The sequence below is a fragment of the Malus sylvestris genome, chromosome 15 (genome assembly GCF_916048215.2).
Source record: "Malus sylvestris chromosome 15, drMalSylv7.2, whole genome shotgun sequence".
NCBI lineage: Eukaryota > Viridiplantae > Streptophyta > Magnoliopsida > Rosales > Rosaceae > Malus > Malus sylvestris.
In genome coordinates, this window is record NC_062274.1 from 27,379,968 (window position 1) to 27,449,554 (window position 69,587).

The following is a 69,587-nucleotide window of genomic DNA, read 5'->3' on the forward strand; positions in this document are numbered from 1 at the left end:
GAAGCTTTTGTGTTGAAGCTTTTATAGGTAAAGCTTTTGTGGGTAAAGCTTTTGTGTTGAAGCTTTTGTAAGTGAAGCTTTGGAGTTGAAGCTTTGTAGGTGAAGCTTTGGAGTTGAAGCTTTTGTTGGGTACCATGAATTGATTTTGCTTCACACTATCTTGATCAAGATAGTGTGAAGCTTTTGAGAATTTGTAGTTGTCCTCCATTGATGAAGCTTTTGTTGGTAAAGCTTTTGTGGGTGAAGCTTTTGTGTTGAAGCTTTTGTGGGTGAAGCTTTTGTGTTGAAGCTTTTGTTGGGTACCATGAATTGATTTTGCTTCACACTATCTTGATCAAGATAGTGTGAAGATTTTGAGAATTTGTAGTTGTCCTCCATTGATGAAGCTTTTGTTGGCACCATAAATTAGTTTTGCTTCACACTATCTTGATCAAGAGTGTGTGAAGCTTTTGAGAGTTGTGGTTGCCCTCTATTGATGAAGCTCTTGTTGGCACCATAAATTGGTTTTGCTTCACATTGTTTTGATCAAGAATGTGTGAAGCTTTTGAGAATTGTGGTTGCCCTCCATTGATGAAGCTCTTGTTGGCACCATAAATTGGTTTTGCTTCACACTATCTTGATCAAGAGTGTGTGAAGCTTTTAAGAATTATGGTTGAACTCCTTTGATAAAGCTCTTGTTGGCACCATAAATTGGTTTTGATTCACACTGTCTTGATCAAGAGTGTGTGAAGCTTTTGAGAATTGTGGTTGCCCTCCATTAATGAAGCTCTTGTTGGCACCATAAATTGGTTTTGCTTCACATTGTCTTGATCAAGAGTGTGTGATGCTTTTGAGAATTATGGTTGAACTCCTTTGATGAAGCTCTTGTTGGCACCATAAATTGATGAAGCTAATGTGTTCACCTCCTCCCCCTCCCCCCCGCTTTTTTTTTTTTTTTTTTTTTTGAGGGGGAGAGGGGGTGCTGCAAGTTTGAAATTTGAAAGCTCCCTAGCTTGTGTGGAAGTTTGAAGACTTTCCATGTGGGGTTTTCTCATGGTTTGAATTTTGAATTTATTTGGCCATGTTGAACTCTATAAGAATGAGAAGTTTCCACTCTTTTCATTGTCTTCATTTGCTCATTTTGTAGTGATATTTGGAGATAGAGTGCTCTTATAGTCGAGAGGGATTCCGGCATTGCTTTGCACCATCTTCAGGTTGGTAGTCTTCTCCATTAGATCACATGCTTTCATTCTTGTTGAATTGTTTGAGTATTCATGTATCTGGTTGAGAACATAATGAACTGATTGAGCTTTTCTCCACGCCCTAGGAACTTCCTTATGTTTCGATCTGTCATGTGGTGATAGAGTTTGTTTCTGTTTGTTGTAGATGTCAGAGTTTGGAAGTCCTAGTGATGGGGGTTCCCCTAACTCTAACTCTAGGTTTGAGCTTGGAATGTTGGAGTCTTCAGAGCCTTTGTTGGAGTCTTGTACAAAAAATTCAAGATTGGGTGATCTTCGCAATTGCCAAGCCTTAGCCAATATTGGTTCTTCCTCCTTCATGTCAGTGGGTGAGGGGGTTGTTTGTGACGCCATACACATATTTCGCTCTGAGTTCACAACAAACCATTTAGTGCAAAATTTGTTAGATAGCGAAAAGTAGCTTGAGGCCCTAAGGCAGTTATGTAGTATCCCCCGTAGTGTAGGAATGCGTTTGGTGCATCATGAAGAATTGTCCTCTGAACCACCCAAGAGTCATGTTATGTTCTATACCTATATATTATTGACTTTAGGGGTGAAGCTGCCTTTGCACCCGTAGTTGCAACATATGTTGTCTTTCATTGGATATGCGTCTGGGCAACTCTACCCTAGTTTTTGGGATACCTTGATCGGGTTTTATATTATTTGGATGGAATATGGGTTAGGTGAGCCTTCCTTTCATCAATGGCGCTACTGCTATAAGATACACCCGGTGAAAGCATGCACTGGGTATGCCGAGTGTGCATGTCGAAGTGAGAGAGAGCGTATTGTCTTTGGTAAGAAAAAGGTGTACTACACTTGGAAAAACCGTTGATGCTTTCTTTATAATGATTGAGAGTATGCTAAAGGTGTTATGCCTGAGTGACATGTTCCTACTCACTTCCAGACTGTAGGTTGTAATGTATCCATTGTTTGCATTATTTGTTATTTGTTGTGATTTTCTCTTGCTTTTAACATTTTTTCTTCGTGCAGTGACGTAAGGGACCATCAAGCGGTCTGGACGGGAGCTAGCTAACGTAGAGAATGTGTTGAGGGTGCCCAAAGAGGATAGACATTTAGGCAAGCTATAACCCTTATTTCGAAAGTACAATTTCCAGCCCCTAGTGTCGGAGTGCGAGAGACGAGCAAGTAAGTTATGTCTTTCATTTCACCCCCTCTTTCTTTTACAAAGTTGCATTCCTTACTTTGATTTTTCTTGTTCAATGGAGAAAGTGGGCAAGAAAGGGGAGACTAACGCCAAGAAAGGGAAAACACCCATATTAGTTCCTGTAAACGACATTTTGTTTCACAAGGGAGCTCGTAAGCACCGGGTGAGGCTAACCCCTAAACCTAAGTCACAAGAAGAGGTCCTCAAGATTGCTGCCTCAAAGAAGGCTGAAGTTGAGGCCATCGGGTGTGCTGTTGCCATAGTTGTAGGGGAGGAAAGACGAATGTTGCTTCCTCTTCCTACCATCAATCCCGTATTTCCTCCAACCATGGAGTCTACTGACCAAGAAGGTGGCCTTAGCTGTCGCCATAAAAGAAAGTACAAGGAAGAGGTTGGCAGTATTCATTGGAATGACTTAAAGGTTGCCATGCAGCCAAGTAGTTTTAGGTATGTCAATAATTGCCTGGCAGGACGTCGATCCACTGTTGATGAGCTTGGCGAGCCGCTAGATGAGAACGAATCAGATTGTGATCGGATGATGAGGCTATCTTCTTATGTAAGTGTTACTTTGTCATTTCTTTGCTTTCTCCCCTCTCTTTCCTGGTAATGACGATTATCTTGTCATGTAGGTCATGACCGAGTACGATGACAGATTACGAGAAGACGAACGGTACAAGGAAAAATTTAAAGAGAATAAGCAGTTTGTGAATGACGCCAGAAAAATGAACAAAGCTTTGGCTAATGCCATCCGCCTTAAGGATGAAAACTTTGAGAGTTTGAAGAGGCGGAATGGTGAGAACGTGAGGCTCAAGAAACAATTGGAATCGACTAAGGAACAGTTGGAGACAACCATCCTTGAGGTTTCCAAGGTTAAAGGGGAGTTGAATAGTGTCTTGGTTGAGGTTTCTAGGCTGAAAAAGAGTATCCCAACTGAGAGGGATGCTGCTGTGTAGGAGTTCTTAGGTTCCTAGGCCTTTCACGATGCTTTTAGACCTCATTGCATCCAAGCGGCTAATTTTGAGAAAAGGAAATGGATGGCCGTTCTTGGGCGTTACGACAATGGAAGCATTATCCGAAAGTATCGTGATGAGATGGATGAGTACCGACAAAAGGGTGAAGCCTTCGTCCTTGCAGTTGATCCTAGCAGTGATGATGACTCTGATAATAAGGCTAGTATCAGTGAGCAGTCTCATGAGAGTGAGGATGATCTTGGAGATGCTGAGGAAGGTGGTGATGGCGATAGGGTTGAAACGCAGAGTGATATTGTCAGGGGTTCGGGATAGAGAGAGAAAAAGAAGTGAGTGAAGGAAATCATGGCAGTAAGCGGTGGTTGTTCCATGATAGGGGATCTCGCCAGAGTGGGCGAGTGGTTGTGATTCATTGGTCTCTACAAAACTGAGGAATGAATGAGAAAAGGAAGAAGATAAAGTTAGGTGAGAGAGATGAAAGTGTCTTCTGAAAATGGGGAAAAAGAAGGGAAGACACAGGATGATGAAGATGAATAGGGAGTCCCACCGGACAAGAAATTCAAAATAAAATGTTAAAATAATAGATAGCCAATTATCTAGAATAGTGAAATTACTAAAATGCCCTTTCAACTTCTTAAGTCCGTAAAATTTACGTTGTAGCTCCAACTTCAATTTCTCTTGTGCCCACGCATTCGCATGGTCGAGTACTTCAAGAATACAATGAAATAATAGCTTGTATACGTCACGAGAAGACGGTCAACAAAAGTCAACCAACTCGCCTCAAGAGGCATTTTCTCTCTCTCTTTTCCTCTCTCTTTCCATTTTAGAAATAAAAATTAAAAAATTTCACATACACTTTATGTGTGGCCATATGCCAGTTATATTTAAGGAATGTTTTAAAATTAAAATATGAAAAAAAAAAAATATATATATATATATATATATATATATATAAGATTTGAATAAAATTTAGATACTAAGGAATGGAATTCTAAATTTTTAATTTAAATGAGAAGATAATTACACTAAATTATCCAACTTTGGAAAAGTTAACCTTGTCTTGCACAAATACAAAAGGAAATTTTATTTAAACGCATATAACATCTCTCCACACCCAATTTACTCTCTACACTCATATTATTTTTAATTAAACGATCAATATCTTTTTAAACACAAAATATTACCTAAACCATCCTCACAACCCAATTCAATATGTACATTTATCTTTACACCCATGCTACTAACGTGTTGAATTTGGCTTCTTTCTATTCAATTTGTGGTAACTTTTTTCTCATGCAGAATAATTAAATGACATATTTGTTGATTTGCCCTCTAAACTTGTATAGAGCTGTCAATTCCCCCCCCCCCCCCCCCCCCCCGAACTTTAATTTTAGTCGATCACCCCCTAAACTTTTATAATTAGCCAATTTCTCTCTTCAATTTTAATCTTAGCCGATTACCCATTCGAACTTTTATAAATAGCCAATTTCCCCCTATCGCTAGATTTTAAATATTTTCATCCAATTTTTATCCATTTTGGTCATGCAGGACATAACAACTATATTGGGCCAATAAGAATGGAAAATTAGACGAAAAATTAAAAAGGGTAAATTACACTTTACCACCTCAAGTTTGAGGTCTATTGCAATCTCATACAACATCTTCAAAAAATTTCACTTACATACATCACGTACTATTTTATGTCAATATAATACCTCCGTTACATTTTACATCCATTGGTCCATTAAGAGTTGACGCGGCAGTAGTGGACCCCAACACGTGGCCCAGTTCTCTCGCCAAACTTGCACACATAGAATTTAATAGTCCATGTGGAGCCACATGGACTGACAACATGGCAAATTTAAAATTATAAAATTTATTGAATCTCTAACCCATTATTCCCATCCCAATAACCAACATAACCCCACTATCATCTAGCACACCATTCCCAAGCCCAAAATCAAGAAGCTTGAAGTTTTGGTAACCCTAGCCCCGTTGGTGGAACCCTACTTCCGTCACAAAACCCTGTCGTGAAACCTTATTTCCATCACTCTCTAGCCGTCGATTCCCTATCACCGTCGTACCCATTACCCATAACAACCCATGACTTGCAACCCACAATCCACAATCCACAACCAACCCCCGATTGCATAGAAAATCTAGTGCTTCGAAGTGAAGGATTTGAAGGTTAAAAATGACTTGGGAAATGGGGGATGATATGTTGGATCCATTCCCAACATACGGTTAGTGTTTTTTGTTTTCTTTATTTTGTGTTGTTCGATAATGCTTGGACTGTTTGAAAATGGTTTGAGCGTTCAAAAATGTTGGGGACCTAAAATTGTTTGTACTTTGTAATTTTAGATCAATATTTCCTATTTTTAAAGGGAATTGTTATTGGCACTCAAAAAATTTCATTCTACACTCCAAACTTTCTATATTTGGAAAGAAAAATACACTTGTGAGGAGTGTAAAATGAGAATTTTGGAGTGCCAATAACAATTCCCTTTTTAAATTGCTTTGTTCGAAAATGGTGGGGAGCTGAAAATTGTTTGGTGTTGCCAGTTAATGGAGGACTTTTATCTTTGTTTAATCATGTTAGAAAAAAGCTTGTGGGTTATTAAGTTTGGCAGTGCTTTGTTTATACCTTTATTTGTGCCTTTTGTGTATGATGCTTTATTTATGCCTTTATTTGTGCTTTTAGTTGTGCCTTTATCTGGGACACCACATTGTCATTTGTGGTGTGCCTTTATATGTGAATTGTTTTGTGGTCCTGGGTCCTGAATTTTGGGTTTCATCACTTTAAAATAGGATTTTTTTTTATGCAGAAATTTGGGTTTCATCAGTTTATAATAGGGTTTTTTATGCTGCAATTTCAAGGAACAATGAACTATTCACAATCAAAATGTATCACGGTGGAGAACTCAGTGAAAACTTCTATGTTGGAAGGAAGATGGATTTCTTTGATTTTTGTGACAAAGATTTCATGTCATTGCTCAAGGTTGACAATATGGTTAAGGAACTAGGATATGGAAATGTCTTTATGAGTTACCAATATAAGATTCCAGGGATGGAAATTTGAAATGGGTTAAAGCTTTTGATGATAGATTCCAATGTTATCAACATGTGCAAATTTGCGCCAAACCACACTGTGATTGATATGTATATTGAGAAGATAACACCTGAAGAATGTGTCTTTCAAGAGATGGAGTTTATCAAGTCATTTGAACCGATTGCTCAGAGTAGTGTGGTTATTGAAGAAATTAATGGTGATGAGGATGACCAGTGCAAGTTAGTAGAGGAAAGGCTAGTGCAAGTAAGAAGGCCAGTGCAAGTGAATAGAGGAAAAGCCAAGCTAGCCATAGAATATCCAGTCAGTGGCCTTGGTGGTGATTGTAGTGTGCCTTCCCAATATATGACTTAAACTGTTGAAGGAGCGGCTGAAGATCCACTAAGTAGGGTAGTTGATGAAGTAGTTGGTGATGATTTTGTGGCTGATAAAGGAGTGCTTGATGAAAGGGTGGCTGATGAAGGAGTGCCTGATGAATGGGTGGATGATGAATGAGTGGCTGATGTGGGTGATGAAGAAGCTGAAGAAGATGATGAGAATGACAATGACTTTATAGAAGAAAACTTTCCTGCAGATGAAGATCACTTAGGGTTTATAAAGTTGTAGATGATCATGTGGATGCACAGGAGGATGCAGTGTTGGCTGGCATTAGGGAACAAAATAACCCACAATCAAGGGAGGGATCTCAGCAACAAAGGGAAGGATTTGTAGAAGAGATTAATGTAAATGTTGTTGGTGAGCCAGATTAAAATTCAGATGGCCTTCATAGTATGTATGAATATGAAGATGGTGGTTGATGAGTAGATTTTATATTATATATTTTACCCTAAGCTTAGTATATTTTGGTTAATATATTGGAAGAATTTTGATACTTTGAATTGTATTTTCAAAATAGGACTTTCGACTTCCTCTGGAACAAAATAGGACCAAATGGACGAATTTTGGAGTGATTTCAGTTGGAGGACGTTCGTGAGTCACTTAGCTTGATCGTATCAAAATTTGGGATTTATCCATCAAGCGGTTATTTTCTGGCGATAAAAGAAAGAAGCAGTGCGCAGTGCTGGAAAATGACGTTTTTTTGCTTAAATTGCGTTTTTGGAGCCCAAGATGACCTCAAATGGGTTCGTAGCCTTCTGGAGAAGTGTTCAGAATATTCCAAACATTAAATCCAGCTATATTGGACCAGTTTTGGAGCAGCTTATGGGTCCAAAACGTGGCTGTTCAGATTTTAGACGAATTTTACCATTTAAATTAGGGTTATGTTTCCTATTTTATTGGAATTAATTTTAGTTTCCTAGGGTTTGTGTGGGGGCTTAGCAGATATATTGCTGGGCTGTCTACCATATTTGAGGACACTTTCTTTTATGCAATTTTGGAGACAGAAAGAATTGTTAGGGTTTTGGAGACTTTTTACTTGAAGGTGCTTTCAATCCTTTTCTTGAAGATATTTTCTATGATTTCAATTATGAGTATGCGGAACTAATTTCTTTTGTTAGGGCGAAGCCTTGAGCCTTAGCATGAATATGTGATTTTTATTTAATTGCTTATGATTGATTGCATGCGTACTTTGAATTGTTAATCACCGGGATAAAAACTATCTAATTGTCCTAATGCCTAATCACCATTAGGATCTTTAGAAAAGTAATTTGATGCAATTTTGGTCGGAAGGTTCCCTGAAATTGACACTGGCTTCTTGTGATTAATAATTGTAATTTCTCTCTCTTAGGATGAATATCACGTCTTAAGGATTGCATGGTTTTTCAAAGGATTTTCCTAAAGCATAATGAGTTTTTCATGTTTAGATTTGATCCGAACGTCCGGACGGATTGCATGTTAGATATACATTCTATGTTGGAGGTTCCAAGTAGAATATGAATTAGGAAAATCTAACCTTCAAAGTGGCATGTGTAGATTATAAGTAATTGGTAAAAATTCATAGGATTGCTAGGTGATGGTGAAACCCTAGTGCTTTCTTAATTTGATTCTCCCAAAACTGTTTTTTTTTTTCTCTCTAGCTCTAATATTGCAGATTGTTTATTTTAATTCTTTAATTTCGTTTTTATTTTAATTAGGTTATAAAATCAATCACCTGAACTTCTACTTTACAATAATTAAATGAAATCTGATTAGTTTCGAATTATTTAATAATCTCTGTGGAGACGACCTTGCGAGATCCGTTTATACTACAATAACCTTGTGATTCTTGCAAGTAAAATAGGAGATTTAAGGCCGTTCACATGAGTAGTAAAAATCTTATCAGTGGTTACAGCAACAGTGAGCAGTATCTTGAGTTTAATGAGAAAACTGATATGAAGAACCCGTAATTGTCATTAGGGTTGATATTTAAGGATGTTGCACAGTTTAGAAAGGCAATAGTTATGCACTCTATGATAAATGGGTATGGGGATGTCCATTTTCCATGAAATGAGAAGTTCAAGATTGATGCAACTTGCAAAGAAAGTTACTTGTGGTTTGTCAATGTGCAATTCAAACAACATGCAGATCAAGAAAATTTTGGATCATCACACATGTGGTAGATTATGGATGAATATGAATACGAAATAGTCTTGGCTTATTGAGCAGTACTTGGAAAGGATCCAACTTAATCCAACATGGCATGTTGATTCTTTTATGGACACCATTAAAGCTGAATAGAAACACGATTGCTTGAAGACGAAAGCCTATAGGGCAATGATTACTGCTATGAAGATTATTAAGGGTAAACATGCTGAGCAATACATAAAAATGTGGGATTTTGCGGAGGAAACAATAATACAAACCCGGGGAGCACTATGAAGATTAAGTTGGATGAAGGAAAGTTTCAAAGGATGTATGTGTGTTTGGGTGTATGCAATGAAGGTTTCAAGCGTGGCTACAGACCCTTGATTGATTTAGATGGTTGTCATTTGAAGTCTCAGTATGGGGGTCAATTGTTGATTGCTATGGGGTTAAATCCCAATGATGAAACTTAGGTGATAGCTTATGCAGTTGTTGAGATGGAGAACAAAGATTCTTGGATTTGGTTCTTTAGCCGAGGATATTGGGATTATAAAGCAGCATGGTTGGACATTCATTAGTGACAAGCAGAAGGGTTTAATTCATGCATTCTCGACGATTCTTCCCTATTGTCACCACAGGTTTTGTGTGCAGCATCTGTACACAAACTATAAAGAACAATTTAAGGGTAAGGCATTGAATGATGCTTTATGGGTTGTTGCCAAAACCATTACAATTCCACACTTTAGAAGAGCCATGAAGGAGTTTATATTTTTAAACGAAGATGCATATGATTAGCTCATGAAAAGGTCTGCCATTCATTAGAGTATGTCTCATTTTCAAACACATGCTAAGTGTGAAATGTTGCTGAACAACTTGTGTGAAAGTTTCAATGCCCTGATAGTGAAGGCAAGGTCCAAGCCAATTGTAACCATGCTTTAGATCCTTCATACCATGTTGATGAAAATGATTCAAATGAGAAGAGACATTATGGTGAGACAATATGGAGATTTGTGCCCTAAGATTAAGAAGTTGGAGGATGCAAAAATGAACAGTGGTCGATGCATTGCTAAATAGTCTAGGGGGACTAAATTTCAAGTGGATGCTAGAGAAGGTGACCAATATGTTGTTGACTTGACTGAATGTACATGTTCATGTCGGAGATATGACCTCACCGGTATTCCATGCAACCATGCCATTGTTGCCATTAATTACAAGAAGGAAAAGCTAGAAGACTATGTAGATGTTTGTTATTCTAAGGTCATATATTTGAAAATATTTGGACATTTGATCCAGCCAATGAATAGGATGTTGATGTGGGAGGTCGTTAAAAATCCACCTATCCAGCCTCATCTATACATTAGACAACTCAAGAAGAAGAGAAACAAAGAGCTTGCCCAAGGAAAGATCAAGGGACCCCTTAAATATGGAATTTGTAAAAAAGAGGGCCACAATACCAGGACTCGTCACATGCATCTTTCTACAAGACAAGAGGTGAAATATAACCCTTTATAAAGTTATATGATTTCTAAGTTGATTTAAGACTTTGTTAATCTTGAAATCTTTTAATTTATTTTAGGCATCAAGTTCTGCACATGGAGCATCTAGTAATCCAGGAGGTGTACCAAGGAAGAAAGGAAGGAAACCTAAGGTAAGAACTGTTCCACTTGTTTTATTGAGTTAGGGTTTGTAAATGAACTTGTGGGCTATATTGTGATAACTAGAAAGTAATTCAGAGGTTCAAACAATTGGAGGAGTGAATAAGAGAAAGACAAGGCAACCAAGAAATTGAAAAGTCTTGCCATACAAGAAGAAACTGGGTTTTTCTATGTTGGAATTTTTTGTGAATGTTGGCAGCAGCCAGGAACTGTTGTTTTGCTTAGCTAGGAATTGTTATTTTTCTCCCAATTGGATTTGTAGCTTATTAGGAACTGTTATTTTGCTAGTGGTTGGATATCCTTTTGGGAACATGCTAGCTTGTTAGGGTTAGGAATTGTTATTTCCAGTTGAACTCCTAGATGTTAGCTTTGGTTGCCAATATATGGAACATGCTTGTTATTTTAAGTTGAACTCTTGTGAAATATATTGCTAATTTAGTTGCCTATTTGGATATTGGAATGCATTTTTGTCTATTCATTAATTACCATGTTCAATTATGTGGAAATATGGCCATGGATTGTTCATTAAAATGTTAATATCTTGGAATGCCAGATGGCTAAAATGAGCCCTCTGATCAGCCCTCGGTTAGAGATGGCCTTATTCCCCCTTCGTCCGTCCTCTTTCCTTCCTCACCACAAAAACCATAGCCATGTGCCTCCTCCGACACCCTTCCTTCTGCATTTCCAATTACAACTAAAACCCACAATTCATATTCAAATTTTTTGCTCCAATTTCAAATTAAAATAAATAAAACGCAACGATTTCAAATTTTTGCTTTGACAGGTCCATCTGTTTCCAAAGCACCATTGTTGTCAGCCTTCCAAGATTGAAGTCGCCAAGACGGTGGATCTAGCTTCAGTTTGGATAAGGATTCATTGGGGTGGGATGGTAGTTCGAGGTGCAGGCGTAGTGAGAGAGAGAAGTGAGGTGGAAGGAAGAGGATAGGTGGGGTGTGGCAGGGACTTATGAATGGAGGGGGAAGAAGGGTGAAGATGGCAAAACCTTTATCGACAACACCAAAGGATGAACAAAAATGCAAGAAGATGAGGGGTGTCAGAGGAGGTGCGGAGCTATACTTTTGGCACTGTTCTAAAAATCTCAAACTAGTGCCACTAAGGTCTCGCCTAGGTGATAGGCAGCTGGCTACTGCCCCAATTAATGCCTAGACTTTGAAAAATTAAGAAATGGCATCTAGACCTACTGAGGCCCCTGCCTAGACCGCCTAGGCACCCGCCTAGCCTACTCAAACCCACCTTGGCACCCGCCTAGGTTGCGACTCATTTAGACAGAATATAGATAACTTTCATTTTGTATTTTTTTTTTTAATAAATTGTAAGAGACTTGTAGAACTCCGCCGTGTAAGTTTATCTTACATTGCCGGTCCCAAGCCCGGATAAAGGAGGATGGGGAGGGCGTCAGGTAGTCGACAGCCGGCACTCCATGATCATGTCGAATCCTTATGAAAATGAATCCAGAACGAAATCGCGCTAAAGCTAGGGCGTCACCCGTAAGTGGCGCGCTGTGTGGCCTGAGCACAGTGATAAGTGAGCAAGGTCACTGTATCTCCATCGGCACCCGGATACAGTGTTAAATGAGCAAGGGGGCTATAGAAACTTCTTTTCGAACGACTCCACTCAAAGTTGTTTGGGAGCATATGCTCCTATCAACTTTACACGGGACACACAAAAGAAGTACTTTGATCCTATTAGACGGGGAAGGGTGAAGAAGCTAGGACAGAAGGGTAGAGTTCAAGAGAGCAAAATGCGTTTAGGAACGTGGAATATAGGAACCTTGACGGGAAAATCTATGGAAGTAGTAGAAGTTATGGTGAGGAGAAGGATAAATATTATGTGCCTACAAGAAACTAAGTGGGTTGGTCGTAAGGCAAAGGATCTAGAAAACTCAGGGTTTAAACTATGGTATTCGGGCACAAATAGAACGAGAAACGGTGTTGGCATCATCGTGGACAAGACCTTGACACAAGATGTTGTAGATGTCAAGAGGGTAGGAGATAGAATCATGGCAATCAAGATTGTAATAGGACAAGAACTTATCAATGTGATTAGTGCGTACGCACCTCAAGTAGGGTTGGATACGAGTTCGAATGAGAAATTTTGGGAAGACCTTGGAGACTTGGTGCAAGGAATTGCTCAGACGGAGAAGTTATTTATAGGAGGAGATTTAAATGGACACGTGGGCAGGGAGACAGGCAACTATGGAGGTTTTCATGGTGGCCATGGTTTTGGGGAGAGAAACGAGGATGGGGAAGCTATCTTGGATTTTGCAATGGCATATGATCTCTTCTTAGCCAACACCTTCTTTAAGAAGAGAGAAGAACATGTGATCACCTACAAGAGTGGGTCGTCAAAAACACAAATAGATTTTCTTCTAATGAGGAAAGGGGATCGTATAACTTGTAAGGATTGCAAAGTTATACCAGGAGAGAGCGTGACTAATCAACATCGCTTGTTGGTGATGGATGTACATATCAAAAGAGTGAGAAAAAAGAACAAGACTTGGAAGTGCCCAAGGACTAGATGGTGGAATCTAAAAGAAGAAAAACAAGCCATTTTCAAAGAGAAAGTAATCACCCAGTGTGTGTGGGATAGAGAGGTGGAAGCTAACCAAATGTGGGATCCCATGGCTAGTTGTATCCGAAAAGTAGCAAAAGAGGTATTAGGAGAGTCCAAGGGCTTTGCCCCACACCAAAAGGAATCTTGGTGGTGGAATGAGGAGGTACAAGCAAAGGTGAAGGCTAAGAAGGAATGTTGTAAAGCCTTATACAAGGATAGGACCGATGAAAATGGTGAAAGGTATAGAAAAGCGAAGCAAGAGGCGAAGAAAGCTGTGAGAGAAGCTAAGTTAGCGGCTTATGACGATATGTATAAGCGACTAGATACCAAAGAGGGAGAGTTGGATATCTATAAACTAGCTAGAGCAAGGGAAAAGAAGACAAAGGACCTAAACCAAGTGAGGTGCATCAAGGATGAGGATGGAAAGGTTCTTGCTACAGAGAACGCGGTTAAAGACAGATGGAAAGGTTATTTTCATAATCTTTTCAATGAAGGACATGAAAGGAGTGCTTCTTTAGGGGAGTTGAGTAACTCAGAAGAGTGTAGAAACTACTCTTTTTATCGTAGAATCCGGAAGGAAGAAGTGGGTGTAGCTTTGAAGAAGATGAAGCATAGAAAAGCAGTAGGCCCAGACGATATACCAATTGAAGTGTGGAAAGTTTTGGGAGAGACAGGTATAACATGGCTCACTGACCTTTTCAATAGGATTTTGAAAACGAAGAAGATGCCGAATGAGTGGCGAATGAGCACTTTGGTGCCTATCTACAAGAATAAGGGCGATGTACAAAATTGCATGAACTATAGGGGAATTAAGCTAATGAGTCATACAATGAAGCTCTGGGAGAGAGTCATTGAGCATAGATTGAGGCAAGAGACACGGGTTTCGGACAACCAATTCGGATTCATGCCAGGGCGCTCAACCATGGAGGCAATCTATCTCTTACGAAGATTGATGGAAAGATATAGAGATGGGAAAAAGGATTTACACATGGTCTTTATAGATTTGGAAAAAGCGTATGATAGGGTCCCAAGAGACATTCTTTGGAGGATTTTAGAGAAGAAAGGAGTACGAGTAGCATATATCCAAGCTATACAGGATATGTATGAAGGAGCAAAGACTGCCGTAAGAACTCATGAAGGACAAACCGAAAGCTTTCCCATAACTGTAGGATTACATCAAGGCTCATCCTTAAGTCCTTACCTTTTTGCGTTGGTAATGGATGAGTTAACAGGACATATTCAAGGTGATATTCCTTGGTGTATGCTTTTCGCAGACGATATAGTGTTGATAGATGAAACTCAGGAAGGGGTAAATGCAAAGCTTAACCTTTGGAGAGAAGTGTTGGAATCTAAAGGTCTTCGCCTAAGCCGATCAAAGACAGAATATATGGAGTGCAAGTTCAGTGCAAATGGAGGCCAAAACGAGTTAGGGGTGAGGATCGGAGATCAAGAAATACCAAAGAGCGACCGTTTTCGTTACCTAGGATCTATCTTGCAAGAGAACGGAGAATTAGATGGAGATCTCAACCATAGAATACAAGCTGGATGGATGAAGTGGAAGAGTGCATCCGGCGTGTTGTGTGACCGCCGTATGCCACTGAAGCTCAAGGGAAAATTTTATAGGATGGCAATAAGGCCGGCGATGCTGCATGGCACAGAATGTTGGGCGGTGAAACATCAACACGTACACAAAATGGGTGTAGCGGAGATGAGGATGCTTCGTTGGATGTGTGGGCACACGAGAAAGGATAAGATTAGGAATGAGGATATCCGGGGTAAAGTAGGAGTAGCCGAAATTGAAGGAAAGATGAGAGAAAATCGGTTACGGTGGTTTGGACATGTGCAAAGAAGGCCTACTGACGCTCCGATTAGAAGATGCGACTATGGGACAAAGGTTCAGGGCCGAAGGGGCAGAGGAAGACCTAGGAAAACTTTGGAAGAGACCCTAAGAAAAGACTTAGAGTACTTGGATCTAACGAAGGACATGACACAGGACAGAACACAATGGCGTTCTAAGATTCATATAGCCGATCCCACTCAGTGACTTGAATTTTCCAAGTCTCCAACCGAGAAGTTTTCCTCATTCGGGAAATTAAGGGAACACTACCTCAACCTATATGCTCCACTCACAAAGCTTCAACATACAAGCTTCAACAAAAGAAAATTCAAAGAACTTAGCGAAGAAGGCTTTGGTGTATTTAACACAATACGTTGAAATGAAGGAAAGCTTATTTATTGATATCCCCGATAAGTTACAAATATGTACATATACTTGAGTCAAAATAAACAAACAAGAGGGAGCCTTCACAAAGGTTGCTTAGGAGAAGTCTCAGCAGTCGGTAGAGCCCCAAAAAGAGAAGGCACCGGAGGGGGATCATTCGGAGCCTCAGTATTGGACAAAACCCTAGAAGGAGGAGGCATCAGAGATTGATCATTTGGAGCTTCATTACGCGGTACAGCCCCAGAAGACGAAGGCAATAAATGCCTTTGGAACAAACCCACAAATCTCTGATGATCAAGTAAAACCTGACCATCAGATTCCTTCATCTGGTCAAGCTTCCTCTTCATGTTTGTAGCATAGTCATGTGCGAGCCGGTGCAACTGTTTATTCTCATGCTTGAGCCCTCTAATCTCCTGTTTGAGACTCATCACTTCAGCCGCCAATGATTCAACTTGGCGGGTTCGAGCAAATAGGCGTTGGGCCATATTAGACACAGAACCTGCACACTGAACACTGAGAGCCAGAGAATCCTTAACAGACAACTCATCAGACCGTTTGGAAAGTAGTCTGTTATCTTTGGGAGTGAGAAGGTTCCTGGCCACTACCGCAGCGGTCATATCATTCTTCATCACGGAATCCCCAACGGTAAGAGGACCAGTAGGGGAGACGAAGGATGGGCGCCATATGTTGTCTGGAGAAGGCGGGGCTGCCTCTTCAACAAGGTTCAAGTCAAAACGACGGTCGGAGGGGCCAGACATTTTCAAAGGTGTTGAAGAGAGAAGAGGTCGGACAAATCAAGATCTTAGAAGTGCAAGAATGGAGCTTCTACTGGTGGATATTCAAGTGTGCTTTGGAACTTAATGTCAGCCCCTATAAAAAATCTGCACTCGACGAAGCTTCAGAAATCGAAGAGGCGCCTGCTCAGAAATCGAAGAGGCGTTTGCTTTCTCAAAAGCTGGGCTGCTCAAAGACCACAAAGGCCGATCTCAGAAATCGAAGAGGCTTGCTTTCTCAAAAGCTGGGCTGCTCAGAGACCACGAGGGCCGATTTCAGAAATCGAAGAGGCACCTACTTTTCCAGCCTTGTCAGCACCTGTCACACGCACACTCAGCTTTGCGGAAATTATGGGCATTCTGTCGAAGATTTCTGGCGAAGTAGAAAGCACATGAATCGTACTGTTCAATCACCCACTTCCCACACGTAACAGTAGCTCATGGGTACCACAGATAACTTTGCCAAAGTTCTCTGACAAAGTTGAGACACGTGAAGCTTGCAGCTCCCACTACATCGCTCTGACCAAGAAGGGTAAAAGAATTGCAAAGAAACAACACTAACAAAGTTTAGACACATAAATTTTGAAGGTCTAGCTACCATATTATTACCCACAAGGGTAAAGGAACAGTACCACTGCTGGATAATTGGAAAGTCCCGGTGTGTCAACCTCTGTGCTTCGTGGCAAGGTAGACTAGCAAACATGCCCAACCTTTACTCACATTCGAGAAAACACTCCTAACAAGATTGCTTGCTCCAAAATCGAAGAGGCACCGCCCTCCGAATCTCGAGAGCCAGACTCCCAACATGATTACTTTCTCAAAAATCGGAGAGAGGGTAAAGGAACAGTACCACTGCTGGATAATTGGAAAGTCCCTGTGTGTCAACCTCTGTGTTTCGTGGCAAGGTAGACTAGCAAACATGCCCAACCTTTACTCTCATTCGAGAAAACACTCCCAACAAGATTGCTTGCTCCAAAATCGAAGAGGCACCGCCCTCCGAATCTCGAGAGCCAGACTCCCAACATGATTACTTTCTCAAAAATCGAAGAGACACCGCTCTCCGAATCTCGAGAGCCAGACCCCCAGCAGGATTGCTTTCTCAAAAATCGAAGAGGCATCGTTCTTCGAATCTCGAGAGCCAGGCCCCCGACAGTTCTGTAATCTTCACACGCAACATCAGCTTTCCAGATACCACAAACCACTTTTTCAAAGTGCTCTGACAGAGTTAAAACATGTGAAGCTGGCAGCTCCCACTACCGTGCTATAACCAAGCAGGGTAAAGGAATAGCATTATTACTTGATGTTAGGGAGACTCCTATATATGTCGACTTCCATCCCTAACGGACAGGCAGACCTGCAAAAATGCTCAACCCTTTCTCTTATCTGAGAGGGCACTCCCAACAAAGCCTTTCGAAATATTCAGCTTTTTTTCCCCCCGATAATACCTCTGTAAACAAGCTATACTAGAGCAAGAATATCTCATATCATCAGGGTTAAAAGCAAGAGTATCCCATATCATGCTTTTTCCCTGTCTTTTCCTTTGGCCTTGTTCTTACCTGCAAGACAAGGAGAAAGAGAGCAATCAGTCAGCACTTGGAATCAAGCTTCCAGCCATGAACTGACTGCCTGGAACCCCTTACCTGATTACTTACCTGGCATTGCTCTCGAGTACTCATCTTCAACATCTTATGCTTCCAGGGAAGATACCGTATCTGCCTGAGGAACAGATAGGGCAAGTGAGAAGGATACAAGGAAGCATGTGGAGACAAGCGTAACAGCACACGTGCCGATACATCCACTACTCTATCAAAAGCAAAATTATCTCATATCAGCAGGGTCGAACGTACTCTAGATTTGATGGACTTGTTTTGACCCTCAAATTCTTCAGTCGGCCTTATACTCTGGAGGAAACCAGAAAACCCTCCAGCCCAGTTCAAGAATAAGCCTGTGGAAAGTTACTTCTTCAAAAGCAAAAGTATCCCATATCATCTCTTCTCATTTTTCTTCTCTTTATCCTTCATGCTGCCTGCAAGATAGGGAGAATGTGAACAATCAGCCGGAGCTCTGATTGCTTACCTTGTCTGTCACCTCTTTCAGCAGATCCCCCAGCTCGGCGACTTGGGGGACTCCTACTACATGGTTTGTATCTCGCTTGACCAAGCATGAAACTACAAGTAAGCTTCAAGTGAAATTGATACATTACCTTGTGCATCTCCACCAGTTATAGATACCACCCCTGGATGGAGGAAGAGTACTTCCAGAGAAGATGCCACATCTACCTATGAGACAGATAAGGCAAGTCAAGACGATACCACACTCCGGTACTTAGAAGTTTCGTGGCTACGAGATCATTCTCCCACAATTTTTCCTAATGTCATTTGTACTAAATCATTCACTTGTACTCACTAAAGGAGAGCTTGAACCTATGTACTTGTGTAAACCCTTCACAATTAATGAGAACTCCTCTATTCCGTGGACGTAGCCAATCTGGGTGAACCACGTACATCTTGTGTTTGCTTTCCTATCTCTATCCATTTATATACTTATCCACACTAATGACCGGAGCAATCTAGCGAAGATCACAAAAAGTGACCGTTTTCGCTACCTAGGATCTATCTTGCAAGAGAACGGAGAATTAGATGGAGATCTCAACCATAGAATACAAGCTGGATGGATGAAGTGTAAGAGTGCATCCGGCGTGTTGTGTGACCGTCGTAGGCCACTGAAGCTCAAGGGAAAATTTTATAGGACGGCAATAAGGCCAGCGATGTTGTATGGCACAGAATGTTGGGCGGTGAAGCATCAACGTACACAAAATGGGTGTAGCGGAGATGAGGATGCTTCGTGGGATGTATGGGCACACGAGAAAGGATAAGATTGGGAATTAGGATATCCGAGGTAAAGTAGGAGTAGCCAAAATTGAAGGAAAGATGAGAGAAAATCGGTCCCGGTGGTTTGGACATGTGCAAAGAAGGCCTACTGACGCTCCGGTTCGAAAATGTGACCACGGGACAGAGGTTCGGGGCCTAAGGAGTAGAGGAAGACCTAGGAAAACTTTGGAAGAGACCCTAAGAAAAGACTTGAGTACTTGGATCTAACGGAGGACATGTTACAGATGAGCGCAATGGCGTTCTAGGATTCATATAGCCGACCCCACTTAGTGGGAAAAGGCTTTGTTGTTGTTGTTGTTGTTGTTGTAAGAGACTTGTAGAATACTTAAATGAACACACATTATATGCTTGTTTCCCATGTTTTCATTATGTTCTAATACTTTATAATACATATGTCATTATATTTTGTAGTTTATGATGTAATTATATTCATTTTAGGTGTAAAGAGACACTTATTTACGCAAAATATAATAGATTTACTTAAATTCGTCTAATCTGTCTAAGCGCTAGGCTCCAGCCCGTGACCCAATTAGCATCTAGCTTATTTTAGAACCTTGGCTTTTGGTGGTGAAGGAAGGAAAAGAGAGGATGGAAGGGGAAAAAAGGATGGATGGTTTGGTTGGAGTGGGGTGGGCCCCACTCTTTTTATTTAATTTTTTGGCATAAAAATTATTTTTTCAAAATTGGTTTCTTTAATAATTTTATATTTTATCTACATGATCTTTCATATCAGAATAATATAGACTTTGCATTTGTTACCTCATCGCTTAATTGTCAATTTGAATGATCAATTAACAGAGGTTGACATTAAAACAAATTCATAAATTAACTCTACGTTTGGATAAAAAAAAATTAAGATTACTAAGGAAATGAAAAATGACGGAAATTAAAATGACGAGATTTTATTTTCTAGAATTTGTAAATTTTCTTGTTTGGTTAACCTAAGAGGACAATGGAATTGAATACGGAATTTGTTATTTTTAAATTCTCAATCATAGAAATTGAGAAATGAAACCTATTTACATGGAATTTGAACTTGGGATTTGGAGATCCCAAATTCCAAGTTTTTTTTCCACGCGGAAATTCTAAATTTATATGTTTATGAATTCAAACAAGAGAATTGGTGTCTGTCAATTTAAAAATTCTGACTTTTACCAAAATTTCATGTTTATTCCCCTCATCCAAACATAATGTAAGGTATAATATTGTAACGTTTAAAACAAAAAGTATCAGATTATAGTGCGATCCACAATTGAAGAAATTTTGTATAATTTATTACAAAAAAATAAAAAATAAAAAAAAACACACACACGCACACAAACAAACAAGACAACTCAATGGGTGGGCTCCTAGTCATCTGTCTCTGCCACCCGAAACTTCGTGGACATCAGGCTTGATGTACAAAGGGTTGATAAACTCTACAAGCACTCTCCACACTCACGGCCACTCAACCAATGGTTTCTTGCCACGTCAAACTATGCCAGCTTATCATTGGTCGGTAATGTCACTCACAACTGCTAAGATTACATAGCAACCTTCCCGAAACAGTAGAGTTTCGTCTGATTGATCCTCGTAAACGGAACGTGCGGCCAGCGATTGGTTTGGTTTAAAACTAATCTCAACCGTTCAAATCACAGGGTCCCACTGTACTCGTGGACGGTTAGGATTTTACAGGACATTAGACAAGGCAATTATTCAGAGAATGCATAGAATATTTCGGATCAAAAACAAACAAAAACGAAATAATTCGTATTTATGGAGAAGGAGTGGTATTGGTAGAAGAAGAAGGAAGGCGAAGAAGCTAAAGCCTCGATTTGGAGGGAGGCAGAGTGACTGTGTCTTTACAGATCTCTTGCTCTCTCTCTCTCTCTCTCTCTCATCCTCTTTCTCTCTCTAAGCGCAGAGAAATCAAGATTCGTCAATGGGTTTGTGGGAAGCTTTTCTCAATTGGCTCCGCAGGTTAGCTCCTCTCTCTCTCTCTCGTTTCGGTTTTCAATTTGTTGGGGTTGTTGTATGATCCAGTTTTGATACATTTGTTTCTGGAATTTAGATTTTTCTATTGGTTTTTTACATGCACGGAATTTACAGGGACTTGGTTGAAAGATTTTGCTTGTGTTTTGGGTTTGAAAGTAACAAAATTTTGAGTGGGATTTTGATTTGAATTTGTTGGTTTGTAAGGTTTAAATGCATAGGTTGCTTTTTGGGTTTCATAAAAAGACGATGGAAAAGAAAACCCAAAAGAAAGAACCTCAAAATTGTTTTCTTTTGCTTTTGAAGATTTCGTTTTGTTCCAAACTTTTTTTTTCTGTTGCTATATTTTCCCTGATGGGTGAATTTAAGTCTGGCACACTATACTCTAGATTGATTGCTTTGTGCCTTCTGGCTAGCAATGTTTCCTGCTTATTTGTTGCGATACACACACACACACACATATATATATATATATTGTTGCTTATTTTGGTTGTTTTTGCCTTGTGTTGAATTGCTGAACTGAAATATGCACAGTGCTTTGTGGAATGTCATGGTGGCTGTTGGAGATTTTGTTAATGTTCTTTTGCTTCTTTTGCATTGAGACAATTCAATTGTTATAGTTGCTTAAGGATTGGTAAAGGGAAATGAGAATGTGGATTCCTGATGTTGTAAAATGATAGAAGTTCGGAAATTTTTAGATTTAGTGATAGAACGTGTTTTGAATAATATCACTGTATACCAAATTGTATGTATTTGTAATTTCGATCTTTGTCAAATTTTGAAGTTATGTTAGTGATTTATGCGTCTTTCAAACGGGAAAGTTGTGTACATAATACTCTGCAGTCATGGCTTCTATTGAGGCATTGAATGAAAAATAGATAATGAACCTAAGCAACTGTGAAATACCTATGAATTTATAACTGCAGATGGAACTAACTTTTTCGGAGAGCTATTTTTCCCTTTTATTCTTTTGATTGTGGGGATTGCATTTAGAATCTTTGGGTGTTTATGGCCAAATTTCGGGCATAAATATGTGTGCTATATTTAAAATTTTTTATTTGACCTCTACGTCAGTTCACACTGCCTGTGCTTATGTTATCGTCATGTGATTACAGCCTCTTTTTCAAGCAGGAAATGGAACTATCTTTGATAGGACTTCAGAATGCTGGAAAGACTTCTCTTGTAAATGTTGTTGCAGTAAGTAAATCAGTGCGATCATTTGTATTTGATGTTTCTTTCCTTTTTGTCTACTTGTTTTGCTGATGTGTTGAAAACTTTATTTATTTATTTATTTGTTTTTGTGCTTAGACGGGCGGATACAGTGAGGACATGATTCCTACGGTAAGTTATGTTTTCAAATGTTTGTACCTTTTACGAAGAGCTTCCATGATCCATTGTCTTTCTAGTGAGTGAAATAATTTCTAGTGACAATGTAGGCATCTGATTCAATTTTCAGGTAGGATTCAATATGAAGAAGGTAACCAAAGGGAATGTTACAATAAAGTTGTGGGATCTTGGAGGTCAACCCAGGTTCCGCAGCATGTGGGAGCGATACTGTCGTGCTGTTTCTGCTATAGTGTATGTAACCCATTTCCCATCTCAAATGACTTTACTTTTAGAGAACTCTGTAAGTATAAATTTTAGTTTTAGGAACTGCGTCCCCAAACTTAAAAACTTTTTCTTTGGCCGAATGAACTAATTTTTTAGTAGTTGTTTTCTTGTGTTTAAAAAAATATTTAGCTGATAGTCAAATGTTCTGGTTAATGGCCTGTGTGTGTTGATTGTTCAAGTATCAAAGACTCAGAATAATACATTGACTAATGATTCATTTGAGTTGATCCTTGTATTAGAAGACTTAAGGGCTGGTTTGGTATTGCTGTGCTTTGAAAAAAAGCTGCTGTGAGAATAAGCGGCTGTGCTGTGAGAATAAGCGGCTGTGAAATAAAGCCAGTAGAGTGTTTGGTAAACGTTTTTGTGAAAGTGCTTTTGGAAAAAAAAGCAGGATGATAGTGTGTCTTTTCATTAAATGAGCACTGTAGCTCCGTGTGCTTTGAAAAAATTGGCTTTTTTTCAAAGCAGCAAATAGCAGCTTCAGCTTTTCCTTTGATTTTCAGCTTATTCTCACAGCAGCTTCCAAAATAAGCTCTTTTTTTTCAGTTTACCAAACACAAAAATGACCCTCAGCTTTTTTTCACAGTGGCTTTTTTTAAAATCACCTCAATCCCAAACGGGGCCTTAAAGCAATGTTGTGCAACTTGTTTTTTACCTGCAGTTATGTTGTTGATGCTGCCGATCCAGATAACATGAACGTCTCAAAAAGTGAGCTTCATGATTTGCTGAGCAAAAACTCACTAAGCGGGATCCCACTACTGGTCCTTGGAAACAAGATTGACAAGCCGGGAGCTCTCAGTAAACAGGCATTGACTGATGAAATGTATATCCAATTGTGCTTTTATTATTGAAACTTATCAAAAAAGAGAGGGAAAAAAACGTGTTGTTTTGGTACTGATCTTGGCATTGTGCTGGTGCAGGGGACTCAAGTCGATTTCAGACAGAGAAGTTTGTTGCTTCATGATCTCATGCAAGAACTCAACGAACATCGATTCAGTTATCGATTGGCTTGTAAAGCATTCCAAATCAAAAAGCTGAGAGAGGGTTTTGCTCCTCTGCTTTTGTTTTTTTTTTTTTTTTTTTTGTGTGATATAATTTTTATTAAAGGATTCTTTGTGTTGGCGTTTGGGATTGACTTGTCTGATTAACTTGGTTGCTGATTATTTGTTGTTGTACTGTATTCTACTGTATCATTTCTTCTAATTGGAGACGTTCTGGGGTTGTTCTGGTGCTCTTAGTCTCCCTTTCCTCCCCGACACATCTGCGTACATCCACATGTACGAATTCACGGAGGTTTTGGAGACCAGTATTTTTCTCCATGCAGAAAAGTTAACTGCAGATTTCCATCAATAATAAGACGATTATGTTTTTCATTTCAAGGTGAATTATAATAAGAGACGTTTTCCTTCCCATGACGCGGTGAACTCATCTCACCATAACGTTTTAAACGACATCTTCTGTTGCTGTTGATGGGAAAGGTATATTGGCTGCCGGAAGAGATGAATGCCAGACATCACTGTCTAGGCTAGAAGGGAAAGATGCTGCTGCCAAAGTAGCAGCAAAAAGAGGAGGAAATCAGGGGAAAGAAATGAAGGTTTTTTTTTTTTTTTTTTTGGTCCCTCAAACGATAGATTTGTTAAATTAGATGTTAGATTATGGAGTCGACGGGGTTCAAACCCACGCTCTGATGCAAGGACAACACTCATCTCCACCACTTTGATGCAATAAAGTTGAAATCCAATCGTTGAACAGCCTTAATATTTGCACTCGCTTTGATTTGTCACATGGAAATCCTTGACAAACAAATGTAGCAAAGGCCAACAGACATGATGTTTCGTTACCTGATAAATCATGAGTGGTTTGGTGAGTTTGAGTTGGCAGCATTTCTTTTCGACCCAGTCTTACTGCAATTAGTATCACTTACAAGAAAACTGTTATGTTTTGTTCATTTAACCACCTAGCCGAGATCATGCATCAAGTTAGTAGCGGAGCGCAGTTGAGCAGACAGATCAGTCTGTCAATTGAGTTTCAGAACGAAACACTTTTTGTATCTAGATGGATGTTGTTAATCCCTAAGATTGGTTTATAGATAGCTGATCCGATGTTAATTGGTATCACTCGATTTTAATCCCTGAGATTGGTTTATAGATAGCTGATCCGATGTTAATTGGTATCACTCGATTTCAATTTCCTCCAACTATCTTCGTCTTCGGATACCACCTCGGGCGTTCTTCCTTTAGAATTGGAAAAATCACACCGGAAACCAACTATATATTCAATTTCAGTGATTCAGAATGTAGGTTATGATCCTAAAATTGCATGTGTCAAGTATCCTAGTGGATACAGTGATGGGTTTCTATCCATGCCCGGGTTCGAAACTCTATCTCCCCTAAATTATTGTAACGGTTTCGAACTGTCCCTCTCCCCCTTATATTATTAAAATTTTATTTTAAAAAAAAACCCTAAAATTCTCTTTATGTAATTCACTTTTTAACTCGTGTAATTATCCTTAATTAATGAGAATTGAAATTGAACTAATTAGGAAACCAGCATATATTTAGGATATGTTTGGTACTTTACTTGAATCTAACTTTTTTAACTCAAAAATAATTTTCAAGTTTTTTGGCCTTAAAAACTTGTTTGGTATGATTATTTTAAAAAACTTGACTCAAGACTAACTTAAAAGTATAGCCCATTTTCTAAAAACACAAAAAGTGAGTAGAGTTTTCAAACTTAAAGCTCATTCTTTTTTTTTTTTTCTCTCTCTCTCTCTTCCTCTATATCTCTATCTCTGCTCCTTTTTTTCTCTCCTCCAATCTACTTTCTTTATTCTCTCGGTTCTCTCTCTCTCTCTCTCTCTCTCTCTCTCTCCCCTTCGATCCTCTCTCTTCTTTCTCTTTACTCCGATCATCTCTTACTTTATTTTCTCCTTTCTCCTCCGATCCTCTCTCTTCTTTCTCTTTCCTTCGATCATCTCTTACTTTCTTTTCTCCTTTCTCCTCTTTCTCCTTCTTCTACGACCCCTTCTTTTTGGACCTCTTTGTCCAGTTTAAGTTTTAAGATTTAAAATTTTTAAATTTTATACCAAACAAGTTTTTGAATCTTAAAGAATTTTTTTTTCAAAAAATGTTTCGAAAAATAATGAAATTTTTTCAAATAGGATACCAAACAGGCCATTAAAAAAGGCTTGGATCCCAAGCAACCAGCAGTTCTACTCCATATTGGATTATGAGATCATACCATTAGCTATATATATATATATATATATTGAACCACGACAAACAATCAATTTTATACTCGAACGCTCATATATGGAACTTTCCAAGTCTCTCTTTGTTATTTGCCTACTGTTTACTTCCGTCTTCTCATCAGCTGCCGCACAACCGCCATGCACAAGTTGTACCTTCTCCAACAAGAAAACCTTCGCCGCATGCAGTACGCTCCCCGTTCTGAATTCGACGATCTACTGGAATTATTAGCCGTCGACAGCCACTGTCGACATTGCATTCACACAATCTGTGGTGAGTGACTCGAGATGGGCTGCATGGGCCACAAACCCTACGTCTACCGGCATGGTAGGTTCACAAGCTATTATCGCTTGCAAAAGAACCGATGGAACTATGACTGTACATTCTTCACCAATTAAAAGTTACGGGATTCATTTGGAAAAAGGGAATCTCAGCTTCCCCTTGTACGATGTCTCCGCGGCTTACGAAAACAACCAAGTCATCATATTTGCCACCATAGTCCTTCCAAACAACGTCAGTGTTGTGCACCATGTCTGGCAGCAACGACCCATGTTCGGAAACAACCCCGGAATGCACTCGCTTTCCGGACCCAACGTGCAATCCTTTGGGACCTTGGATCAAGAGGCTTATCAAGTTCCAGCACTTTTGGCAGTGGAGCCACAGATACATCATCCTTGGACAATACTACTTTTGGGAGGGATCATCTTGTTGGTAAGAGAGTAGTGATGTTCCTTCGGATGAGTTTTCTGTTGGTTAGACTCGCACCAGGAGAGATGTCGACACAGTTAGGTCATTGGATTACATTTCAGATGAAGATGGAGAAAACTCAGAAGTCGATGAGGAAATTGAAACGCCAATAAATGGAGTTGATTCTCATGACTAAGGGCAAAATGAAACACTGGAAGCTTATACAACAGCGACAACTGCAAATGCGACATGTTAGGCCTTAGGACGGATCGATATGTTTCAGATGCACTTATACAACAGCGGCAACTGGAAGCTTGGAAGGAAAGAAGGAAAAGGGTTGGGATACTCTTCCCCCTTCAACAAGGACAGAAGTAAGTCTAGACCTTCCTTTGAACCAGATCCCTTCAGAGAGACAAACATCTCACATTTCAATTAAGCACATCGCATTTTCTAAGAATCGTAATTTTCCCATGCACTTATACAACAGCAACAACCGCAAATGCGGCATCATTTATCTACCTTGGCATGAAAAAACTCTTCGCTTAGCTAGTGTTTACTCATCGTTTAACTCTCAGAATCAGAAAACCTGTAAGCTCCTTACAAAATGATACCTGTAAAAAGAGAGAAGAAAGAAAGTTCAGAAACGAAGCTCCCACGTTCCAAATATACAATCCCAACCTATTTACACTACAGACACATGAAGACATCGCTGCCCCAGCGTATCATCATCCCACGCGCATGGTTCTTGCTCAAGAATGAGTTACCCATGTGTGAGTTTCATGTCAAGGTCTGCAAAAAAAAAAATTGCAAAGAAATACATAAAAGGCCTGGATAGGAGTACTAGATTAGTTTGACCAAAATATATCTTCTTACTTGTTGAATCCTTTGCATGATATATATATAACCTCAGAGCGAGAAATCACGAATCATTTATATTAGCCTAAAAAAAACTAAAATTTGCAAATCACTATACATTAATGCTATTATAGTGAAGGAAAAATATTCAGCTGCACGAGCTCATGGATAAAACTGTGACCTTTCAGTAACTTGACAAGAATTCAGGCGGTAGTAACATCAGCAGGGCTAGTAAATAGAGAAACTGCGACCTTTCAGTAGGGATGGCATTTATCCAAATATTGGCCAAGCTCTCAAAATTCAAAAGTTAAAGGGATGCAAAGTAGTATCCTACAAGGGAATTTCTCAGTCTACAAACAATTTATGTTAAACGTCAACTCATGATGCGAAATTGCTTAAGAGAACTTTACCAAGTTTTCTACATTTCAATGCTTTCATTGCTGCTTTGGCAAAAACTTGTGCTGCTTCTGCTTCAGCTTCTGCAGCCTCCGCCTCCCTTGCTGCTTCCTCAGCTGCTGCAATGGCAGCCTCTGCTTCTGCTACCGCCTGTGCAGCAGCAGCAGCAGCCTCTTGTGCAGTCATGCTTCTCATCTTGGTTAAATCTGCATCTACTTGGGATTTAGTAAGGATGTTGACGTCACTCTTATCTTTTCTCAATGAATCCTTCTGCTTTCCTTCCAAGAGCAACGCTGAAGAGCTTCTTCTTTTTTCAGAAGTAGCTGAACTTAATGGAATTCTGTATCTATGCTTGACCTGCAACACAGACCATAAAACAAAATTCCTGAGATATAATCACATAATATTTGTATTTTCATTAAGAATGTATGTTCCATATTACAAACTTCTTCTCCAACGGGAAGTAGCTTATTATCCATACCAATATTTAAGTCCTAATCAAACAAATCCATGGTTATGAGTCATATCAACTAAACCCTATTGCCCAAATCCTGTCCTACCTCAACTACCATTCCTTATCCTTGTTTACAAACTACCAAAACTTGCGTAATTAATCCTATTCCAACTAAGACTTAATCAATAATAATCCTATTAGGGCTACATAAAACATAAAGGGAAACATGACAAAATATTAAATGGCTGATTCCCAAATAAACTAGAACTCTAGCCTAATTGGATAAAGAGCCCAAGTACTCTTGGAGAGCCTTGTAGATGCTACTCATCAAACTCCCCTGGTTGGAGAGGATTCGTGCTCGAATCTAAATCATCGTCACTAAAGACTCATGCATCACATACTACAAGAGCTTCAGTGAGTATATATTGGCATTGAAAACTTTTTCAGGCTTACAGGCCAAGGTTTCTTCTTACATCAATCAGATAAATGAGATCTTAGTGCACACATACTACAATAATTGTGCTCTAAAATACCAAAATTGAGAGCTTAATTACCTTAATCAGCTTTCCAGTGGCTGTCATATTCTTTAATTTTGATGACAGTAACTTTTTAAGTTTTGGTGGTGCCCAATATTGCTCCTACAAAATGAAAATTGAGAACTTCAAAATTCCTCTAAAAGATCAAGTATTAGTAGATGAGATTGAGGAAACATGAGATTGCAGTGAAATGATACATAAACAGAAAATACGAGGAAAGCATGCACTCTCTTTTCTCCTCATTTGCGTCCAAAAACAGCAGAAATACGTACTTTAGTTTGACTTGTCAAGTATTTATTACTTAAACCTGAAAGATTTCTGAAATTTTTGTATGAGGCAGGTTTCCAAAACTATGAATGAAAGACCCACAATATATATACCTCTATGTGCATAGCAATTGCAGCTCTGTCAGATCCCCCTGGCTCCTTCAAATTTGTAATAGCCTCTAATATAAGGTGATCCAACCTAAAACCAACCAGAGAAGTTTCCATAGAGCTAGTCAATAACCACGTCAACAAAAATATGATAGAATGGCATGCTTACAATGTTTTCTTTTGCCATTTTAAAGTAAGGATGAGATGTGAAGTCTTATCAGGAAATATTTTTGTAAATGTAGGAGGATCTCATAAGACTGCCTCGCAAATTAGTAAACGTAACCATCCTCATATACCAACCATATCAAGAATCTTCAGTTAAAGTGACCTTTACAGTTATGCTTACATACAGAATTCATATTCAACTGTTCAGGAAATACAAAGTCAGTGTATAGAGACTAAACATGAACGGAAAAAGGAATGAGAAAAATGGTAATTATAAATTGCACACGACTGTTCATACCCATCACAGGACCCCTAAAGACAAAATATTATAGATGCAGTGATAAAATTCTTTTGTGCAGACTGTCAATAACATTTACATGCCATCTGCTTTGCGATGACAATATTCATGAGTACGAGATTTTATGGAAATAAGATAATGAAATGAGGGAGAAAATAACAGGTACTGTTGATCCTTAGTGCTACCCAGTTATTTGACTGTTAACCCATTAGATTGAGATTTTTCAGATCCAGTTCTTGACAGAGAATGAAAGTACCGTCAATATCCATGTAAGCGGTGAAGATCTAACCTGGCAATTGGTTGTTTTGAATCTTTTGATTCAATAGTCTGCGACTTTCCACCAGAAATGGCAAGAGGCTTAGCGTCAACAACTTCTTCATGACTTTGGATTACAGTGCTCACGGCCAAAGGGTTGTTCTCGTGTTTAGGAGTTGGTAAGTTCCTTTTAAGTGCAAGCTTAGCCTTCTGTCTAGAACCCCATATTGCGGTCACATTTATATTTCTCCACTTGTCCTATCCAAGGAAACAGCTACGAAATCAGATATGATGTCCAGAGGTTATACTTCATCTTTTTTTTTTCCGTAGTAGTTTGACAGTACCCATGAAGCTAAAGTTTGAAAAATGGATACCTTGAGATCAACATTTGAACGCAGATGTAAGATAGTATTGAATTCTGGATCTGTCAGTATTGTGCGCCATTTTCCTGCCCCGTGTTTAAGTACTCCAGCTTTAAGGGCTGCTTCTTCTTCGGCGGTCCACTTCTGCTTAGGAGCACCCATTAACCGAAATCCAGAACCCTCCCAGAACGAAATCTGCCAAATCAAATTCTGCACTTCTCAGAACTTCATAGATTATCCAATTCTGAGTAATAAAAAGCGTCAACCACTATATAGGAACTTACAATACCAACAAACTACCATAGATTACTATAATTCTGAATAGCAAAAATACCTAATGTGAAACTTAAAGCCTCTTTGTAGATTACCTTGAATTTAACTCATCCACTAAATTATATACTCCATTACTTTTAATTATTTTTTTATACAAACGATATTGGGAGAGGGGATATTGAACTCGGGACCTCGAATTCAAGTTAAAAAGTGTGGTATCAAACACAAAAACAAAAAAAAAAAAAAAAAAAAAACAGATGCATTGCCTTGATTTAGAAACGGGGTTTAACTCAGATAGTGCCAAGAAATTCTGGCCTCTAATTACAATTAACTGTATAAAAAATCTTCCAATTGGGTTTAATACAATTTCAATTAAAAGCTTAATAATTTATCATTTTTTCTCTTATTTCTGTCAAAATCCCACTCAAATTCTGAACTTTTACAAGAGCTTGAATTCCAACTCGCTCACCCAACTAAGAAAATTCACATCAATTGAATCAAATGGCAATGCATGTCGGCAATTCCTGCACACACAAAAAAACCCAAGAATCTAACTGGCATAATTATCTCAAAAAAATAAGAACGAGGTTTTTAAAAATTGAAATTCCGGCTATTCGCCGGCAAAAAAAATGAACAGAAAAAAGCGAGAGGTGGGAAGCAAAGGATTACCGGATCGGAGAAATCACTGAGAAGCTGACGAAAATGTGGGCAGCTGAGAGATCGATTGGATAATCCGAAATTTGAAGAATCTGAGAATTTTACGAAATTTATATGAAATGTTTCGGATTAATTTTTATGGACTATTGGTGTTCAAGTGTTTGTTGAATTTGTTGAGATTGAAATTCTTCCATTGGATTTGTTTTTGTGCCGCTCCGCCTTTCCTTTTGAGAGACGGACAGACGGGCCTGAGGGAGATGGGACCCCCCAAATGGTTAATGCCAAATGCCTACAGAGGTCTTCGGTTTCTTAAAATTGTGTTAGAACCCCTCCTTTGAACACTTTTACACTTCCACCCCTATAGTTTTTCTGTGTATTTTCTTTTCTTTTATTCTCTCCCCTTGTTTTTCGAATAACTTTTTTCTGTCAATCAGGTAGGCTTAAAATAAAGTAAGATATTTGAAATGACCATGAAGCATGAAAACATTCCCCATGATGCATGAACCCCCTATATTTATATTTACCTTCCGATATATATATATTGTAAATGTTCCATATATTTGTTTCATGCATTACGCAATTTTTGTTATGTGGAATTTGTGAGTCAAATAATCGAAAGAAATTAGAAGCAATTAGAGGTTTTCAAACCCTAGGAATTTCGAAAAGAAAACAATTAAATTTTGGGAAAATTTTTCAGTTGAGCTGCGGCCCGTAGCCATGCCAACCTAAACCAAGCCTGCATCTCAAGGCTTGGGCACTGGACCCGTGAGGCAGCAGCCTTTGGGCTTGCTGCATGTGCGTGTGAACTAGGCATGCGCCTGGGTTCCTTATTGAAGGCTTGCCGGCTTTGGCCAGCTTACAACAATCATTCCTCTCGGCCCAAAGCTCGAAGCTTGGCGCTGACTAGGCCTGCTCCAGCGTCAACCAGAAGCCAGCGGAAGCTGGGCTCCTTTCACGAGTTAGCCCAAAGCCAGCGAGTAGGCCGCTGGGCTCTAACCCCTTTTTCCCTAGCCCGTTGGCCTACATTTATGTTGGGCTGTTTTGCAGCCTTATTCCCGTGGCCTGTGACATCACAGCAAGCATGCTGACTTGCTTTGCTTGTTATGGGGCTACCCAGTTGCAGCCTACCCGAGCCCAATATAGGCCTAATTTATTTGTGTAGCCTGCAGCCTTACACAAATTTTATTTTTGCTTATACGATCAATCCCGAATGGTCCCAATCTATTGAATTAATTAAAAGTGACCTGCAGTCCATTAATCTGATAATTAATCCAAAATTATTGACCTGAAGATCACTTTTGGACATTAACGATTCAATAATTTATTTCTTTTCTTTGAACTTTTGACACACTTTCGTAGTCCCGAAGCACTCACACTTGAGTTCTTGAAGCAACCCAAATCCACTACACTTAGTTGTATATTGCATTTTGTGTTCTTGCAGGAACCTCTCTTTTATGAACTAAATGTTCATAAACTAAATTGGACCTGTAGTTTCAAATTTAGTGCCTTTGAAACCCGAAGTTTTCATAAAACAATACACCCATGAAAACCAGACGTTTTTCATGAAAACCATGTCTTAGAACTCGAATGTTCTAACTTTGATGCTTATGGATGATTCATTCCCATAGCACTAATCACAATCTTGTTCCTTCCAATTCAGTGGATTGTCGAACCGTCACAAGTTTGATTTTCCTGATTTGGACATTTTCTAAAAGAAACCACTTTATGTGGGGTACAAGACGTGAATCTCCACTTGACTATTAAGAAGCTGAGAAACCATTGAAGCCAACAATGGCATGGAAGAGATGAATAAGCCTCCACCATGATCTTCATTCGAAGACTTATGCTCAAAGCATTACAAATAGAAATACCTCCCGATCGAGGATTCCATGGCTCTTTGGCTCGCTCTTACAAACTGTCTAATCATGAAAGACATTGCCTGAAGCACATCATAATTACGTCCATGAATGAGTACAATTCTGAAGTTTATAAATCTGATCGAATTTTGATTGGAGAATACTTTTCTCATCCTTCCTTGATTCTAACTCGCCCCTGAAACAGCAGTGTAGATAACGAAAGTTTACCAAATTCTCGGATCTGATTACTACCACAAACGTGAGAGAACGGTATGGACTCAGTTCGACTGGAGTTTACCGAATAGCTCGACCTAGTTTGGTCAAAGCCTACCGAATGGCATATTCTCTCACAATCCAATTTCGAGTTTCTTTTTACAACATATGGTAGAATCATGGCCTGCCAAGGTGTGGCATCATGCCCTAAGCATGATCCTTGGTACCTAAGACCTAAAACTTCAAGAATAAGGGAAAATATTCCCGAACCTTAACCCTGCAGAATCTATTTCCATCTCGATGGAACAGACCATTGGTTATGCACCTGTTCGTGCCTCTACCAATGTTGTTAAGGAGTACCATTCTAGTAGTCATTACGTGAGACTAATTTTGCTCCACCAAACATCGTTGGAAAAGCAGAATTTTGACATGGATGGCCTTGTTGGCCGAATCCCCTTAGTAAACAATTTCCTTTGTGAACATTTTTCCATGTTCTTGGATTCACGTTTGGTGTATGTTTTACTTATGGATAATCTTATTGATATTGTCTTCAAATATGAGTTAATTGAATCATGTTTCTTAATACATGTGACCGATTTACTTAAACACGTGATTAGATATGAATGTGGGAAAGTTAGTTGTCTGGATGAATGCGTACTACGCACACTAACTTTACACCTAAATCACATTTTTAACAACAACTTCAGGTATAGCCAACCTGATTAAGAGCATTGGCACGCTTCTCATTGTATGAATGGTACTGAATCACCATTTAAGGGACCTTAAATTCTCCCTGACGTTGAGTTTTTAAGGATATTTGAGATGACAATGATCATAAATGAACCACTGAAGAAAATGAGTGAAATATCTTTGCACCACCGCCAAAAATGAGCCTGAAGCTTTGATTTGGGGCCAATGGATTGTCTCCCAACTGGAAACACGCCACATGTGGCCAGCTTGGAGCTTGGTGATTGAGCAGTTTACTTGTTTTGGCATGACCTTTTGGGACACTTAGGTCGCACAATGATGCTACGACGCATCTCCTTACCCGAAGTAAGGATCTTGTGCCTACAAGCACACTTTACCAAAACCTACTCATTTTGGGAAATTTGATTTCTCAATCATCCCTAGCAAAGATACGAAATCACCCTTTTTTTTCATAGTGGATTCAAGGGAATATATGTGGACTAATCCAACCAAAATGATGACCATATAAATACTTATGGTTTTGGTTGATGAATCGACAAACTGGTCACATGTTTGTCCACACACATTGCTGCTAAACCTCATGGCCGATTAAGGGTTCACCACCCTACTTATCCCTTAAGGTCTAGGAGACTGGATAATGCCGGAAAGTTTATATCGACGGTTTTCGATAAAGTATTGCATGTATTTGGGGTTTATAATTGAACATTGAATTCCCATGTTCACCTCAAAGAGCCTCGCCTAGTGATCATAAAGCGCAATTTAAATGATCGCCCGAATTTTGGTAAACGTACCAAGTTTTCGGTTTCTGCCTAGGGCTATGCAATCCTTGTACGCAGTTATGTTGGTCCACCTTGAGGCTCATTGCCACCCAACCTATATGACGTTACAGTTGGTTACTGGATACGAACCTGACGATTTTCGTATTTACGCATTTAGGTGAGCATTCCATGTGCCAAGTTGCGCCGCCGCAACGTACCAATATGGGTTCTCAAAGAAGGATGTGTATCTTTTGTCGATCATGATTCTCCTTCACACTAGCTCTCTTTGAGCCCTTGCATGCGATCTCTTTACCGCTCAATTGCGGGTTGTCACTTTAATGAGACAGTCTTCTCGCCGTTGGGGGAGATAAGAACGTCAACGTTCCTGGCGAACGGCGTGAAATTTGCATGGACGTTGCCCACTATGTCTCATCTCGATCCCCATATCGCACAAGTGTGATAAGCAAGTGCCATAAATTCTAGATTTCAGAATGTTGCTCTAAACGTATTCCTCTGATCTAGCTAAAGTGACGAGATCATATACCAGCTGCAAATATGCCTGCAAGGATAAACGTACTTAACGGACGTCGAGTCAACATCCCTGGAGGGTGTGTCGTCCCTGTTGGACGATTTGGATACCCCTGTTGGACGGTCCGGTACATCAGCGGATAACCAATCAATTTGTCTTAGCCTGGAGCACGATAGATCATTCGATTCGTAGGATTCACTTCCCTAGAAGAGGAAGATACGACACAAAAATGAATCTAAACTCGATCGTTATCTCAAATCATTTTCATCTTATGAGATTAATCCGGATCTCTCATGAGACTTAAAGTTCTTGGTCCAGTATACTAGTTTGGATGAGCTAAATGGAATTGAAATGAGATTATCATCGATGATGTTTTCATTTATATGGTAGCTACCGACATAAATGAAAAGCGACGATATCGAACCGTGTTCCGTTGATTAAGTGACAACGTAAAACTGATTGGACAACCGAAATTACAATCCAGGTCAAATTCCTTACCAAAGTGTGTATTGGACCTGTTGTCCCTACACTGCCCAAGATAACCCTGTTATGTTACAAGTGGAAAAGAAAGCGTATTGAGATGAATGAAATAATGCGATATGATATACGTCTTACGGCGCAAGGTTTCTCTCAAAACGTCCTGTGATTGATAGCAGCATTATGAAATGTGGTTAGTGTTTTCTCCATGGGGATATAGATACGGAGAATTACATGTAAGTTCCCGAAGAATTACTTGGACTGGTTCAAATAGTTCCAAAACCATGGAACACCTTCTTAACTTGTTTGAGGCGTTCACTTACAATCCGACAAATGTGGTATACCCGTCTAAGTGATTATTTGATCAGTCAAGGATATGAATTATGTCATTGCGTGTTAAACTATGAAGTCTTATTCCAAATTGCTAGAGTTACAATTTATGTCGTTGACACGAATCTCACTAAGACTTCGGAAGAGCTTGAGAAAATTGCCTCGCACCTGGAGATGGAATTTGAGATGAAGGATCTTGGGAAAACTCGTTTATGCTTTGACCTAAAGTTCAAGCATTGTTTTGACGGTATTTTGGTTTACCAGTTGAACTAGACCTTGAATGTGTTACCTTTGAGTATACCTATGATCGTTCATACGTTATATGCAAATGAGACCCTTGAAGAGGTTATAGAATCTGAAATTCCATATCTAAGTTTAACTTTGCGCTTCGTTGTACTTAGCTCATTGTATTAAGATAGGACATCTCTTTCGTTGTTGATCTTGGTAAAGATGTAACACTGCGCCTACACGCATCCACTGAATTGGTATTAAAGACGTACCTTGAAGGTACTACATGGGCAAATCCCAACGCATCTTAAGTGGATCCAACCTCCCTGATCCTTGAAATGATGCTTGTCTTGTTGTTATACTGACGCAGGTTACTTATCAAACCCGCATAAGGCAAAATCCCTAAATTGTTATGTCTTTATCGTTAGGGATATCGCAATATCTTGGAGGTCCATGATATGACCTTAGTTGTGAAATCTTCGAATTGTTCCAAGACTCACCTTACTTCACTATGCCACAAGTGATATGTGGTTAGGAGTTCTTGTTGAGCTTATTCGAAGTACGTGTTGTGTTTTCATCCATCGTTGAGTCCCAACAACGATCCATGAAGATTATGCCGCATGTATCAACCCTACCAAACCATGATACATCAACAAAGTCAACACCAAGACATATTGCGTCTACATCAGCAAAGCATCACGAGATTGAAGTCATGCAAACCGATCCCAGACAACCTTGCCGACCTCTACATGACGTCACTGCCGAAGTCAACCTTCCAGAAGCTTGTCCGAGGAATTGGTATGCCTAACTATCATATGCAATGCTTGTAGTTCTCATTTGGAAGTTATTTCAAACTCAAGGGAAGTATCCAGAAATATACTCGATCTTAATGTACTCTTTTTCCCTACGATTAGGAGCATTTTTCCCACTGGGTTTTTGCTACCTAACTAGGTTTTAACGAGGCACCCATCTTGGGCTGATCATACCCTTGTGAGCTCTTCTACTTGCGTCCAAAAGATGTATAGTTTTGACTTAACGCAACTTCTCACTTTTCTCCTTAAACTATGGGTTTTTCCCCACCTTTGGTTTTACCATAACGATGTTTTGTGAGTTTTACTTTTTATGCATTCTTCCATTGATCTGAGACTCGCATTCACTCATTGTGCCGATGACTTCATCAACTATACTTGCTTAATCATTGAAGACCTGATGCACCATTTACTTGAGTATTTACACACTCAAGAGGGAGTGTTGTAGTCCTATTAGATTAGGAATGTGATTGTGTAAATCCTAGTATATCTTGGAATATATCTTATATTCCTATTAGGAGTAGATTACCTATTAAATGTTGTAATCCTAAAGGGTGAGGAATTAACCTTCCCTACTACTATAAATAAAGGCACAATGAGGTGGAATATAACACACCCACAATTACACAGCTCTCTCTTCTTCTTCTCTATTGCCGCACCTTTCTTTTTTTCTCTCTCTATGGCCTCCATAATTGTTCAGTAAATTATACCTACAATAGATAAGTCTTGTTTGTTGCAAATTATATAATTTTCTAATTGCTCTTTGATTATTTCAGTCGCCTATTCCACGTCACAAACCAAGTTATTAAATTGGGAGAAAATTGTAGCAATGGTCCCTCAACTTTAATCCAATTTGAGCAATGGTCCCTCAACTTTATTTCCATGACCATTGGTCCCTCAACTTGTCAAAATGTGCAGTTATGGTTATTTTCCTTAACACCATCAATAAATCCGTTAAATTCAGTTATGTGCATGGCACATGAGATTGACTGTAAGGGCAATTAAGGAAACATATTATTTCCCAGGTTAAAGCTCAATACCCGTCCCCAGATTGAAGTCGATACCCATTCCCCATCCATTCAAATTCTTAATCATGATCATGAAAACAAGATTCTAATCAAACACATCTAGTCATCAAATACATTAAACAAACCATTCCCGTCATGAATTTAAGTCATCAAAATACAATTCGTAAAGCCTCCATGGTCTATGACAAACGCAAATTCCAACCTCAGACAAACGCAAAAAGGGCTCGCATTCCCAATTACCGAAGTACACTTTGGCTTCCGAGAAAATGCTGGGAAAATTAAAAAAAAATGCTTAAGAAAACCAAACACTAATTCGCACTGCATGCCAATTGCACAACTGCAGCAGCAGTACAACAAATTCCATGAATACTTTAGTTTAAAAAATTAGAAGAAAATTGAAAGGGAAATGTTGGGTATTTTTTGAATTTCATTTTCTGGCGAACCAAACAGGACAAAAAGTAAAATGCGAACAGAAAATAGATAAAATGCAAACCTCTGAAAAACCCTAAAAGCAGCGAACGAAAACATGCCATTCATTCATTTAGTCACGAAGAAGAAGATGAAATGGGGGGGGGGGAGGGGGGAGAGAGAGAGAGAGAGGGGGGGGGATGCGAGTGTAGGCACCTCATGCTTCGTTAGCTTGGTGACATTAGCGGAGACCACTGTCATTGTCCCTGTCAGAACTTTCAGAGAGCGAAAGAAGAGAGAAAGAGAGAGTTGTAGAAGAGGAGGAGAAGAAGATGATGGCTCTGAGCCCTTTTTCCGTTTGTCTAAGATTGGAATTAAGCATAAATTCTTATTTGTTGCTTCCGTGTGTTGTGATTTTCACCTACATAGGTGTAAACACTCTCATCTCTGGCGATGAGTATCGACTTCAACCTGGAGATGGGTATTGACTTCAACCTGGGAAATAATATGTTTCCTTAATTGCCCCTACAATCTATCTCATGTGCCATGCACATGACTGAATTTAACGGATTTATTGACAGTGTTAAGGAAAAGGATCATAGCTGCACATTTTGACAAGTTGAGGGACCAATGGTCATGGAAATAAAGTTGAGGGACCATTGCTACAATTTCCTCTTAAATTGGAGACTTCATTTCTGTCTACAAAAATCTATAAATATAAAAAGAATTCAAGATCATTCATTATATTTGAAGAGCTACAGTTAAAAGAATCAATTGAGAAGCTCTTATTAGACTTTGTGGTTTAAATAGCACGAGTTCAACAAAGTTATGGGCAATTTGTATATACTTTCAAACTAGAGGAGTGAAACAGCAATTTTTGTCAAAATAGTTAGAACGACGACACTGAATATTACTTTTGGTCTTTACCGCTCCGGCTGCAAGTTTTACATTTCACAAGGCGCGCGCGAGTTTTGGTTCTTCCGTTGATTCGTGAACCGGCAATGGCGAGCTCTCTGCAGCGCATGTCAAACCACGCTCGTCTTCTCCGAGCCTCTGTTGCCTCAGGGTCCAGGCCATTCTCGGCGGACGCTCTGGTCGAGTACATGCCCGGTGAGATCGGAAAGGTCGCTGGCATTCCCGATGAACATCTCCGCCGGAGGGTACGACCCCTTTCGTTTTCTTTCTGAAACTCAATTCGGAATCTTTTGTAATTTTGACTTAATTTCTCCAATGGATTCACATAACCCAATTCGAGTTTTTGGTTTATCGATCGAATTAGGGCACTGGGCATATGTCGAATTCGTTGTATCTGTAGGAAAATAGTAATTTCGAGGCTTGAAGTTTTCATTTTTTTTTTAATGAAAGTTACAAGCTATACATAGCTAATATCAATTTTTTTTTTAATTTTAAATTGATTGTGATTGGGAATTTTATTGATTTATGAGCGTATATGACAGGTTATAATATACTCACCTGCAAGAACTGCGTCTCAGCAAGGATCAGGGAAACTTGGGAAGTGGAAGATCAACTTTGTGTCAACACAGAAGTATGGTTTTTTGGTCCCCATTGTTGTTGTTCGCCGATTTGGTTATAGATTTTTGGATTTTCTTTGGTTATCCTAGTTTTTGGGGTTGTGAAAATCTTCTGATGTGCTTCATGGTGGGTAGATAGGTTTTATACTGTTTAGTTTCTACTAAGTGTAATGTTGTGCACTGAGATTTTCTGTTGAACAATGTGAATGTTGCGTTTGAAGTGATACTTATGCTTTTGATTTTGTGTTAAATTTTAGCTTGATCCTTCTGAACACTTGAGCTACTCTTGTCAAGTTTGATATCAAACCAAACTACTTATTTTGTGAAAGTAAGAAATAACTATAATAACCAGCTAACAATTCTTGGACTATCAGTGAATCTCTTCATTGATAACACTGTATATTTTTTAACCTTTTCTGAGCAGTCCACTGTAATTAGAATGACAATAAAACCTGAAAACCGTGTTGCTTTAGCTAGATGGTGTCTCTTGGATTTTGATTGGGATATTTCATGTCATCTCTCAGTTGAGCTGTGAAATAAACTTTTTTTGTTCTCTCATAATTATCGAATGATTATTTTATTAGCATAATTGGATGATTAATAGCTCATCTCCATGATATGTTTGTAGGTGGGAGAATCCATTGATGGGCTGGACTTCCACTGGGGACCCATACGCACATGTCGGTGATTCGACACTGGGTTTTGACAGTGAAGACGCTGCAAGGTCCTTTGCAGAGAGACATGGTTGGGATTATGTGGTATGTTTTGTTCATTTTCTTCGTGCTGCTAAAAATATATTTTCATGTGTTTTGACTTCAAGATACTTTATAGTTTTTCCCAGCATTTGCTTGACTTTATGCAGTGTTCCCGCATTATGTCCTAGATATTTCTAGTAAAACACAAACAGAAACTGACCATTATAGGGTTGGCTTTATTGAGCTTAAGTTCATCTTGTGTGTTTTCAATCTAGGGATGTATTCATTCCCCAAAAGGCGGAGAAAGAACTAGGCATATATCCAGTGAATTGCAGATACCATCTTACATCTCAAAATGTTGTTGTAATTGCATATCTCGTTTTGGTGGTGTTGATGCACAAAATCGGGTCGATCTTGGACCAACGTAAATCCGATCGTGAATCACACAAACGCACAAGAACATAAAGATATATCGTGGTTCACCCCAAGTTGGGGCTATGTCCACATTGGTGTCGATATGGTTTCACTATGTAAAATATGTGTTACAATGTACATGGAGACTATAGAGGCTAGGGTTTTCTCTCTTTGCTCTTCTTTTTCCTCCTTTTCTCCCCTTCAAGTGAGAGTGGAGGATCCCTTTTATAGAATAAGGGTTTCCTTCACCTCCTACATACATCATGGGCTAGGTCATGAGGCCCAATGTATGGTACAACAGGAGTCCCTCAAGTCTTCAGTCAAGAGAGTTTTTTAGCTGGAGACTTCAAATCCAATCCATGTTCGAGCCAAAATGACTAGATGTTGTCCGGAACTAGTACTCGACATGAGGCGGTGCTCAACGTAAAGCAATACTCAGCTAGAAGTAGCACACGTTGCGAGGTTGCTCAGCTAGAGGCAATGCTCGCGGCGAGGCGGTTGCTCGACTGGATGTGGTGCTCGTTGCGAGGCGACTCGACTCGTGGCGTTTCTCATTGCGAGTATGAACTCGACGTCATCTTGCGCTCATTATGAGTTAACTCTCGACATCACTCGGGTCCGCATGTTCGGGTTCGCATATTGGGTCTATGGGTCAGGTCCACGGATCGGGTCCACAAGTCGGGTCTTTGAGTTGGGGTTATACGTAGGGACTTTGAGTTAGGTCCACAAGTTGGGTCCGTGAGTCGAGGTCCGAGCTCAAGGGTGTCCAAGTTTGTGGGTGTCCAATCTCGTAAGTGCCCAAATGATTGGGTGTCCGAGCTCGCGGGTGTCCGATCACATAGGTGTCCAAATGAGCGAGTGTCCGAGCAAGTGGGTGTCTGGTCAAACATGAGACCACCGTTCGGACTAAATCTTTGTCCCCATAAACATGTGGCTCATCAATCTATAAGTTCATCAATAGTGGTCGATAGGTTTCTTTAATCAGTAACAATGTTGATCAACGGATCCTGACAATAAATGATAGTTTAAGCATGAGTGCATAATCAATAAATCGATCACAAAATTTGGCAAAAGCATAATGTCATACTATGTAAGTTGTGTGGTAAATGAGTTGTTTCATATGTGACATTGTTAAGGGCATCACAATATCACTAGGCAATGAATAAATATTGCATAAGTAATTGCCTAAATATGTTGGTCACTAGTGAAATATGATGGAAAGTGTTCTGAGCATATGTGACTATTGTAGCATGTAATCTTAATATAATGACAATGGGGACACACACACACACATATATATATCACAAAATAATAATAATAAAATATTAAATAAACAGTAATAATTTGGAGAAGATGGAGTCCTTATCTTCTCCGATGGATTTTCCCCAAACAATGGAGATGGCAGCGACGGTACAGGGCCTGCTCGTGGTGAGCTTCTCAGCACCGGTACCACTCGGGTTGAGTGAGAATCTGATAGTCCAAGTCTCCAATTTCCGTTGGTGGTGGCGATTCCTTGTGAGCTGCGCGTTGTGGAGGTCACAGCTGCGCATTGCAGTTTGAGTTTGAGCAGCTGCCGTCCTTTCCACAGTTCTTCTGACCATGGCCTCCACTTTAGATCCCTTTTAGTTTGATTTTGAGGGATTTGGGCTCGGATTCGTTGAACTCTCTCTAGGATTCAAGAAATGATGGAATTTCTGAGAGGGAGTGAGACCCGGTTTTGATTTTGATGGAGCCACCATGGTTGCGGCTCTGTGGGTTTGCAGAAATGAGGGTCTCCCGGCGCTGAGATGGTTTGGGTTGGAGGTTAGGCATTGGTTCTGAGAAATGGAGGCATTGAACACGAAAGAAAGGAGAGAGGTTTTGGGTTCTCGGGTTTTTACCAATTCACGGTGGAGTGAGGGAGGTTGTGAGAGTTTCACGGTGGTGGGATGAAAAAAATAAGAGAGAACCTACATGACTTTTGTGTCGATTCCCACAGACGGCGGCAAATGTTGATGCACAAAATCGGTGAAGACTTTGGAACAACGTAAAGTGTCAAGTTTGTGACCTTCGCTTGATTGCTCCGATCACCTAGTGAGGATAATACGTAAATAGATAGAGATAGGAAAGCAAACACAAGATGTACGTGGTTCATCCTAAGTTTGGCTACGTTTACAGAGTAGATGAGTTCTCATTAACATTGAAGGGTTTACACAAATACATAAGTTTAAGCATAATTATCATCAGTGGGTTCTAATGACTAGTTTAAGTACAATAATGACATTAGGGATTAATTGTAGGAGAATAGTCTCCTTTTAGCTTTTGTCAGCAGTCGATGTGGGACTCTATGAGCTTTATTCTAATGTTGACATGTGTCGCATTGTGATTGGCCTCCTGGTTGGAGGGAAACTCTTGTACTTCAGCAGGTGTGCCTCAACATGAACCCCTCAGTGGGTCCTTGAAGGTATGACGTTGACCGGTGTTCAGTAATTTCGGGATTGGTCAAGTATGGTACAAAAGACTAGTAGCCCTATAACCGTTAGTGTACATTAAAAACTTAAAATAACTTCCCTTTGACCTATTAACAACAGTTCTTGAACTTATCTGCAGGTTAAAAGGCGGCAAACACCATTATTGAGGGTATGTGATTCTTTCTTCATATTTTCTGAAGCTATTTCCATTCTCATATGATAACAGTTTCTTTATCTTTTGGTCTTTTGTGAATATATTTTGGGTTTTAGGGATAGGGTGCATACAGCAGACTGTTGTCATTTGAGATTAAGACGGTGGTTTTGTTTGGGAATAAGAATATAAATGCATCCTCAATTTTCATGAACACAGCTTTTGGTTTCTTTCTTCTCTGTTAATAAAGCTCAGACTTACTCTTAAGGACTTGTGTAAATATTATAGTTTCAATCTATTAATTTTGAGCTACCTAAGTGATAATTTCCTGAACCAAGTACTTCATTGAAGTTACACAGTTCTCTCTCCTTTTGGTTTTGCCAATTCATGCCATGGTTACCTTCTCAAAACAGATCAAACTGCTTTACACAAGCTATGTGTGTGGAAGAGTAGATAATGTGTTGTGATGGCATTGACAAAACTGTTGGACATAGTCCATTGGAAGTTTAGTAGTATAATTTGGCAATTTTTCTTGAATTTGTTAAAGAACTGGAGTAGTGAGGAATTGCGTGTCCTTGAGATATAAATTTTCTTAAGTTGGTGACCAGCTTCCTTTGTATCTTTTCTTTTCTGCAATTAGGGATCCTCTCTTCTTTTTGCATTCTCGGAATGTTTAGGCATCAAATGGTTATTTGTATGAAGTTTGGTGCTTTTTTTCTCTAACTGAGCTCTAGTTTCAGGTGAAGGCATATGCAGACAACTTCAAGTTTAAAGGCCTACCGAAAACTGAGGAGAGTTGATTTTGTTTCAATGGTTTTGTTTCTGGGTTCTATCTCAGGAGGGAGGTTGTGCATCAATGCTTTGCAGTTTCCTTAGTTGTATTTCATTGAACGTGTTAATTGACCCAAATGAAACACACTTGATCCAAATGAAACACCGACTACAATAATAAACGGGATTCATGCTGTGAAGTATCTCCCCCTATTTCTTTGGCATAAATGACACTGCATTTGTATTCCCTCTATGGTTGATTGTATTTTTACAGTTATTGTATTCCCGGGGTCGTATTTCGTTATACTTTTTGCTTACAATTCGGTGCAGTGAATTGTTTTCTTCTCCCTCTCCTCTCTGTTTCCCTCCTTTGCATAAATCTCAATCCCTTTGTTCTTCTTTCCCCCAAGTCTCTTTGTTGGTTGAATGGTACCTGTTACGCCAAGGACCTCGGGGTTTTGAAATTACGTGTTGAGTCTTGACTATCTGTTTCGAAAACAGTATAAAATCAAAAGTTAGTGTTACAGACAGCTGCCTACATTCGACGGTAATTAAAGGTTGTGCTAGAGTCAGTTGCCCACATTCGATGGTCATTATGTACCATTTATGAATGGCGGTTTGAACTGTCATCGATAGCTAATGAATCATATCAAACCTTGTTTTAAATCAAAAATTTTATAGGCTTCTGGTTCAGGCAAGCACCTCCAAATATCGATTTATTACATAAAATCAACTTCGCCGATCATTTATTAAGAAAAAATCGTTATTCCGTCAGTGTGACAACACGATGGTCGGTTTAGAGCTCGGATGATCCTTGAACCAGATTGAAATTGTTGAAGTTGTATCGACCATGATTCAGCAGCTAAACCCGGTGGGGAGAGGATTTGCCGCCAGCATTTTCAACCTCATGTGAACACCCTGTTAACAGTAATTCCGCTAGTGTCTGGTAACAAGTGCTTGGTATAATATTTGGATTTACGGGACAGAATGATCTTTGTCCGCCGCCTCTCTGGTATTGATTCAATTGAACATTGTGAAAAACCACGTCTCACAAACCTGTGTTATAGACAACGGGTGTCATTCTTCAAGACAGATCATTGAACCTTTCTCTGCTTATAAACAAGTAAAACATAAAAAGGTCGTACCCAGTGCACAAGGCTTCCGCTTTACGCAGGGTCTGGGAGAGGTGAATGTCGGCTAGCCTTACCCCCATTTATGGAGAGGCTGCTCCCAAGTCTCGAACCCGAGACCTACCGCTCATGGACGAAGGCACTTGCCATCGCACCAAGTGCGACCTCTATAAACAAGTAAAACATATTGCGGAAAAATCACTCCTACAAAGCACCAAGAAATATGTGGAATAGGCATTTCTAACCCTCACGCGACCACAACAAATTGGACTGATTCCACAACGAAAAACCTCAACTAGATTACGCTGTTCCTTTTCATCTTCAGCTCCAAACCAAAGTAAATCAGAAACATTACTCCATTAACTAGTGAAACCTCTACGAGCATACATGTAGTTCAAGTAGTGGGAACTAACCAGTCTGCAGTGCGTGTTGTGAGCACGAAAAGCTTTTCTAATCCAAGAGAGGATGCCTTCTTCTCAATGTAATCTGCAGATATTAAAAAATCAAAATTCTTAAACTACGGACTATCCAACTGTAACGATAATAAAGTTTATGGATATACAATATACATTATATCAAATTATCCCCTTTGTTTTTAATTGGATCCCAAATTTCAGTTCAAAGCATCTTGGGTTAAATGAATTCAAGATGTTCAGTAGAAAAAAGAACAGGAAGAAACAAGATGTAGTCCAAATATATGTAACTTAGCCCAGAAATATGATGTGACCTGTTACTCATGTTTCTGCCCTATCTGTATCCATTTAAATATACAATCCACTTTTCATTTGATCGGGCATCGGGTGTCCCCCTTCCTAGTAAAAGCATTTCTTTCTGTAGAGTAAAATCAATTGACATGCTGCGAGGAACAAATGCATACTTTCGGCTATAATGTGATTTGACCACTCATTCCTGGTTAAGAGGTTCATGTAGAATTTGGCATATTTTTCTGTAATCAGCTATTGTGATTTGTGAATATAATTACCCTTTTCGACGGTTCATGTTGAAAATAAGCTCAGTAATGACCATTGAAACGACAGAAAGAAATGAGGAAAGCAACAAGAGCAAAGACATATCGATGCTTATTCAAGTTTGTATAGTATATTACCAAGTAATTTATCACCCTGCCCTTGACCGCGGCAATCAGGAGAAACAGCAATAGCAGCAACCTCCGCACATTTCTCCTCTGGGAAAGGGAAAAGAGCAGCACATGCAATGATTTGGCCTTCTCTTTCCACCACAACGAAGCAATCCAATTCTTCACGTAGCTATTGGCAAAAATTCAGTTAAAAAAAAAATAATTAAGATCAGTTTTAATTAATAATCACAAGTAAAAAATAGAAGGTTCTGAAAAACAAAAATTAAGAAAGACCGGGAACACAAACCTGTTCATCACTTCTTGGAACCAATGTGCTGGCTGCTTCTAAAGGTTGTATAATTTGTCTTATTGCAGAGAAATCAGATGCCCTAGCCATCCGGGTTCCTTCATACAGGTCACTAAGGTCGAACATTTAATGCACGTGTGAGTGGATAGATAGAGGAAAACTTATGCATATGTTAGGTACAATTATTTGCTCTCCGTTTTCATAATTAATGTCAGGAAGCTCTTGAAGTTAGACTTCAACAGTATCCAATCTTAGCATGATTAACCGGCAATGATGAGAATTCATTGGCAAAAAAATATTGGGAATTGTTATTCGCACTCCAAAAACGTCATGTCACAGTCCTCCCTCCTTTTCTCTATTCGGGAGAAGTGCAGGATAACTTTTTTGGAATGCCAACTATTTTTTGAACTAGTGATTAGAAAATACAAATATAAGACCAAAACAACCAGGAACCATAAGAGCTTATTTTATGCACAATCCAAGCACAACGAGACCGAAACAACCTCTATGAACTCGTGCAATTCTAATATTCTATCAATGAATTTATAGATGTAATGTGACTTGAAGAATTGCTGCTTGGATTTCCACTAAAATGATGACCAGGCTAGTAAGCAATAAAAGAGGAAACAAACATAAACCAGGAAAATATAAATAGCAGATAATCACATCAACAACAAAAAGCCTGGCAATTAGGACCATCAGCATAGCTTATCATCACATTAAAGTTTATTAGAATCTGACATCAGAAAGTCGTCAAAGTATACAAAAATACGGATACATTTACTGCAAAAATAGCATACCTAGCCACCATTGTCCCCAATCCATCTCTTTTAAACAATTCCAACAATAACATGCCCCCTTTAGTGCCATCTAACAGATGTACTCTTTGAACACCTCCCTGGCAATAAACAGAAACTACCATTGGCTGGGTTCTTCAGACTCAACATATAAAGAAGCTGGGACTTTAAGCTATGCAGACAAATATTTAACGAAGTTTGTAAACCAGGGGGAAAAAAGAACTGTTATGAGCTTACCCTGCAAACAAAGGCCGCAGCAGCCAATTCTGAAAGGTAACCATTTAATCGACTTAGCCGCTCATGACCTCCAATAGCAAAACCTTGTTCACCAGTCCACAATCCATTCCCATTTTCAAAACCAACACCGTTGTGAAACCTTGCAGTATGATTTTGCTTAAAAGCCCTCCCATTCTGGTGAGTAGCATTATGATCATCATATCCAAAACCAGACAGATGTTCTTCATCGACAGCTTTCACATAGGTAGCAGCTGTCTCACTTTGCTGAGCCCGCCTACGAATCAACATGTCTGCTTCTTCAAGAGTTAAGAAGCGAATAAGGCGTCTACTCTCGTCAAGAATTGGACCATCTATTATGCAGATAAGTTTATCTGCTTCGATAGCCAAGGCACAAGCTGTTGCAACTTCATACGTGCTGAAATATATAAAAGCATAAATAATCAGCTTAGGTACTATATATGCAAAAGGAGTCGGCAGCATATAATTATCAACAAAATAGATAATCACCACCGAAACAGAAACTATGCTAGCATACTTGCAATTTAAAGTTTCTCCAGAGCTGGAATAACCCAGGTTGCTCAATATCACAATACAATCATCATCAAGCCTCTTACGCATGCGAGAAACATCAACTTTCTTGATTTCACCTGTTGCCCCATAATCAACACCTGCAACGACTCCTCGTCTCTGAAAAACGAAATAGCAGCTGTACTTTACGGAATTCGGTACCAACCAAAAAGAAATCACAAATCAAGAAAACAAATTAATGTTTAATGTCACTTTTGAAAGAGTAAGATTCTTACCTTGGCTGCAAGAAAGTTACCACTCTCTACGCTGACACCAACTTCATGCAAACGACTCTTGTCACCGTGTCGAGGAATATTGCACATGGAGGGTCCTGGAGAAAGCTTTGCCTCTATCGTCTTAGATATCGCCCCAGCCACTTGCTTTGCAGCATCTAGGGAATCTGAGTCAGTTACCCTGTACTGACCAACAAACTTTGGCTTCTTTCCTGAAAAGTAACAGCTAACATATACCTGCTTAGTGTCAACCTTATAGCACTTCAAATGGTTTAAACAAACCAACAACTTCAAGAACATAAAGGATTAACAATCTAACTAAACTAAAACATCCATGCCAACAAAAAAAAAATATATATATATATATATGCAATATGAAAATCAATAACACTAATAAAAACACATTTGTGCTCAACTCCATGATATCATGCTTAGGCTCCGTTTGAGATTGCTTCTCTAAAAAGCACTTGTACTCCTAAGTGCTTCTTCTAGACCTGCTTTAACCACGTTGAAATGTTTACTAAAAATCCAAATCCAACCTGGAAAAACACTTAGAAGTACTTCTCGAAGAAGCATCTAGCAAGTGCTTCTCCAGAAAGTGCTTTTCTGAGCCCGAAGCACTTTTAAGTTTTTCTGCCAAATGCAATCAGGACTTTGGGCTGTCAGAAAACGCTTTTAGCCATCCCATAAGTGAATTCCAAACAAGCCCCATCGATTTGAAAATTACAATAACAAGAACATACAATAAAACACTCACCTCTTCGTGCCAAAAGTTCATCAATTTGCACATGGGGTCCAGGAACAAGAACAAACCTGATCCCCAGGTGATGAAGAAGTGCTATATCCTGCATAAAACCCAAATATATAAATATATATACTAATACATATAGTATAATACAAAGAGAAATAAATTATAAAGAACTTTGCTTAAACTAAAATGCTGCACAGCGCTCTAACAAACAGAGAACATGAATAAAAATATGATCTTTCCTTCCGCTGATGACATTAATTAATAAAAATATGATCTTTCCTTCCACTGACGACATTGTTTGTTTCATTTTCTCAGCAGCCGAACAGACCAAATATAAAAATTTCTCAGCAACCAAACAGACCAAATATAAAAATTTCTCAGCAACCAAACAGTTCAGAAAATTAGAAGGCAGAGTACCTGCCTTGAGAATTGATTCCAAGTAAGTACCATTGGACACAATTTCACCCGATATAATCACAACGAATGTACTGCCGCAGTGGGCCCATAAATACGGCCAAGCCTCCCGGAACCACCGCACGAACTGCTCGTCCTCCATGCAATTGTAGTTCTCACAATCGCTCTCGCTCTCGTCGATCACGGGGCCATACGCATTATTACTGCACTTGAGGGAAATTCCCGCCCTGCCCTTCCGCCTCCCGCAATTCGCCAGAGGCAGCCGCAATGGTTTTTCAGTGACGGTGAGAGAAGAGCGGCGAAGCGAGGTTAGCTGGGAGGTTACGGCGGCGAGCCGTCTGTGGGTTCCTAAAGAGGTGTACGTCGCGGCCATTGAAGGGTTGGAGAGAAAAATGCACACAGAGTGACCTAATCGAAAAATGAATGCTGGAGTGAACTCCGGTAGCCGCGTTCGAACTGCCCACACCGAAGTTTTGGTTTACTACCATGCACCACTTCACAATTTTCGCCCGTTGGTTGGTCATATTTTATTTGGGCTTAAATTTCACACTAATAAAATACGCGGTGTTTTCAAAAAAATAAAAATAAAAATAAATAAATAAAATAAAATACGCGGTGTTATAAATATTCTTGGATTATAATTGTATGAATTATAAATAAATTTGGTTTTTAGTGAGGAACTGTTGTTGACACTTCAAAAATTTCTTTATACACTCTTCATAAGTGTACTTTTCATCCAGACAACTAACTTTCTCACATTCGTACCTAATCACGTGTTTAATTGAATTCGGTCACATGTATACAAGAAACATGATTCAATTAACTCGTATTCGATGACAATATCAATAAGATTATCCGTAACTAAAACAAACACCAAAAGTGAATCCAAGAACATAGCAAAATGGTTTACTGAGGGGATTCGGCCAACAAGGCCATCCATGTCAAAATTCCGTTATTCCAATGATGTTCGGTGGAGCAAAATTAGTTTCACATATTGACTACAAGAATGGTACTCCTCAACGACATTGGTAGAGGCATGAACAGGTGCGTAACCAATGATCTATTCCATCGAGATGGAAGTAGATTATGCAGGGATGAGGTTCGGGAATACCCTTCCTTATTCTTGAAGTTTTAGGTCTTAGGTGCCAAGGATCACGTTTCGGGCATGATGCCACACCTTAGCAGGCCATGATTCTACCATATGTTGTAAAAACAAACTCGAAATTGGATTGTGAGAGACATACCCAAAATTGGATTCGGTAGGCTCCAGTCGAAGTTGAAAGGATTTGTTCGATGCATATCTACCGAAGCAGAGCATGTCCTTCGGTGCATCCCTGCCAAAGCAAGGCGTCACCATTCGGTAGGCTTCTGCCGAACTGAGTCTATATCGCTTGGTAGACTCCAGCCGAACTGAGTCTATACCTTTCTCTCACATGTGTGGTAGTAAACAAATCCGATATTTTGATAAACTTCTGTTTTCTACACTGCTGCTTTAGGAATGAGTTAGAAAAATGGAAGGACGAGAAAAATATTTTCCAATCAAAATTAGATCGAATTTATAAATTTCAGAATCGTACTAATTCATGGACGTAATCATAGTGTGCTTCAGGCAATATCTATTAGATCCCACATCGCCGAGGGAGTAGATCCTCCCTTATATGTACATGCCCACATCCATATAGCACGAGGCCTTTTAGGTGCTCACTGGCTTCGGGTTCCGTAGGAACTCCGAAGTTAAGCGACAAAGGGGACAAAGCATTCCTAGGATGGGTGACCCACTAGAAAGTTCTGCTCACATGAGTTCCCAGAAACAAAACCGTGAGGGCGTGGTCTGGGCCCAAAGCGGACAATATCGTGTTTCGACGGAGTCGAGCCCGGGATGTGGTAGACCTTGGGTCGGGATGTGACAATTTGGTATCATAGCCAATCCCTGGCCAGAAGTGTGCCAACGAGGACGTCGGGCCCCTAAGGGGGGTGGATTGTTAGATCCCACATCGCCCAATGAATGGATCATCTATGCCTTATATGTACATGCCCACCTTTATATAGCAATAGACCTTTTGAGAGCTCACTGACTTCGGGTTCCGTAGGAACTCCAAAGTTAAGCGAGAAAGGGGCCAGAGCATTCCCAGGATGGGTGACCTACTGGAAAGTTCTGCTCACGTGAGTTCCCAAAAACAAAACTGTGAGAGCGTGGTCGGGGCTCAAAGCGGACAATATCGTGTTACGGCGAAGTCGAGCCTGAGATGTGGTGGACCCCGAGTTGGGATGTGACAATATCTCGCATGATCAGATGGTCTTCGTTCAGGAGGTACTTCTGTGGGTATAAGTCTTTGAATGAAGATCTTGGCGGAGGCTTATTCAACTCTTGCATGCCATTATTGGCTACAATGGTATCTCAGCTTCTTGGAGATTCACGTCTTATACCCCACATAAAGTGGTTTTTGATAGAAACGTCCAAATAAGGGAAATCGAACTTGTGATGGTTCGACAATCCATTGAATTAGAGGGAACAAGAATGTGATTGGTGCTATGGGAATGAATCATCCATGAGCATCAAAGTTAGAACATTCGAGTTCTAAGACATGGTTTTCATGAAAAACGTCGGGTTTTCATGGGTGTATTGTTTTAAGAAAACTTCGGGTTTCAAAGACACTAAATTTGAAACTACAAGTTCAATTTAGTTTATGAACGTTTAGTTCATAAAAGAAAGGTTCTTGCAAGAAACACAGAATGCAATATGCTGATTGAAGTGTAGTGGATTTGAGTTTCTTCGGTAACTCAAGTGTGAGAGCTTCAGGACTATGAAAGGATGTCAACGGTTCAAAGTATACAAATAAATTATTGAATCGATAATGTCCAAAAGTGATCTTCAGGTCAATAATTTGGATTAATTATCAGATTAATAGACAGCAGGTCACCTTTAATTAATTATGTTTGTACCATACTTAGGGCCCCCGTATTTAGATCTCGTATAAATACTCGAATGACTCAAATGTAATTATGTAATAAATGGAGGGACAAATATGTAATAAGTGATGAGCCCTTAGTTTATAAAAAGGACTCCTCACCCTCACAATTAGGGGGCTTCTCATATTCAGAGCAGGGCTCTCACCCTCACAGTCCTCTTCAACATCTTAGAGAAATACAATATCAGTGTGGACGTAGCCCAAACATTGGGGTGAACCACGATACATCTTGTGTTATTTACTTTCTTGCAGATTCACGGTCGGATTTAGGTTTTTCCAATACCCCTCCGGTTTTGTGCATCAACAAATTCAATAGATCAGGACCGAATGGGGTCAATCATGGAAGTAAAAATAATAATAACATTCGGGTTAAAATTATTTAAAATGCCAAAAATTAGCATTGGATTCGAAAAACCATAGCCCAATAGCATTTGGGTTTGGGTACCGTGAGTAGGGCAAAGCCCTAGAGGCTTTTGGGCCTCGGGTTTGGCTGCTAAGTAGCCCACATGTGGCTGCAGGCCACGGGCCGAGGGATTGGGTAGCTTAGCAGCAAGCTGTTAGTGTTTTTGGGCCAAAGGGTGCATAGGAGCAAGCCCAGCCGAAGCTGGCTTGTGGGTCAGCACACGCGAGGCCCAGCCGAAGGTAAGGTCAGGTCTTTGGGCATCAGGACAAGCCCAGCCTGCAAGGCTGGCTGCAGTACATGCAGGTCGAGGCGGTAGCAAGTACCAACAAGCCAAAGGCTTGTGGGTTATGGGCTCGGGTTGGACCGGGGCTTCAAGCCTGTTATGCAACCCAGGGCGAAGCCTAGTTGGTTTCCAATATGGCAACAAGCCCAAAGGGTTGTGTGCCTTGTCCATGTGTCAATACAACATTGGTTCCCCACTTGGGCTTTAAGCTAGCGTAGTGGTCTAAAATGGTGTCACGGTGGTGTGGCGATGCCGCAAAAAAAATCTCAATTTTTTTTTTTTCAAATTTTCTGGGGTTTGCTTCTAATTTATTTATATGCTTTGACAGACAAATTCCACAAAGCAAAAATTGCGTAATGCATGAAACATATATATATATATATATATATATATATATATATATATATATATATTGAAAGGTAAATATAAATGTAAGGGGCTCATGCATCATGGGGAATGTTTTCATGGTCATTTCAAATATCTTCCTTTATTTTAAGAGCACCTGATTAGCAAAGGCCTTTGAATTTGTAGAAGATCATTCTCGAAAAGTCGGAATTGCATCTCCAATGCGTTGTATCACGTTTGACATAGAAAAATTAAATTGAATCAATAGCATGTAGATCAATTCAATAAAATAATAAATTAATCATAAAAAGAATGATTAAAACGTAATACTCCCCTGATTGAAGATCAAACTCTCTTTAGCGCAGCGTCAAGAGCGTGCTAATAATGTGTTGTAGCCATAATTTACTGAACAATTATAGAGGCCATAGAGAGAAGGGTGCAGAGAGAAAGAGAAAGATGTGCAATTGTGAGGTGTGTGTTATCTAACCCCATTGTGCCTTTATTTATAGTAGTATGGAAGATTAATTCCTAACCTTTTTAGAATTATAACTCTACCAGGATATTAACTACTAAAGCGAATATTCAAGATATCCCTAGATACATTTACACAATTACATTTCTAATCTAATAAGACTGCAACAGGGTGTTGGTATTCACAGAATTTTTTTTTTTTTTTCTGGATTTTTTTGTGATTCGACCCTCTCACCCTGTTTCATCACGTAGAACTCAGTGTGAACCTGATATCTGCCATAAACAACAGCTTACAAAGTTCGCATGACCCCATTCTTAAGGGAGAAACTGTTTCTTTTTAACGGCTTTCAATTGAAAGGAATCTGAATCTCCTTTTAGAACAAAATGAAATCAGAATTTCCATGCCGGTTGCTCAAAAAACATCAACTGCGCAAAACTACGAATTTTACAAAATCGCAACCGTTCCTGCTACTCTCTATGAGTCCAGACCACAAATTTTACAGATCCGTTCAACACATCTTTATTTTCTTCCAACTCAACTTTGAAATACGGCAGCCTTTTCTTGCATGTGCCATGCCCATGTTGACTTCGCAAAGGAGGTGTTGTAAGCTGCTTGTTTACCACAACCAAAGGAGCCACCAGTGGCGCGGTTGATCAGCAACTTTTCTAGTGCTCCGGGGAGCGACACTGATTCTTTCTACATTTGAGGAGCACCATCTGTGATACTCAGGAGAAGAAGCAAGTTCCTGCAAGGCTTTTGTTGTTGTGTGTCTGGTGAACGCGTCCCACTCTTCTTTCGAGTATTTTCTCCTTTCAGGTGTGGTGTGGAAGGTAGAAGGAAATAACCATGCATCTGAAGGTGGAGAAGGCGGAGAAGGCGGAGAATCAGGAATTTCCAATCTGCGGCGGTTCTTTTTGGGTGTTTTCAGCGATTTCCTGCAGGAACATTCCATATATGTCATGAATGACAAAACCCAAAAAGCATGGCAAAAATCAAAGAAAGTTAAGAAACATACATGCTATACTGCACATCATCTAATACATGTTACTAGGACTCCAAAAAACCAATCCAATGTACCAGCATGCATAAGAATAACACATCACGTTGTCCTTTTGATTACCAGAATAGTGAGAAACTGAGTAACCATTTGACATTTGTGTTTTTCACACGCACACAACACAACTACTCACAATTTAAGCAACTATTGACATTTGGAGATGACTCCTATGTAACACACTTCAATTATAAAAATATATTGCTGTATTAGAAAAAAAGTTGTTCGGTGTTTACTGTTTACTTAGATTGCCGACTGAGGAATATTATGGTGGTTACTTACCCGGTAGATATCGACGAAGGAAATGTTGGCAGATACTGGAAGGCCATGACTAAGCTCCAGAATTGGAAAGACATAATCTTGCACACGCGACGAAGGAATCTCCATCTAAAGATTTTCTTTAGTATAGCAGAGACGACAAATCCAAATACTATAGCTTCTGTTGCCAGTAGGTGATCGACAGAACTCTGAATGCAAAGGATACATGAAATCCCTTTTCAGATAACGAGACGTACATATAAGCACCATTAGTGAAACTTTGATAGACAAAATTTGAAATGTATACTTATCTAACGTACCTGAAAAATCACAGTAGCACCCAGAATTTTGATGGACCAATTGACAAACTGAGATGTCATTATATCGATTGATCCATCTTCTGTAAGGACGAGTTTGTGGACTGCCCAGAAGCCCAACCATGCTCCAGCCAGAAAAATAAAAGCCAGAAGAAATATAGCCAACTGCAAATTATGAGAGAATTTCCCAAGTATTACCAACAGTAAACTCTGTAATCATTAAGTATATAGGTCGCAATAAAAATAAAATAAGGCGCAGCAATGACTTAAATAATAATAAAAAGATCAATTTCAGGGTATCTTAAAGAATGAAGAATGTGAAGTCTACTTGTAAACTTTTTCCGCCCAAAAGAAAGAGAAGCATTAATTCCAACTTATAAAACATAAAACCTCTATATAATACAAGCCGCTAGAACAATAACTAGCCTAAAGAATAATGGTGTGACTTGATGAATATCTTGAGAATAGATCAATTTCATTATGATCTATCAACTATTACATGCCTAAGGGACTGACAACTTGGATGCAAGATGAAAACCATAACGTAACAAAGACTAGAACAAGAATAACTATTATCAGAATGTGGCATAAAAACCAAGTGTGTGCTTGTAAGCCTCTAAGGTATTATATGCCATTAAAACTTGAATTCTGATTGTGGCACCAATTAGTAGTTAGTACACACCTGAATAAAACTAAAATCCAAGATGGTAAGAGAAATGTAGTGCAGAATTATAAGCACATTTTACCTGAAAGAGAATACAGAGTACATCAAAACCCAAAAGAAAATAATGAAATGCATATTAGAGAGCATATTTTATTCGAAAGAGAGGTTTGATATAAAAGGTGTTTACCGGTTCATATTTCATCAAAGCATTCAACTATATGCCAACGTCAATGCGATGCAAGGAAAATTTGTTCCCCCTAATAGATGGCTGTAAATTGATTATTCCATGCATATCACTTGAAATACCTATAACATAATTTTTAATGAAAACACAACTCTAAGGGAAGCTTTCACTGAGAAATCAAATGATGTCGCTATATACCCCATAATTGTTATCGTTGTTTAAATAACTTAATAGTTATAACTATATCGGCAGAGTAAACCTGCTAGACTTCAGCAACAATACCAAAAGATAAACACGGTAACATCTTACAACTAGAAAAAAAAAAACATGGATGATTTTATCTAAAATAAAGGTCTCCGGCCAAAAATGACGATATATGCAATCAAATAATCTGGATGGAAAAAGAGGAAGGCATTTTTCTTTATGGTGCAGATAGTTGGACAACTAAAAGAATAATTCAAGATAACTTACAGGATTATACATATCTTCGCTGATTCCAATCTCTATGAGTACTGTACGCAATAACCCAGGTAGGTAGCTGAGGAGAAAAGATCCCAAACCAACCTGATAAAGTGTGAGAATTACATCGATCATTATCATGTAAATGAAAAGTGTAGAAAGGTAAATTAACTGAGCTTTGGTACATACCACAGATGAGTACACAAAAATTGCAAGAGAATTCTTCCGACCAGTTGGAAGAAGCTTCATCCCCTGTACACAACCACAAAAATTAAAACATCATACAGGGTTATATCTTGGATGGTGTAAGGACTTCATTGGACAATGGACATTCAGCAATCTTATCAAGAAAAAGGATTACATCAGTACGGCAACTACATTACCTGAAAAAGTACAATCAATATTACAAGGACCACCCCAATTGCCATTCCACTGCCGTAATAAAATACTAATGAATTGCTCAGGAGGGACGCCAAGCTCATCATGATTATGCCCAATATCAAAAACGTCGTTCGATATTTAACAAATTCTGCAAAACAAAGAACACATTAATCAACTGGTCACTAAATGGATTAGAGTAAGAGGTAAAATCATGTGCACATTAGACTTAGGAATATTACCTTCTTCAATGGACACCTCCAAGCTCTCTAAGGATGAACCATGTGTTCGTATATCTAAGAGTTGGTGCTCAAAAGGTGACATGGACCTTGACCAGGAGCCCTTGGGAACCTTCTGCCAACGGCTTTGAGGGCACATCCCTAGCCCAAGAGATGTGTTTCTGTAAAGAAAGAAAAAAAATCATCATTCCACACATAAATAACTTCACAGCAATAGAAAAGATATCTCAGAGACACTGTATCATATCGCACAATAATTAATTTCTTCCCATTCAGTTAATTAAGTTCTGTATGCAGAGTGTCTGACAGGCAAGTTGTATAAAAACTCACATGGCCCATAATATTGATGACTAACCTGTGGAAACAAACCTCAAAGGTCGGTATACGAGTGCTTGAATTTGTTCCTGATACCTTCACCTTCACCGTGTTGGCAAACTTCCCAATATTTTTAAGCCTTGACAATCCACGGATATGAACTCTTTCACACAGCACTGAAATGCCAGGCTTGGAGCCAGGAGAATTGGTTACTGGCGCGCCACGAGATAATTGTAACCTATCCGACTCGGAAATAACTGCAATACCAAAAGAATAATCATGAGTAACAGAATTCTAGAACTCAAAATCATAAACATGAAATAAGCCATTTCTATCTGCCTACACTTCAAACTAATCTAAATGGCATTTTTCAACCTTATCAAGACGTTCCGAAAAAGCTGTGTTCTTGGAGGCACATTTTTGTTCCCAAAAGAAGAACCCATTCTAATACATCCAAAACCTATAATGTAGTAGTTGTATCAGAAAAAAAATAATTTGATATAATCAAAGAATATCCCACCCCAAATCAAAATTTGAAATTTCCCACAATCTTACTTCTTCAGAAAAATTAAGAAACCTAATGAATTGGGTTTTCGAATCCTTGATCAATTCGTAGCAAAAAGATTCAAATTTTCCCTCGGTATTCTCAGAAACCCAACACACCAAACAAAAAACAGTTTTGGGATTCAAATTACTGTTTATCTTACTTAAAGCCCAAGATTTTGTAACTTCGTTGAGCTGGATTTTGTAAGCGCAGTAAAATTTGATGGGGAATTGAAAAGAAAGTACCTAAGGAATGCTCATTGGAGGGTTCGACGGCGGAGGAAAGCGGGAGCGAGAGAAAAAAAAGCCAGAGAACGCAGGCGAAGATCCGACCCGAATTTGCAGAAGCCATTGCTTCTGGTTCTTGGTTTCGACTCCCAAATTACAGAGAGGGGGTGGGAAGGCGCGCGTAGAAAATACGAGACGATATTAAGGGTATTTTGGCTTATTTTATGAAACGGATTAGAACTCCTTTTAGCCAAACCGACTTTGGTCGAGCCGCGGCTTGGACGCGTTTGATATTAGCAGGCTGGGTTTGTTATTAAAAAAGCCTAAGAAAAGTTTATATGGGCCGGGTTTACCAGTCGTTTTTAAATAAAGGCTTGGATTAAGATCCGCTTTGAAAAAGAAAATTTTAAGGCTCGACGCAAGGATGATAAAAAGCTTAACAGCTCTCATTTTTATTACTTATATCGTACTATGTATCATTTGACTACCCAATAAATTACTTATTTCTTTTCTTGTGCATCGAGGAGTGAAATAGAACATAAAATCGTAAGCTCTCAAGCTGTGGGAGAAGCCCAGGGCTCTAATTGTGTGCCTGTTGAAGAATGCACCGTTTCGGTCACCCACGCACTTGGGTTGTCCATGATTTGTGCATAACTTGTATTAACGATGTATCCCATCATATTAAGGATATCATGCATGCACATGACTCTGCTAGATAGTATATTGATAATGTATCCCAAGCATATTGATAGTATATAAATAGTGTATTGTGAGTGGCAAAGCCAGAAATCGCTCGTAGAAGCGGCCTTTAAGCCATATAAAAGAAATTAGATCAAATAAAGTAATATAATGTGATGATGTATCGTTATGTTAGTATAATATGACGACGTGTTGTTCTGTCAATATAATGTGATACATCGTCAATACAGATCATTATGTTTTTTTTAGGTTAAGTTTCAACCATGTTTCCTTGATGTGTATTCTTGTAACAACCTATCCCGAATTTTACGAATTTCGGAACGAGGGTAAAGTGGTAATTTCATGTTTGAGAGATATTTTTCATATTTGTCTTTTATGGGATTGTTTAGTGTGCCATGTGGGACCCGCATCCCCTCTTGCCCCGTGTCATTTCCCCTTCCCTAAACTCTCGATCCTCTCTCATCTCCCCCCCCCACTTCTTCCTCTCTTCTTTTCTCTCCCTTTCACCTCTGCACTATTCTCTCATCTCCGAGGCACTGACCCACACAAACAAACAAACAAACAATGATGGCAAACCACTGTCACCACCACCTGAACGTCATCATCTCGAGCCCATACCAAGGTTCTGGAAACTCGACAGTGACAGAGGCCATTGTTCATCTTCTTCCCAACGAACCCAAGGCAATTTTTCACCACCTCCGACGTAGGTAAGTCCCTAAGACCTTATGGGTTGTATTTTAGGGTTAGATTAAGGTAGGCTTTAAGTTGTTTTCACATGTTGGATGCAGAAACAGTTTGGGGATAACGAACCCAGTTTTCAGCGAGGGATGCCTTGACTTGCAGGCAGTTTTTCGGCCAACACACAACTCCAAATTGGTAAGAACCTTTTCTCCTCATTCCAAGCTTCATTTTCATAGCTAGAACGTGGAAAATGGTGAAGAAATGAGCTTGAACGGAGCTCTAGAACCCTACCCAGAATTCGCCCGACCCATGGCCTGAAATTAGGTCGACCCGACCCGTAATCCAAACCCAGCAACCCGGCCCAACCCAACAACCAGGCTTAATCCAATAACCAGACCCAATCCAGCAACTCAACCCAAACCAACAACTTGATCCCACCCAGATCTGACCCCACCTGGACCCGATAGAATATTCATCGAAATATTCCGTTACAAAATATTCTAACGAAATATTCCATAGAATATTCTCAAGAATATTCATGTTGACTTTTCATTGACTTTTACGAAATTTGCCCGAGACCCATTTTAAGTTATTTCGACACCCTGATTCCAAATCTACGCTCTGTTTTCCCAAATTCAATCACTTTAGTAAGATTTTACTAATTGATCCCTTTATGTGCTTAGGTGCATGATTTCGTCCTCCCTTGTTCGAATGACTCTTTGGCGACGAAGTTTTGTAAGTGGATCCCTTCCAAAATGCATGATTTTATTACTAGAAATGCATACATAAAAAGCATGATTTTATGACTACGTTTTATGAAATGTTTATGAGTTATCAGATTTACGCTTTATGAAATATCATGCTTTATTGAATTCACATTACTGGGATATTTATGAATATGATTTATGATATGATGTTTGAGTTATTGAGCTCCGATGATATATATTTTGGAAAGATTATGTTCATGATTTTCTGTGCTCACTTAGTGGATATTTATTTATATATGCCTTCGGGCGGGCGATGTAAGGCCTTCGGGCGAAAGATTTATATATGTCTTTGGGCGGGTGATGTAGGGCTTTTGGACGGAAGATTTATACATGCCTTCGCGTGGGCGATGTAGGGCCTTTGAGTGAAAGATTTATATATGCCTTCGGGCGGGTGATGTAGGGGCTTCGGGCGATTGTGATACCACTACTAAGCACACTATATACGATATATGTTTTATGAAGGTTTTATGGCATGATGGGGTTTTCAGAAAACCTACTACATTTTATGCTATATGAGTTTTTTAAAACTGAGGGCTAGTATGTTTGAAGAGAAATTGTTTTAGTATTACTTATATATAAACTTGGTCCACTCATCCTTTGTTTTGCGCCCCTTTCAGGACTTAGAATCAAGGCGTACAATTACGGCGTCAAGGCACTCCTGCATTGGTATCTTTGAGTCATCTCGGTGTAGGACCCATTCTTTTATTTATACCTTTTTCATAATATTCCTTCTTAAGTATTCTTGATTAGTTGTATTATTTATGTGTATTATTTATGCTCGTTCTTTCTTCATAACTTACTTGCATGTTAATATGGCTTCATCACCCTCGGGTGTTGGCCAACACATGCCTACCTTGATGTTTGGGGGATATTGGGGTCGAACGTGTCCTTGCTCATTAATGAAATTTTATTACTCAGCTTTAAGCATACTCCCAGAGCCTAGAATTCTATCAAGTTTACTGGCTTGATCTTTAAAGGATCTTTGTTAGCAACCTTTCATCTAATGGTGATTTTCGGATGTATCGGATCGGAACCAAAGTTTTCAATTATGTTCCAAAAGTTCAGAACTGGAGCGGATCAGTGTTGGAGTTATGCCCTAAAAACCAATTTCGTAATATTGGATATTATGTAACAACTTCATTTTAATTAATGAATAATAGGGTAAGATTAATTCATTCATGAGTTTGGCTTTATATTATAGAGATAATATACTATGAATGAGTCCAAAGGGTTTGGGTATGGAAGTAATGTTTTAAACGAGGTTAAGACAAGGATACTTGTATTTTGTACTAACTTGGCCCTTAAACTAAGGTCCTAGCCATTCGGAAGTTAACTTGACATTGATTATCTAGAAAGGCTAGTGTATATCGCATTAAGGTTAGTATGGTCTCATGCTACGGTGGTGGGCACGTGGTAGATATATAGCTGCTTGCTTATTGAACAAGTTCACCTAACAATGACTGTCCAAGAAGCTAAAATGCACAGATGGATGCTCACCACATGTCAATTAATATTTGGTATACTTGTATACTAATCCTTTTTAATAAATAAGTGTATGTTTAATATAAAAACAATCGATGTGGCGAATTTGATACCAAATTAGGCTGCCCATTGTGTGGCTTAGCCGAACTCCCCCTCCCCTTAGTGTAAAAATATCGATGTACTAAAAAAAATATAAAAACAATGAACCAAAGGTATCCAAAACCTAACAATAAAATAAAAAAAGTTGATTAATTACAAACTAAATAATTTGATGAGTAAATAACTATAAAAATGGGTATATTAAAATTTTTTTTTTTATCGGAATACGTTTGGAACATTTAGAAAAATTTGGGTCGGAAATTCGGAAGTATTGGAATACCTAATAATATGTTTGGATGAGGAAATTTAAGATTTGCAAGAAATTCGAAAATGATGGAATTTATTTTCTAGAATTTGTGAATTTTCTTGTTTGACTAACATAGCTAAAAGAATAAGGAAATACCAATACATAATTTAATGTGTATCTAGAGTCATCAATATATATGCGAGAGATAATAGTTAGAAAATGTACTTTGTGGAGGTGGTGACGGTGGTGGCGGTGGTGGTATCTACGTACGGTGATGATGGTGGGTGGTTGTGGTGGCAACATTAATGATCATAAGTGGTGGTGACGACAAAGGTAATGATTCGATAGTGGGTGGAGGTGACATCAACGATAGTAATAATGGTGTTTGGAGGTGACGGCGATGGTGATGGTAAGTGTAAAGGTACATTCAACTAATTTGACAAAAAAACATAGTAATGTTTTCTTTTATAAAAAATTATTATTGAATTGCACCGCTTGAATCACTTTACATAAATCTAATTTTGGTATGCATCAGTTTATATTATAAACCGACATTTGAGATCACAAGATTCTTAACTGCTGGACTCTTGGTCGCTCATTTAAAATTCTTTTCATCCAATGAAATGACATACATCGGGACATTGTAAAATTTCGCTATTAGATTCACCTTCAATACTAATTTGTTAGGTCGTGTGTAGCTCGTAAGCAAATGTGTCAAATGGCTTGATGCATTTGTGGGAAATTCTAGTTTGAGACTGGCCAGGATTTTGGACCGAACACTATATTAATGGTGAATCAAAGCTCTACAGCATCTGGCCTCAGAGACAGTTAGCATGTAGCAGTATATGTTGTACAAGTAAATGCCAATGCATGTCTTTGAAGCAAGTTTTTAATACTTTGCTTAATATACACACTTTCTTTAGAAACTGCAGCGACCTATTAAATCTCTTTCAAAATTCATTTAATTAGCTTGTAAGATCAGGACCACGACTTCTTTGTTTTTTAGAGTTGATGTAACGTCTTTGAGCTTACGGATACGTAATAATTTGTCAACATAGACACCTTCTAGTTGAAGCCAAAATGTTTCTAAATCTTCTCAAGCATGTTTACAGCTTCTTGGCATGAAACTTTTAGTATTTCCATACTGTCATCCTCAAGAATCCTATTTAGGACATACAACATCCTTTAAGGATAATAAGTCTATAAATAATATTTTCTTAACTACACCTCTATTAAGTAATAACCTCTTTAAAATCATAAAATATTTTTGGTCCTAAATTTTTAACTTTTAGAGTGGTTTTACTGTATAAAGAATATTTGAAATGAAAACAATGACTTATTAGATTTTGATTTAGAGTTTTTATTTTCAGTTTGTGCATCTTTTTTTATACCGTTCTTCTATATCCTTCTTCAACTTTTTTGTATCTCATTTCTTTCATGTAGTTATCGTCTTTATCTCTAACACAAAAATAAAAACTAAAAACCAGAAAATAAAATTAAGAGTTACGGAACAGGTTCATAGCATTGATACTAAGCTACTCATTCATTGTTTGATAAATACAAAAGAAGGTGAAATTGATTAGCCTAATAAAACGGAACTAAGTTCCCCTTGGGCAATACAGTTTGCAGCTAATTACAACAATTTAAAGGTTTAACCTAATCTGCAAGAGTGGTATACGTACGACCCTGTCCAAGTTCAATGAGTTATGCATGACATCTAAAGATTCTAAACTCTGGAAACGCTATAGGCCATGGCTAGCTAGCAAGGACGTACAATAGTGGAATCTGTCAGTCTAAAAGAGAAAAGAGAATATGAAGGTATTGGAGAGAGCGAAAGGAGTAGCTGCTTCTGGTTGTTTTTATTGGTGGGAGAGAACGACAGAGAAATCAAGGGTTCTGATGAGATCATAGGGTGGTGGTGCTGCATGCATAATATTTCAAGTTCCAACCTCTGCAATGCTCTGCAAGGCAGGCCTCCACTGCTCCCCACCACCTACACCACCATGGTTCCTTCCCACACTTCTGTAGCTTCTGCCGTTGTTAGTGCTTTTGCTGCCACAGCTGCTTCCCACACTCTCCATCTGAAGAAATAAATAAGTATTTTAAAACCATGCATCGATATCTTTTCTATTAGATTATAAGTTTAATTAAGCAAGTTTGAAGCATACCTAACTAGGGTTGTTCGCCAGATTAAGCCTAAGTAGTCATGCATTAACTACACATGTCTTCTAAGAAAAACATAACTGAATCATATGGTTAGGAGTTGAAACTACTTCCATCAGTTATGATATTGGTAGAGGAAAATGAAATCTCTGAACCCCCACCAAATATTTGCTAGAAAAGAAGTGTATCATTTTGCAAATCTTAGAGTGATACCTTTCCACTGTCATCATAAATCTGACATTCTTTGAATAAAGGGGTAAATGCATCCCCATGTACCATTGGAATGGAAGACTTAGGGAACGATGACGTAAGCCATGCCAGTTACTATAAACTTTGCACACAGAAAATTATTTTTGCATACACTTTTAATTCTTCTGCATATCTTATATATTTTTGTTCCTTTTTTTAATTTTTTTTTACTTATTCTATTTAAATATTAGAAATAAGCATGAGTATTCATGAAAATAAAATGAATGTACTCGGTAGTGGATCGTACATAGTGGCCACCATTGCTTATTGTCAAATATGGCAACGCAAAATTCCAACAAATGGATGAGATCCTAACCATGGACGTATGTTACGCAACAACGAATAAAATACATGAAAGAGTTTTACTTTCTTTCACACTTCACTTATGTTTTACAGCCGTATAATTTTAGATGAGCTAAAACAAGTCAATTGCGCAACTATGCAAGGGGAATCACATCATATGACAAACCTTTCAATGAGTCATAAACATTTTTTTATTGTCAAACCAAAAGGTAAACAACTCTTTAACCATTTTCCAAACCAAAATGCTCATGCGTTCGACCTTGTATTTGACCCTATAAATTTAAATTCTCAAACTATTTTTTATCATTTCCATCTAAATATATACGTTCAACTCTTTATTCAACTCAATATACATGAGTATGAATTGGATGGTAGAGTTTGGAAAAATCGGGCCAGAAAGTTCAACAAATAAATATATATGTTCGACTCTTTATTCAACTATATATATATATATATATGTATATATTAGTTGGTAGAGTTTGGCAAAATGGGGCCAAAAATGTTTGACAGTTCAGACATTTACCCAATATATAATCAGTGGCGGAGCTAAGATTTCATGTAAGGAAGGGCCTTTCACAAATGCAAAAAAATATGACGAATAACAGTTACAAAACTACTAGCCAAAACACCATAATAACACATGCATCTATAATATTTTACATTTTCAATAATCATAATTGTCTCTCACGAATTTTCATATTTTAAAACCGTTGCATGATAACCTCGTTATCTATACTATTAAATTTAATAAGAAGGAGTAATCAAAAGGTCCAAACTCTAACACTTAAGTAAGATGTAAGATAGATGAGAAACAATAAAAAAATTATAGATAGTAAGATAGATTTTACAAATAGTATTGTTTTTGTTGAATTAATTTTAATTTTATATGAAAATAGGTATGAAATTTCAAGAAATGAGAAGAATAATAGCCTTTTAGTCTTGGACTCTTGCTCCTGGGTTGATTGTGAAGGACCAGAAAAGTTTTTTGTTTTAATTAAAAGTGAACGGGTTTAATGTTAAGAGATTTTTTTTGTTTTTTTATCAAAATGTTAAAGGTTATTGATTTTATGTCCAATAAATAAATATTAATTTAGTGTTGGGATGGAATCAAATATGGGAATTGGAATTTTAAATAGGAGATAGTTTATAATGTGTTTTGTATTATTGACTAATAGGAGAAGGGTTGTAACGAGGAATAATGAAAGAAGGGGAAGGAAGGCCTGCTAAAAAATGTGAGGATAGGCCCGGCCCATCCTATTCTCTTCTTCCCTCCGCACACAACCCCTCTTTTCTACATGTAACAGTTAAGTAATAATTATTCGTTAGTATTTACAAGTTCTCTTTTCATATCAGTAAAGGGATTCGTCTCCAAATCATGCTAAACTACTGTGGTGCTGCATCTTACCATTTTTAATGGGCAGTTGAGTGGGGTGAGATTCTTACATATGTATGTATGTGTGTGTGTGTATATATATATATATATAGAGTATTTTAAAGAGATTTTTTAGTGTGCCAGTATACGGTATACTAAGTATCATTACACAAGCGGTCATGGTTGGATAATAAAAAGTAAAAAATTTAATTGTAACATTTAGAATATTGGATCGTGTTTTAAGAGTACCAATTTTTTTTATCCTAGGTAAAGTATCTGAGAAAAAGAAAAGGTGTTACCCAAAATTTGCTAAAATTGTTTTTTGACATCGTTTATTTTATAAACTAACAAAATTTAACAAAACCGTTAAAGATGCTCTAATAAATTGAAGTAGGAAAAATGCCCGACACACATTCATAGATACGTATTCCCGCTCTACTAAAGAACAAAAGACAAAGTCTACAAAGTGCTTGATATCCGAGTTTCATATCTTGGAGTTATCACGTCAATTTTGAATGACCAAATTACCCTAATAAGTTCATATGATTCAACAATGATTGATGCCAAGATGGTTTAATTATGAAGGGTCTTTAAGGTCAAATAATTTTATATTTACCTTGACAGAATTGTTGTTCCCGGACTTCAAATTCTGAACCGCCAGGTCCTTCATCTTCATTTCCACTCCAAGCCCACCTCTATCCTTCAGCAACTTTCCCAGCTTCACGGACTTTTTGGCAGCAAACTCCTTCAACACATCTGTGCATATATAACAAAAGAGACCTAATATTATAAATGTTTAAATTGTCATTTGGTTAGTTTCTTTGCTAGAAAAACGTTTATATTGTGATACTGTGATTCGGATGTAACATTTACATAATCCAACTGAAAAGCGTTGTTCTTTAAACAAAAGAAAGCCTAATCGATTAAAACTCGTTGCTGGAAAACTGAAAACCGAAATTAGAAAATTGACCTTCAAAACTGATGAGGCGATAAACCTGTCCAATGAGTAAAGTGTCGTCTGGTCTGAGAAGCTTGAGCTGCTTCACTGGAGCACCGGTCTCAGACTTCATGGTGGGAGAGTTGACGACAAGAGCCACGTAGTGACCAGGGTTGGAAGTCATGACCTCATGAGCGCCCACAGACCAGTAAATCCTCTCGATCTTGTTGGCCCCGGGGTGCTGAATCACCACCGTCGCTGCCTCCGCCGCCTGACAATTTCCCATTTCAATGGCCGGTGATATATAACGATCTCCTCAAATACTCAAAATATCAACTGGATGGAACCCTTTTGGTGAAATTGTGATGGTTTATCTCTAAAACGAATAGGGTGGTGGGTTTTTGGTGACAGAGGTGACGTGGAGTTTGGGGGTTTTGGGACTCTGGACACCCAGCTGCAGACCCAGCAGTTGCTAATAATAAATGAAATCTGACTATTTCATGTTCGCCAAAGCACGTCAAGAATCAAAACTCAGAAGGGATGTGACAAACTGACAAACACAAAGGACCTCGATCTTACGTCCAATACCAAGAAACCTTTAAAACCAAAAAGAACAAAAAATGGAAGCTGGAAATTTCGGAACAAAAGATTTGGGGTGCAGAGAAATGAGAGGGAGAAGGGTGTTGGGTGCTGCTTATATAATATAAGATTATAGATTATGGTTGAACGCCAAACTGAGAAAAGCAAAAATTAATAATATGGGAGCAGACGTGTTAGATCTGCAAAGCCACTTGGGTTGGGATCTACAGGGAGGGAGAGAAGGACCATGGGGGCCAAGGGACCCCATTGGATCTTTAACGCCGTGGAGAAAATATGGAAGAATTTGTTTTTCAATTTGATCTAAATTAGAGCATATATTTGGGGTGTGAGTGAGATTGTAACTGATTTCATTTGCTTGACCATTCTCCCCAAACATGTCAATGCCCTTACCAAACAAAACAGGTTAGGCTAATCCTTAATTAACAAGCTTTTTTGGTCAACGTACCATAATCTTACAGGGTCAATGTATTTGGGAGGGTGAAAGAGCAACCAACCACCCTAATGAGGTTGCACCAAACTGCTTGTCCCACCACTATTTGCTCCCACTGCAACATGAAAAACCATGCATGCACCACCTTCCTTCCACCACCAAACTTCATATTTCTCTCATCTCTCTCAATTGGAGCTCCCTTTATTTAAAAATATAGTTGAGATTAACAGTTTATAACATAACTAATAACTTCATTTAGTGAAAATTATTATATTGCTCTATTTTAAGTTGTGCATTAACTTAGTAAATAGGGCATTACTCTTCAACGCACTGCATGCGTTTCAAATTTGAACCCTCTCCTCTCCCATTAGAGAAAATGTGTTAGTGAAAATTATAGGATTTTGTTT

The 69,587-nt window shown here is 38.9% G+C and overlaps 7 protein-coding genes across 10 annotated transcripts; 3 read left to right on the forward strand and 4 right to left on the reverse strand.

Annotated features, from left to right (window-relative positions):
- Nucleotides 1–2,437: 2,437 nt before the first annotated feature.
- Nucleotides 2,438–4,070, forward strand: LOC126602877 (uncharacterized). Its single transcript, XM_050269712.1, has 2 exons — nt 2,438–2,938; nt 3,012–4,070. Exons 1-2 carry the CDS (start codon nt 2,438–2,440, stop codon nt 3,333–3,335), a joined length of 825 nt encoding a protein of 274 aa, XP_050125669.1. The 3' UTR covers nt 3,336–4,070.
- Nucleotides 4,071–20,754: 16,684 nt separating this feature from the next.
- On the forward strand, nt 20,755–23,849 carry LOC126603984 (ADP-ribosylation factor-like protein 8a). The gene is made up of 6 exons (XM_050271028.1): nt 20,755–20,989; nt 22,117–22,198; nt 22,310–22,342; nt 22,458–22,579; nt 23,274–23,435; nt 23,533–23,849. Exons 1-6 carry the CDS (start codon nt 20,952–20,954, stop codon nt 23,648–23,650), a joined length of 555 nt encoding a protein of 184 aa, XP_050126985.1. The 5' UTR covers nt 20,755–20,951; the 3' UTR covers nt 23,651–23,849.
- Nucleotides 23,850–26,950: 3,101 nt separating this feature from the next.
- On the reverse strand, nt 26,951–31,430 carry LOC126603983 (telomere repeat-binding factor 1-like). 3 transcript variants are annotated; one of them, XM_050271027.1, is made up of 8 exons: nt 31,185–31,430; nt 30,985–31,039; nt 30,255–30,437; nt 29,915–30,138; nt 29,169–29,253; nt 28,807–28,890; nt 27,813–28,155; nt 26,951–27,158 (listed from the first exon to the last, which is right to left on the reverse strand). In XM_050271027.1, exons 3-8 carry the CDS (start codon nt 30,402–30,404, stop codon nt 27,145–27,147), a joined length of 900 nt encoding a protein of 299 aa, XP_050126984.1. In that variant the 5' UTR covers nt 30,405–30,437; nt 30,985–31,039; nt 31,185–31,430; the 3' UTR covers nt 26,951–27,144. The 3 variants fall into 3 exon arrangements, with proteins under 3 accessions (XP_050126984.1, XP_050126982.1, XP_050126983.1); XM_050271025.1 differs by having other exon boundaries at nt 26,951–27,336; nt 31,185–31,429; XM_050271026.1 differs by lacking the exon at nt 30,985–31,039 and having other exon boundaries at nt 26,951–27,336.
- Nucleotides 31,431–39,426: 7,996 nt separating this feature from the next.
- Nucleotides 39,427–44,757, forward strand: LOC126603990 (NADH dehydrogenase [ubiquinone] iron-sulfur protein 4, mitochondrial). The gene is made up of 5 exons (XM_050271033.1): nt 39,427–39,676; nt 39,974–40,062; nt 40,677–40,806; nt 43,747–43,776; nt 44,499–44,757. Exons 1-5 carry the CDS (start codon nt 39,518–39,520, stop codon nt 44,556–44,558), a joined length of 468 nt encoding a protein of 155 aa, XP_050126990.1. The 5' UTR covers nt 39,427–39,517; the 3' UTR covers nt 44,559–44,757.
- Nucleotides 44,758–45,185: 428 nt separating this feature from the next.
- Nucleotides 45,186–50,539, reverse strand: LOC126603977 (probable amino-acid acetyltransferase NAGS1, chloroplastic). 2 transcript variants are annotated; one of them, XM_050271018.1, is made up of 10 exons: nt 50,048–50,539; nt 49,633–49,720; nt 48,879–49,087; nt 48,611–48,762; nt 48,076–48,490; nt 47,842–47,939; nt 47,042–47,153; nt 46,765–46,924; nt 46,073–46,145; nt 45,186–45,585 (listed from the first exon to the last, which is right to left on the reverse strand). In XM_050271018.1, exons 1-10 carry the CDS (start codon nt 50,411–50,413, stop codon nt 45,435–45,437), a joined length of 1,824 nt encoding a protein of 607 aa, XP_050126975.1. In that variant the 5' UTR covers nt 50,414–50,539; the 3' UTR covers nt 45,186–45,434. The 2 variants fall into 2 exon arrangements, with proteins under 2 accessions (XP_050126975.1, XP_050126976.1); XM_050271019.1 differs by having other exon boundaries at nt 50,044–50,191.
- A 4,302-nt stretch (nt 50,540–54,841) lies between these two features.
- LOC126603980 (uncharacterized) lies at nt 54,842–59,368 on the reverse strand. Its single transcript, XM_050271021.1, has 9 exons — nt 59,170–59,368; nt 58,421–58,637; nt 58,069–58,226; nt 57,832–57,977; nt 57,638–57,700; nt 57,461–57,553; nt 56,145–56,306; nt 55,849–56,033; nt 54,842–55,447 (listed from the first exon to the last, which is right to left on the reverse strand). The coding sequence occupies exons 1-9, from the start codon at nt 59,273–59,275 to the stop codon at nt 55,129–55,131; spliced, it is 1,449 nt and encodes a 482-aa protein (XP_050126978.1). The 5' UTR covers nt 59,276–59,368; the 3' UTR covers nt 54,842–55,128.
- A 5,261-nt stretch (nt 59,369–64,629) lies between these two features.
- On the reverse strand, nt 64,630–68,925 carry LOC126603986 (uncharacterized). The gene is made up of 3 exons (XM_050271030.1): nt 68,184–68,925; nt 67,830–67,969; nt 64,630–65,207 (listed from the first exon to the last, which is right to left on the reverse strand). The coding sequence occupies exons 1-3, from the start codon at nt 68,434–68,436 to the stop codon at nt 65,064–65,066; spliced, it is 537 nt and encodes a 178-aa protein (XP_050126987.1). The 5' UTR covers nt 68,437–68,925; the 3' UTR covers nt 64,630–65,063.
- Nucleotides 68,926–69,587: the final 662 nt, after the last annotated feature.

What these genes read in the sequence shown, in the direction of transcription:
- LOC126602877 (XM_050269712.1), top strand. Translation starts at nt 2,438, where the DNA reads ATGGAGAAAGTGGGCAAGAAAGGGGAGACTAACGCCAAGAAAGGGAAA. An exon ending in TGATGAGGCTATCTTCTTAT is followed by an intron (nt 2,939 to 3,011) that starts GTAAGTGTTACT and finishes CTTGTCATGTAG; the next exon opens with GTCATGACCGAGTACGATGA.
- LOC126603984 (XM_050271028.1), top strand. Translation starts at nt 20,952, where the DNA reads ATGGGTTTGTGGGAAGCTTTTCTCAATTGGCTCCGCAG. An exon ending in CTCTTGTAAATGTTGTTGCA is followed by an intron (nt 22,199 to 22,309) that starts GTAAGTAAATCA and finishes TTTTGTGCTTAG; the next exon opens with ACGGGCGGATACAGTGAGGA. An exon ending in GTGAGGACATGATTCCTACG is followed by an intron (nt 22,343 to 22,457) that starts GTAAGTTATGTT and finishes TTCAATTTTCAG; the next exon opens with GTAGGATTCAATATGAAGAA.
- LOC126603983 (XM_050271026.1), bottom strand. Translation starts at nt 30,404, where the DNA reads ATGGGTGCTCCTAAGCAGAAGTGGACCGCCGAAGAAGAAGCAGCCCTT. An exon ending in CAATTGCTATGCACATAGAG is followed by an intron (nt 28,891 to 29,168) that starts GTATATATATTG and finishes TTCATTTTGTAG; the next exon opens with GAGCAATATTGGGCACCACC. An exon ending in CCACTGGAAAGCTGATTAAG is followed by an intron (nt 28,156 to 28,806) that starts GTAATTAAGCTC and finishes TCTGTGTTGCAG; the next exon opens with GTCAAGCATAGATACAGAAT.
- LOC126603990 (XM_050271033.1), top strand. Translation starts at nt 39,518, where the DNA reads ATGGCGAGCTCTCTGCAGCGCATGTCAAACCACGCTCGTCTTCTCCGA. An exon ending in AACTTTGTGTCAACACAGAA is followed by an intron (nt 40,063 to 40,676) that starts GTATGGTTTTTT and finishes ATATGTTTGTAG; the next exon opens with GTGGGAGAATCCATTGATGG. An exon ending in GGCAAACACCATTATTGAGG is followed by an intron (nt 43,777 to 44,498) that starts GTATGTGATTCT and finishes CTCTAGTTTCAG; the next exon opens with GTGAAGGCATATGCAGACAA.
- LOC126603977 (XM_050271018.1), bottom strand. Translation starts at nt 50,413, where the DNA reads ATGGCCGCGACGTACACCTCTTTAGGAACCCACAGACGGCTCGCCGCC. An exon ending in GTAACTTTCTTGCAGCCAAG is followed by an intron (nt 48,763 to 48,878) that starts GTAAGAATCTTA and finishes TTCGTTTTTCAG; the next exon opens with AGACGAGGAGTCGTTGCAGG. An exon ending in GGAGAAACTTTAAATTGCAA is followed by an intron (nt 48,491 to 48,610) that starts GTATGCTAGCAT and finishes TATATATTTCAG; the next exon opens with CACGTATGAAGTTGCAACAG.
- LOC126603980 (XM_050271021.1), bottom strand. Translation starts at nt 59,275, where the DNA reads ATGGCTTCTGCAAATTCGGGTCGGATCTTCGCCTGCGTTCTCTGGCTT. An exon ending in TTTGAGGTTTGTTTCCACAG is followed by an intron (nt 58,227 to 58,420) that starts GTTAGTCATCAA and finishes CTTTCTTTACAG; the next exon opens with AAACACATCTCTTGGGCTAG. An exon ending in TATTGATTGTACTTTTTCAG is followed by an intron (nt 57,701 to 57,831) that starts GTAATGTAGTTG and finishes GGTTGTGTACAG; the next exon opens with GGGATGAAGCTTCTTCCAAC.
- LOC126603986 (XM_050271030.1), bottom strand. Translation starts at nt 68,436, where the DNA reads ATGGGAAATTGTCAGGCGGCGGAGGCAGCGACGGTGGTGATTCAGCAC. An exon ending in TCGCCTCATCAGTTTTGAAG is followed by an intron (nt 67,970 to 68,183) that starts GTCAATTTTCTA and finishes ATATATGCACAG; the next exon opens with ATGTGTTGAAGGAGTTTGCT. An exon ending in GGAACAACAATTCTGTCAAG is followed by an intron (nt 65,208 to 67,829) that starts GTAAATATAAAA and finishes TTATTTCTTCAG; the next exon opens with ATGGAGAGTGTGGGAAGCAG.